Genomic DNA, 72,089 nt, shown 5'->3' with positions numbered 1-72,089 from the left:
TCAAAATGTTTCCCGACCGAATGGTAGCTTTTGAGAGGCAATAGTGCGATCGCCAAACCTCAGGCTGCAAAATACAGCAGCAGCGCAGCTACTAACCAGAGGGCTGTCTGTACACTCTGGAAGCCCCGGAGTGGCTCCAATTCCACGCTGCATCAGTCACATGATGCAGCCGCTGATTCAGAGCCACCTCGGGGCAAACAGCTGAAGATCTGCAGCAGAAAAGTTGGGGACTTTTCCTGCCCGAGCGAGGTCAGCACGGCTCTTCCACTGTCTGTCTTCGCTCCAGCATTGCTCCGGGAGTGTTTCCGGACAGAAGGTGACCTCCCATTAGTCTCCAGAAGCCGAGGGCAGGGGGAGGGAGGGAGCCCGGCAAGCCTAATGGCTGCTGGAAAGCCCACGCTGCCTTCCCAGTGGGGATTGTTTGCTGTCACCCTACAGCAGTGATACCACGTGGTTTGGTGGCGGAGTGGTGCCAACTTAACACTGTGAAGACAGCCCCCACTATCTGGACCACATTACACCTGTCTTGAAAGACCTGTGCTGGTTGCTAGTTGCTTTCCAGGCTCAATTCAAGGGGTTGGTTTTAACCTTGAAAACCATAAATGGCTTAGCTTCTGGCTAGCTAAGGAGCTACCTGTCTTGTTATGGACCTTTCCAGTTATTAAGATCTGCAGGAGATGCCCTCTTGAGGACACCATTGCCCCCCCAGGGGCATATGTGAAAAGGCTTTCCCCTGTGTTGCTCCCAGACTGTGGGATATGCTCCTTCAAGAACTCTGGTAGGCCCCAACTCTCTTGACTTTTAGAAAGGGCATGAAGACACATCCTTTTAATCTGGACTTCTAAGGATGTAGTCCTCTGATGAACGCCATAAGCCTCCAATCTTGGAGGCTTACGACCATCCAATGCAGAACGGGAGATGGGGTGAAGGTAATCTTTGTCTCTGTGCTCCTCCTGCTCTGCATTTCAGCTAGATGGGCTTTTTGCCCATCTAGCTGAGGCAAAAAAGTGGGAAAGGAGGAGATCGGGGAGGCCAAAGGATTCTGCATAAACCAGCCTCCTCAGGCCCCTCCCCTCTCTGCCCACAGGAACACCCTCCATCACCCTCCCTCCAAGGTTGCTTTTGCTGTGAGGGGAAGGGGAGGGGTGGGGAGCTCGGACTTCTGGGTCTGGGGTCAGATTCTGACCTTGGATCCCAGAATCTGAACTATCCTATGTCTCCCAAGATGCTATCTAAGGGCCATAGGAATGCTTTCTCCATTATGTAGGTGTTTTACGTTTTACTGTTTTTAACATTCTTGTTTATTATTGTAATGCTTTTTATTGTCATGGTTTTATTGTTTTAAATTGTTGTGCACTACCTTGATAGCATTTCAGCAAATCAGATATATAAATGTTAATAATAAAAAACAACAACCTGCAAGAAGATTTGCTGCTGGATAGATTGCCTTGTTGTGGGGTGTACTTCTCTCCCCATCTCCCCACCATTAACCCCCCCCCCCAAAGGCTGGCTGTGGTGAGCTGCATCATCCTATATGCTGGAGCATACAACATCTAGCTTTAAAAAAAATGTGGGGTTGAGGGAAGAGAAACACAGATGTTCTGCCTGCAAAGATGGTGCTAAGGCGGGACCTGAAATTCTTTGATCTTGTAGCAAAAGTCTAGAGCCAATCCCCTTGTCATTTACACTTTGGCTAAATATCTAAGGCTTCAAGACTTTCTGCTGGTTGAGCAAGGGGATGGAAGTGATAAGAGATTTCTGTGAACTTTGACCTAAGATTATTCCATTTCAGCTCCCACTGGACTCTTCTCTTTTTAGGCTGGGCACTAGTGTCGGCCCCAACATAGCACAGGGAGGAGGAAGGGAGGTATGTGATCTATCATCAGTGATGTCACAGGCTATGTTGTACAGAAGTGTTTCCAGCCCTCCTAAAAATCCCGCTCCAGCGCAAGAGCCTGGTGTGACTGCGCAAGAGAGTTTGAATGTTGGGAAATGTAAAATGCCCCAAAGAGAAGGACCATTTCCTCGGTGAAGGATACGTGGATCCTGCAGAACTGCACATTTGCCGCTCCGTATATTAGCCATTTGCAAAAACAAAACAAGCCATGTACTTGCTGTGAAAAAGAATATGATGAAAGATATTCATCTGGATTGATGAGGCACAGGAAGAGAAAAGAGGCTGTACAGACACACTGTGATCATAGTTTCAGTTTGTTGGTTGAGCAGCCATCAAGAGACTAACTTCTGCTCTGGGCTCTGTTGTAGGCTGCTATTATGTGCTAATAACAGTAGCAACTCCTGCAGCAGGGAGGAGATTGTAGTATATGTGGCAGCCATCACAAAAGAACAACAGAGGGAGAAAGACACCGCCCCCCCCCCAGTCTTCTTACCTGCAGATATCAGTGGGAGGCAGCATGGCAGGGGGGTGAAGATAGCTGGGGTAGCACTGTGAAGATGCATAGCTGGTGAATGGCCCAGAGCAGTCATGAGCTCATGATATAGACATCTTTATATGAGCTGCCACTGGCTGATAGTAATAGTCACATTCCGAGGTGATCATCTTCATTCCCCCACTTGACATTAAGTCTCCTGCTCCATCATCATCTTTATCGTGATCTTTTCTCCATTGCAAAGCACTTTGAGATATTTCGCAGAACAATGCAATAGCAATTCCTCATCTTCTTTGAAATCCTAACTGTAGTCTCAGTTGGATACTAAAAGGAGCATCCCGTTGTGTAGGTGTTCCATTAAAACTCTTGTCCCTGGAAACCTTGGCAGCTTCGAACAGAAGTGGTGTGTCTTCTGGTCACGTGTGGCAAAAGAAAATGTTCGTATCAGTAAAATGAGCTATTGTTCAGCTGCTTTTTATTCCCCTCCTACTTTGGTTTCTGCAACTAATCTGGCCTAATGGAAATAAGAATGTATGTTTTGTATCTTTTGGAGAAGCATGACTGGAATGTTAGCATTTCTTGGAGCTGGTAAGGAAGAGTGAGCTTAAGGGGAATGGGGTGGGGGGAGTTCTGGGGGAGATGAATGCAAATAGATGGGTTTCACTTACAGCTACAGACCAAGATCAGCAATGATGAACTCTGCTAATCTTTTAGGGAAGGATCTCAAAGTCCTTTAAGAAGCATTGCGTTTCTTCTTCAGCAAGTTGGAAATCTTGTTAACCACCAAAAGAAGAAGAAAAAAGACAGGAATCTACTCCTAATTTTCATATAGTGCTGCCACTTCTTGCCTGAAGATGGCCCCTACTTTTTAAAATGGTTTCAGGCACTCCATGAAGCTGCAACCTGCCTTAGCTCTGCTCTAACACTGGTCCTCTAGCCCAGTAGTCTTCAACTGATCCAGACATGAAATCCACCTTGGACTCCCAATCTGCAACATGGAACCCACTTTCACAATTGCCCAACATGGTGGCAACAGCTTTGCCACGACCCATCTGGACTGATCTCATAAGCCACCTTGGTTCGTGACCCACCGGTTGAAGACCATCCTTCATTCTAGGGATGCATGAGAATTCTCTTTTTGCTTACAAAACATGCAAGCATGAGTACATGTCTGCTGAAAATATTCACACATTGTTGAAGATGTGCTCGCATTAATCTCATTCCCGATTTCCAGTTCGATTTGTGCACATTTTCTAATTTGCACAAAACCCATTGAGGCTGGGCATGACCACGCTGCTGAAGCTTCAGTTTAAAACAAAAGTGAGCAAAATCGGTCTAGTAGATCTTGAGTAATAAACCTTACACTACCACCTGCCTGCCCGAGACCTGAGATCTGTTGGAGGAGCCCTTCTTCCTGCCCCACCAATGTGAGATCTATGTCATGGGGGTACATGGGAGAGGGCTTTCTCTGTTGTGGCACCCTGGCTGTGGAATGCCCTCCCCCGGAGGTCCGACTGGCGCCGGCACTGGCTTCATTTCGGCCCCAAGTTAAGACATGGCTTTTTAACAAGCCTTTGATGGCTAATCCACCAGCCTGCACTCTGTCTTGTTTTAATTGGATTTTACTGTTTTAAAATTTCATATTAGCTTTAACATATTAATGGTTAAATTTGTTTTAGAACTGTATATTTTTTCTACTTTATTTGTATGATTTTATCTGTACGCCACCCTGAGATGCTTGTGATATAGGGCAGGATATAAATGTTTTAATAAATAAATAAATAATCTTACATAAGATTGTTCATGATGATTAGTTTTTGTTTTTATAATATTGCATTTTAATTTTGAAATTTTATGCTTGCACACTGCGCTGGAATCCATTTTGGATGAGGGCGGTTTTGAACTTTTTGAAATAAATAAACAACAAACAAACTCTGGAAAACACAACTGCAAGTGTCTCCAGGCCTCATTGGCTTAAGCTCAAGGATTGTGGCTTTAACTGGCTTCTCAATTGAAAACTTGGTTTGTAGACTGCTCTAGCACAAGCAGTTTGGGGTCTGGGATGCAAAGTGATTGTCGATGTCATCTTGCTGTGCCTCTGGAGGGGAAAAGGGTGATTGTGGAGAGAAGCCAACCTGTTCTGCTTTCTGAAATAAATTTTGGAATCAAACCCAACATAGCAGCCCCCAAGCTGAGTGGGATAGACTGAGAATGCTTTACGAAATGAAGTTCCCAGGCTGTGTGCAGAAGATTTACCACTCTTTTAATTCAACCTGAATGAAAATGCTATGCACCAAGTTACTTAGGAGACTTATTTCTGGATGGTCATTTGATCCCTTTAACTGTGCATGGAAATTTAGCCTGATTAGGCGCTGGGAGGGGGTGGGGATGGCTTTCTGGATGAGGATTCTCTCTCCCTAGCCCCCAGATAAGAAATGGGCAGTTATGTGGGATCCAGATCCCTTTTGGCACATTTGTGCTTCTGGGTGGAACTCCATGAAACACAAATTCTACTGCAAATTTTCTTTGTAAAGTAAATGTGGGCCTGGGTGAGGAGTACTTGTAGGGAAGAAGAAGTGCATAAGACGGAGTGTTTAACATTTTCCTTGCCTGCTCTTTCTCCCAGCAAATTCCCACTCAACCAACTGTTTTACATCCCTTCTTCCCGGCTAAGATCCAAAACAGGAAGTAAAACTGAGTGGGGGATAGGGAAGAATTGTGACTGCCTATTTCTAATAAGACATGCAATCTTGCTTGTGCTACATTCTCCAGTGCCTTATGCCATATAAATGTCTCCTATCAAAAATAATATCAAGATTTACAAAAAAAAGCACACACCTTACATCTCTGATGAAAACTATGGACATGAAAACATATAGTTACACTGTAGATCTAGTTACTAATGCCTTTCCTGTTTCTGACAGCTGTAAAATATAATGGTATTTTTCAATCTATATCAATACAATAGTTCTCAAAGATTTATGAAATGCACCAGATCAAGGAAGCAGTACCCTATGATGGATATTTTTTTTAAAAAATTGAACATCTTATGTATAGTTTGCCAGCATCTTCATATGGATTAAAACAAAGGATTCACTCTATATTCTAATTTCTACTAGTGAAAATCCCATGTCACCACTGCAATGTACATTGATGGTGCTATATAAATAAATAAATAAATAAATAATAATAATAATACATTGCCTGGCTATAGAAAAACCTGTACAGCCAATGAGAATGAACTGGCTATATACTGGCTCCCACTTGTCAATAGAGAGCACTGCATAAGCATATCTCAGTAGAGTCTGTGTTTCCTTTTCTCTGATGCCTATTTCTTCAAACAGAAAAGTAGCAAGATTATGCGCACTTTTAAAAACAAATAAATAAAAACATGACTATTGTAACATGTATTATGGTCCTAAAGTAAATGCAATCCAGCAAAAGTTAAGAAATTTGAAGAACTATCAATTTCTCTGGGAGACAGAGTTAATCACATGCTTAACTAAGTGGAAGTTAAAATTTAGTTATTTATTATTTATATTCTTTAGTTGTCACATAATATAAATTCTCTAGGCAGCACTTTGGATGGATTGTTCTGTGCTACTTTGCCTAGCGACCTTTTATTATTTAAATGACTGTGTTTAATCAGACATATAACCAAGTTGTATTTTGAAGGAAGATCCAGTGATTAAATTGTATGAGGAACACTCCGATCTACTGTTTTTTTTAAGCTAGTCCTTTCCCCAGAAGTATCTCAACATACCTACCTTTGCTTTTCCCAGAGTTGCTCCTGTGAGCCCGGCTCTCCAACCCATTTAACAGTTCTGAATGAATTTGTATATAACTAAATCAGTGAGCTAAGGCTCCTGGTGGCTGGCGCCCATTGTGACTCGTGGGGCAGAGAAGGTACCAAGGGGCCACCACCAGAAGTGGAAAAGTCTTTTGAATCCCCAACAGTCGATACTACACAAAAGGGAAACTGAAGCACATGAACTTTAGGATCATGAGTGTGAAGTGAAATCCAAATAGCCACACAAAGTACTCCTTTGGACCCACATTATTCTGTTCCAGCAACAACTCCCATTGCACAGAGGATCAAGTGACTTTAAGATTATGGCCCTATTCACATGCCCAAGGAAGGGGATGGTTACAGTAACTATGGAGAGGGGAAAGGTAACAGAACTACAACAAACAGGGCCACCACACTATCAGGAACCATGCGGCTCCATGTGGTACCCCCCTAGTTACCTGTAACTCTTCCACACAGTTTAATCACGCATCCCTGCATCATCCATAGCGCAAAGGAGACCCAGCAGCTGCTCTGTTGTGAAAAGGAAAAACAAAAACAAAAATGGCCACGTAGCCATAGAAAAAGCCCAAGGCAGCAAGAGCATCACCAGAAATGCTGTTTGCTCTTGCCAGGGAATCTATGGTTAATGCCATATTTCCCCCCCAGCTGGTATGGAGCAATCTAACCATGGAGGCCTTGTCAGCCAACATGGGAACCACTGTGGAAGGCCACTAACCCCACTTCAGCAGGTAGATAGCGGGCATGGGTACTTCAACCATTGGGGGGGGGGGAACACTTGCCACATGAAACGTTAAGCCATCAGAAATCGTGTTTTTCCAGCTGTCTACAGTGGCTTACCATGATGTTTGAACCAGCCCCATGAATGCAAAACTGGGTGGAATCCACACAGCTATACAAAATCCTCCTTCTCCTCCTTTACCTCAGAGAAGCACACAGAGTAGCAGTGTTTGAAAGGCAGCAGCACATTCTGATAGCAAATCATCCCCCCTCCACACAACTAAAAGCACTCCTTTAGAGCCGCATTTTGCTGTACCAGCAACAACTGACTTTGCCTAGAGAAGGCAACTGAATCAAGTGACTTTAAACTCATGAATACAAAATACGGGCGGGGGGGAGAGGGGAATCCACTCACTCCAGGGAGAAATCCACACACACCACACTCATCTCGGGGGGGAAAAAAGTCTAGCCACAGCATTGCCTGGCAACCACCACTCCCCCATCCACAAGCAGAATGTTATACAGCAACAAACCATACAATCACCAACAATTTTTTTTGCAAGCAAAACAAAAAATAACAATAATTGCTATCCCGACCAATCACAGTCTAAACAAACAAACAAACAAACAAACAAACAAACAAACAAACCCTTCTGAAGAAACAGATTTTGAAAAACAGGCCGAGAGAGAGAGGAAGACACAAGACTAGAAAAGAGATTAGTGGTGCAATCCTACACACCAGAGGAAGGCAACACATGGTCCCACTGGGCACCAATGTATCCTGGACACTTCCTTTGCACCCACCAAGGTGGTCTATCCCACCCACTTTAAAAACAAACTTATTTTCTTATAAGCAGCTGGGGTCACACTTCAAAGCAAAGAAAGGGCCTCTAACTGCTGCCATCCTCTGGTCACCTGTAGGGCTCAAAGACATTCTTAGGAAATGAAGATGGTGGGATGGCTGCTGGCCAATGCTTTCATCAGCGGCTCACACAGCCACCAAGAAAAAGGGAAACAAACAAAAATAATAAAATAAAATAAAATAAAATAAACTGTGGGTTCAAAGGAGGGTGGTTTTTTTGTTTTTGTTTAGTGTGCTGGGGCTCAGATTCCACTTCTGACTTTTTTAGGCAAGTTGTTTGTCCTTTGGGACTAGTCACACCTCCCATGGCAGCCATTTTGTGGTGGTGTGTACGACAGTTTCTCAAATTGCCAAGTGCCCCACACTGCGATGTAAGTGATTTTATCTACAGAATGCTCCACAAACTGTTCCCACTGGGCTCCTGGGAGCTAGTCCAATTCACCCCAAGATTCAAGTGTAAATGACTTGTATCCACTTGGAAAAGTTCTATTGGCCTTCTATACCAGCCAGAGAATGCTGGTAAATCCTTGCTTTCCTGAAAATTGCCCTCAAACAAAAATACAACAAAAATAGCCAGGTGTCCCAGTCCTATGCAGGTGATTGGCAACCCTACTTGCCACATTGATCAGAAGTTTTATGCCATGCTAACACAAAGGCATGGTAGTGCATGTGTTGGCTATATGGTTCCATAAAGTAGAACCCTTGGAGGATAAGGCTATCAATGGCTATATTCTACCTCTTGTTCAGATGACACACTAAGCCACGGTGGTTAAACATTTTGAGCTTAACGTTATGGCTTAGCGTGTCATGTGAACCATGATTCAGCATGTCATGTGAACCATTCCTAACCATGGTGGCTACAGAACCACAGTTTAAACCAACTCACTAACCATTTGCTGCAAAAGGGTTAGCGGCCTAACCATGGCTTAGCGTGTCATCTGAACATACCAGTTGCTGGTGACATGGAAAGTGTGCTGTTGTACTCATGTCCTCCTTGTGGGTTTTCCACGGGCAGCAGGTTGGCCAGTGTGTGAACAAAACGCTGGACTAGATAGACCTTTGGTCTGTTTCAGCAGTGCTCTTCTGTTGTTCTTAGAATCTCTAATTCACAAGGTAATGCACACATGCTGCTTTGTGTGCAAAGTCAACTTCCACAGGGAGGGCATTAAAACAGCCTCTGCTTGTTAGCCCTTTTGGGCTCAACATCACTTCTTAGAACCATCACCTGAAGCCTTGGCGTTGAGGAGCTGCTGCTAGCCAGCTGAAGCAGACATCAAGACGTTCAGTGGATTGAGAAAGTGCCTCCCTCTCTCTTGTTCTCCATTAACAGTCTCATCAGCCTCAACTGTAAAATTTGACATGTGGTTTAAAAATAGCTGTTCGAGAAGAGCTGAGAGTTCCTCAGCAGAGTTTGCCAAAACAATAAAAGTTGGCAAGTCTGCACCGCTTAACATTTCCAAAATTAATTTTCCATGTGAAGACTCCTCTTCCTTTTCCCTCTGCTGTTTACATAGGAATGCAGGAACGATGAAAACAACCAAATTTCAAATTGTTGAAGGACCGGTTCTGTGTTGTGGTTAAGAAAAAAAAAAAAAAGGGAAGGTCATTGCTCTAGTCTCCAAGACAGAAATGCAGCAGTATTTGCTGCTGCTGCTGTTGTTAAATCAACAACTCTGGACTTCCAGAGTTACAACTGTAAATCTTCATTGTTTGAACTTTATTCCAAAGACTGCAGTAGCTTCTTATCCTTCCTGTTCTGGATACAAGGATTGTAACTCAGTGTGATAGAGCAGAAGGTCCCAGGTTCAATCCCTTTCTTCTCCAGGTAGGGCAAGGAGAGAATCCTGCCTGAAACCCTGGAGAGTTGCTGCCAGCCAGTGTCAACAGTTCTGGGCTTGATGGACCAATGGTGTGACTCATTATAAGGTAGTTTCCCACATTGCTATGTATGTAAAATAATGGCTAAATGCACAATAAGAACTTAAGAAGAGCCATGCTGGATCAGACCAAGGGTCCATCAAATCCAGTATTCTGTTCACCAGCTCTTGACAAGAACCCATGAACAGGACATGAGTGCAACAGCACCCTCCTGCCCATGTTCTCCAGCAACTGGTGTATGTAGGCTTATTGCCTCTTGATACTAGAGGTAGCACATAGCCATAAGCTAGTAGCCATTAATAGCTTTCTCCTCCAGGAATTCATCCAACCACCTTTTAAAGCAATCCAAATTGGTGGCCATCGCTTAACTCTTCCATTGAAATCAATGGTTCTTGAATAGGCTTCACTTTGGCTTCATCACGTCCTCTGCACAGTAAACTACATGTTGTTAGAACTGCCAGCTTCCTGACTCAGAGAAGGTTTTCATACCTTTTCACACCTGAACAGCACTTAAAAATTCACCAGGTGTGGCTTTTCCTGTTGCAGTAACAGAAAAAGCCACACCTGCCAAACATTTGCCTACCTCTCTGCTTTAAAAGCAAGAAAAAGCATTCAAGGAAAACAGCTGGCACCCCTGAAATGGGAGCCATCCGTACCCCTCTCCACTGCAACTGCATTGTGGTCGTGAAAAAGCACCGTATGGGAAATAGTATCATAATAGAGTTCATTCATATACATTTTTGAAACTCTTCCAGTCTTGAAGCTTGAAAATTCCCCAATTCCTTTGGGGAATGTTCTGCCCTGCAGGTTGAATTCAAACTAAACAACATCGAATTCCTGCACACAACACTCCCTTCCCACAGGAAACTTGGAATGTGAAGGTTCCTGGACTCATAGGCATCCCAGACTTTTATGGCAGCCTCTTTTGTTCCTTTCTTTTTTCTTCACCAAGCAGGACTGCCATATTGATTTTTTTTGCCCTGTTCTATGGGCATCTTTGGCATCCTTCCACCTTGATTTGTTCTAGTTCACTCTGTTTGCAACATTTCTGCTTGGGACAGATGTAGGATGGGGAAGACCAGTGCAAGGACGTTTGAGGGCATGTCTACACCAGCCCTATATCCCAGGATCATCCTGGGATCATTCCTGGGTATCCAAACGCCACACAGGGGATCCCAGGAGCAGGCAGGGACGATCCCTCCATTTTCCTGGGATACTCCTTAGGTGTAGAAAGGGCCTGAGACTTCCAAAAGGGCAATTCACTCCTGTGAATCTTCCAACTTGGAAGGAGCAAGAAGTATAGTGACATGAGATCATGCACTAAGCAACTCCCTGAATGGGTAGGGTAGCCTTCCCCAACCTGAAGACCTCCTGATGTTTTGAACTTCAACTCCCAACTGCCCCAGTCTGCACGACCAATGGTCAGAAAAGCTGGAAATTGTATTTGGGAGGACACCAGATTGGAGAAGGCTGGTGTAAAAGATATGGTGGGAATCTACACTATTGGTTTTCTAATGTTATGAACGGGTTACTGTGATGTATACCGTCACATGACGCTGTGTATCTAACGCTGAATATGAGTTGTACTTACAGGTTTTATTTCGTTGTCCCCTTTCGTTGTTGCTCAGAAGTAGCAGTTATACTGCTGTTATGTGCCCCGTTCTATCGTCATTTGTTCTTTTCCGGAAATTTCAAAGAGAGTTGATCCGCCAATAGCTTCCCTGGGGGCGTTTCCACTTCTGTTACCCGCCTTTAGCAACTGCTTTAGCAGTGTTTTGCCTCGTGTCTTACTGCACTATTCTTACACCCTGTCATTGTTGGTGAGGAGAAGGAAGGAGATCAGGAAGTGGGTGGAGCAAACAGAGCAGCTCAGCTAATCACAGAGAAAAGGCAGAAAAAGCTGCAACGCTAGAACAAACAGTGTGCCCTGCTATAATGAATAAATACCGGCAAAGCTAAAGATAAGTAATGCTACATTCCCTGAGTGTGCCCTGTGACGTTAAAAACCTAAACAGATAACAACGCTAAAAATGGAGAGAAACAACGTTATAAGAGTAGTGTAGATCCGCTCATGGATGCAGGTAGGTAGGGATTCTAGCTTCCTGCTGTGTGGATGTAGCAGAGGCTATGGGGGAATGTTGGGGTGTTGACTGTCATGGGCGAGAGAGAAGGGAGCAGAAGTATATGGAAACCCATTGGAATTGAGAAACAGGTCACCTGTCTCCCTACATTGGCGCCTTAAAGCAGCGTGAGCTGCCCTCTTCCTAAGGGATAGGACAAGAAATTATTCAATTAAGTCAGACGTTTTTCAAAATGCTGGGGGACAGATGCTACACACAATGTTTTTCCTATATAGGAATGATGGCCAGAATGCAACACAAGGCTAGGCACCCTTGGCTCATTAAAATCAACAGGCCTACTTATGCCTAACACTGTGTTGTATGAAGCTCCAGGATTTGGGAGCGGTGCAATCCCTGATTATATCTGACTAAGCTCAGGGAATCGTCTGAACTGAATTCCTTTGAATATACTCAAACACGTTTCCCCTCAGCCCCTGCCAACATATTTAACTGTAGGCATTGGAGGCTGGTGGCTCTGATTTTGGTGGGGCTGTGGATCCATTCTAGGTTTCAGTCAGAATCAGCCAGAACTCTAAAGAATCTATCCAAGATGCTGAACCCCAGAATGGATTCACAGCTCCACTAGAATTGGAACCACTGGCCTCCAGTGACTGTAGGAAGGACTGTGGGCGTGGCTAGCATGGAGCTGGGTGACACCTTGTAGAGAATATAAAATGGGACTCTGCCCTAGGTTTGACTTAAATCAACTTTGAGCTTTCCTGAGCTTTGTCATAAAGAGGTGGCATCTGAACAATGAAAGTGAAAATGAAACTAAATAATGTTTCGGCCCTGCTGTAGTAACACAGTTCCATTTTGCGATTCAGGAGATTAGAGCTAAACTCACAATTGTTTGCATTCCTGTCACAACCACCAGTATCTTGTGTCATGGATGTGATAAAGGGCACACTGACTTATACAAAGCTATTTAAATGAGAGTCTGGTTTCTCTGCCCATCTTCAGCAACCCAAGGACACAACGTCACTTTGTTCACAGGAAGAATCTGGACTTTTGACATAATCAGCAGCAATTCCAGAAGGTTATAGTTACATTTACCTGCTATATCTCATTTGGTGTAGCTCAAGAATATTTTTCATGCAGCCAGGACATTGCTACCTAACGTCAAAGAGATAGTCATTAGCCAAAAAGCTAAGAGGGGAGAAGGTTCAACAGATAAATACATATCCCTTCATCCATATCAAACACCCTTATGAATACAGATTGATATAATACCATCAAATATGCCTCTTCTCATCACATTGATAGGAAACGTCCTAGCTGGAATCCATGAATACCATTCAAATAATATTTATTTATTAAAACATTTATATCCTGCCCTATATCACAAGGATCTCAGGGCGGGGTACAGATAAAATCATACATATAAAATAGAACAATAAATATGCAATTCTAAAACAAATTAAACCATTAATATGTTAAAACTAATATGAAATTTTAAAACAGTAAAATCCAATTAAAACAAGACAGTGGGCAGGCTGGTGGATTAGCCATCAAAGGCTTGTTAAAAAGCCATGTCTTAACTTGGGGCCGAAATGAAGCCAGTGCCAGCGCCAGTCGGGCCTCCAGGGGGAGAGCATTCCACAGCTGGGGTGCCATCACAGAGAAAGCCCTCTCCTGTGTCCCACCGTAGCGTAGATCTCACGTTGGTGGGGCACGGAGAAGGGCTCCTTTGACAGATCTCAGGTAGGCAAATATAGGGAGAGGCGCTCTCTCAAGTACTGAGGTCCCAAGCCGTTTAGGGCTTTAAACGTCATTACCAACTCCTTTCTTTCCAACCAGAAACATATTGGCAGACAGTGCAATTCCTTTAAGACCTCCACGTATGAAGAAGTGCCACCCATTTATCCAGTACAGTGGGGACTTGTTGGTAGCTGCAGAGGACACAGCTGTACCTAATAATTATGTGCAACTTTTAAACAGTGTGCTCCTGTACCTATTGTGATGTCCCAGAGGATAGCGGGGGCACACACCTGCTTACTGCATTGGCCACAGAGTGAGATCTCAAGAGATGTGGTCCAGCATTCTCAGGAACATTACCGAGCAATTACAGAGCTTCTTTTGTTTTATTATTTGATTATGGATTTTTATCTGTTTTTAACTTCGTTAGACACTTTGTTAGCCTATGGATAGAAAAGCAACATAGGTACATTAATATAAAATACTAAATAAATGCCTTCCCATGATGACCAATCATGGTTTATTTTGCATTTTGCTTTTTTTTTTTTTTAAACTATTTTAATGTGTTTTTATTGTTTTTATTTTATTTTATCTTGTACACTGCTCTGAAATTTTGAATGGAGAGTGGTATATAAATATTGTAAATAAATAAATTAAATATTTTTTTTTAATGTGTCCCCGCCCCCATCCACCCCTGAAACTCCGCCCTGCTGAATTTCCTGGGAGTTGAAGTTTGATGAGGCTGCTGAGAATCACCTGTTTGTCATCCCTAGCTGCTTTGCTGTGTTTGTGCATGCCTAGAAGCTTCTTCTTTCATTAATTGTGTGACATACCCGGTTTGAATAGGAGGAAAGCATGTGTTGCAGCGGCAGCCGTAGTAGGTCTTTATCTTGCCATGAATTGCTTCCAAGAAGCAACAGTGATATCTGAGGATATGCTGGGTCAGACAACTCATCTTTCCCAGGGCCACTCGTATCGCTCTGTGTGGGAAAGGAACAGGTGAGAATGTAGTTTCAGTTTGGTTCTGATAGGAATTTGCCAACACTTGCCCTATTTGGGTCAAAAAGAAATTGAGATTTTTTTAAAAAAAACTGAATGTGGGAGGAACTGAGGTTTATCCAACTAGGCCCAGGGCATTGAGAGCTTTGCTCTTAAAAGTCTGGGTGTGAATCCCTGTGTATTCAACCATGTTAGGGGCAAATCAGAGTTGCCACCTAACAGGCTCCTTAACAACTTCTTCTTCTTCTTCTTCTTCTTCTTCTTCTTCTTCTTCTTCTTCTTCTTCTTCTTCTTCTTCTTCTTCTTCTTCTTCTTCTTCTTCTTTGCATTTTTATACCACCCAATAGCTGAAGCTCCCTGAGCGGTTCACAAAAAATTATTTTTGTGAACCGCCCAGAGAGCTTCGGCTATTGGGCGGTATAAAAATGTAATAAATAAAAATAAATAATAAAATAAATTTATTTATTTATTTGTATCCTGCCTTTTGCCCAATGCTGGTAGGCAGGTACAATGTGGCCCTCTCCATGCTGGGGATAGCTTTCCCTACGGAATTTGGCTGGGTGAGAATTTTGTTTCAATTCATCTTTGATAAGAATTTGCAAAGTTCTTCATATTCTGGAGACAGGTTTAAAAAATTCAGAAGTGGGAGAAAGTAAAACTGACTGATTCACCCATCTCTAGCGTGGAGAAACTTACTAAAATCTGAACTGGCCCCATCTCTCTGCCTAATCTATTCTCTGAGGTTGTCCTAAGGGTAAACCAAGATGAGAATGATAAAACACACTCCACTGCAAAGTGCAACAGAACAGATTGTGCTCATCAAATGACAGCGGCGAATGCTGCTTTGGATTTCAAATAAAAATCTGCCCTTGATTTCCCACTCTACATTTTTTTATTGCACATGGTAAAAAAAAAGGAAAAGAAAGAAAGGCACATAGGAAACTCTTTGGGTGAGTATAGATTTGTTTTTTCTTCACAGCTGTAAAATTGACTTACTTAGGGTTTGTTTGTTTTTTTACCAGGTTTGGTCTATAAAGGACCTTGATTTCCTGCCAGGTTTAATACACTGATTTGTATGGCAACATGGGCAATTTTAAACAAAAAGTTTACATTGCCTGCTCTGTTGCACGTTGATTCTAGGCCGGGGAAGAGGTTTCAATTACGCAGTGTTCTGCAGTGTGACCGCAGTTAGTCTGGGGGAGCACCCTTCTCTTAATGACACACTTGAGCTAAGTTTTAAAAGCGATTGAAAGAGCAATGCAGCAGAAGGCAGCGCTTCCATCAGCGCTACTGTGAGTGGGACATGAGAGGAACCATTGTGGTGGTGGTGGTGGGAATTAAGCTGTTTGTTTTATGGATAAGTATAGTTACTGCCATTTCCTGCACATTCCAGTTCTACAGCAATCCCCCTCTGCCAATTTGCTCTTGACATATTTACAGATGGAGAGGGCCGCCTCTGGACTAGTTCTTGCAAACATTGCGCTCTGTTATGAAAATGTTCCTTTGGATCTGAACAAAATATATTTGTCTCCTGTACATCGAGAGCCAGAATCTGTGCTCCAACTCCGCTAAGGATAAACTGGATTAATCCAGTTTAGGATACACACACACACACACACACACACACACACACACACACACACACAGAGGGTTTTCACTGGCATAACAGAAACCAGAGTTCTGGCTGGCTGGTTCTCTTCAGATGGTGTCCAAAAAGAGATTAAATGATTAATACTTCCAAGCAGGAATTACATTCAGAGAGGCCTCGGTATGTGCCTCCTCCTTTCCTGACAATGGACGTCTGGAGTCTGTAATGAAATCAGTTGGTATCTAGGGCAGTGCCTGCATGGGGATTTGTGGGAGAAAGCATAAGATGCACTCATTCCACTCATCCCCAATTGGCTCCCCACTTTTTCAGAAAACAGGAATGGTAGTGGGGCCAGCGGAGGGCACATTGCAGCTCTGTAGAAGTTGTTATCTACTGATCCAAATGCAGTGGACCAGATGCTTGACCTCTTTTTTCCCCAGTTTCAGGGAGGTAGAAAACCAGAAGTCCACCATAAACAGCAAGGAGGCTGCTGTGCTTTATTTGTTCGGGTCATTGGTTGTATGTGCCTGGCATAGGGTGGCTGCTTATGAATCGCCTCAAAAGAGGGAATGCATCACCAAAAGAGACAAGAGAGCACACCAGTGCGCATATTCTAATATATATGTATGGATGCAAATTTAGAAATAATTACTATAATTTAAGTAGAAATGCAGTACATCTCACCATAGTGCAGATGGCTGAGGCCAGGTGACCCTATGTGTCTGCCTGTTCAGTCTGCTGTTAAGGCGCTAACTGTTGATGGGCAACTTCAAGGCTCTTCCTTACTCTCCTTTCTGTTTCTTTAAACTGGACTTGGACTGGGCAGCCCTTCAAATGGAGGACATCTTAAAATAGAGGATTGTCCCCTGGAAGTTCTTCAAATAGAGGACTGGCCACCCTAGCACACTGTTGGCATGATATCTGTTGTAGACCAGGTCCCAGCAGAACAGCTTCTCTGAGATGAGGCCTCCAGAAGATTTATTTTTCTAAATTTTAAAATCAAATTGAAACAAACAAGACATAATTTTCAGTTGATACAACTCACTGAGAGAGAAGACCAGAAATGGCTATTATAAAGAGGATACTACATCACTTCCTGTTTCATTTTTCTAAGAAAACATCAACCCTTTAGTATGTCAACATTTTCTGGTCCATTGAACGTCACTGCAAGATCATCTTCTTAAAGTCCCAGGGGGTAGAACAATTGGATAGGTCTTCTAATGCAGGGGTGGGCAAAAGATAGATATCCAGATGGTTGGACTTCAAGTTCCAGAAGTCCCTGCTAGCATGGCCATTGATCAGGAATGCTGGGAGTTGAGGTCCAAAACTCTGGAGATCTTCTAGAGCTTCAGCTATAGGGCGGTATAAAAATGTAATAAATAAATAAATAAATACTTTCTGTGTACCCCTGTTGTATTGATTGTTCAGGATGGCAGACATACAGAACATGAGCAGATTTGGTTATCATGTCCTTGGAATGTTTCTTCAGTTCATCCAATCTTCCACATGTAATTTGGTGTAGCATTTTATCCTCATGGAAACAGGGCCTAGTTATTCACACTGAGCTTAGTTTTCTGCTTTGTCAGAATTGCTGAATTGTGTGGATATTAATTTCATGACATATTCCCTTTGCTATCTATTTGACAATAAATTCAACAAAATTTATAGTTCCACCTTTTGGTCAATTGTCTCAAGCGATATTTGTAGAAACATCTTTTGACTTTTTCTGAGGAGGCAGGGGCATTAACCTTTCCCCAACAATGATAATAGTTCTTCTGTGTCAATATAAACAAAGTTTATTAGCATACTACTTCTATTTCAGTTAGGGTAGTTTTGAGTTCTTCATATGTCAAAGCAATTCTTAGTGTTGTTATACAGCAAATTCTGACAGATTTAACCAGTCTTTCCCCCAAATCTTCCTTGCCATTCTCCACTCCCAACAATGAACTTCTAAATAATCCTGCTTTCTCCAAAGAAATCTTGAAGTCTTTGCTTGCCCTTCTGCCAGCAAAGTTCTTTCATGTCTTCATCAGCTCATTTAAAGATTTGGCATTATCAGAGCACACAACCTTACACAATCCATGTCTGGCAACAAACCTTCTTAGTGATTACAGAAAACTCTTTGTACCTGGATCTGAAGATAGTTCGAAGTGAATTGTTCTTGTGACAACACACATCAAAAGACTCTGAGACTCGGCTGAGGGAGGGAGGGAGGGAGGGAGAGGGAGGAGCTGCCACTGCTGGGTGGGCAGGCAGACAGGTGAGTGGGGAGGGTGGAGTGGGAACCACTACCATAAACTGCCCAGAGAGCCCTGGCTATGGGAGCGGTATATAAGTGTAATAAAGAAAGAAAGAAGTGGTTGGTAGCAGTGGCATGTTTGATGCGGCAACTCAAGTTGGGCTGGGCCTGATGGTTTCCATTTAGCCTTGATTAAAGTCCCCTTTCCTTATATTCCAGTGACGTTACAAATCCTTTCGTCGCCAGCTGAAGACCTTTTTATTCTCCCAGTATTTTAACACTTAATTTTAACTTAAATTTAAATTTTACTGTTTTAACCCTGTATTTTAATTTTATATCAATTTTGCTGCGTGGTTTTTATTCTGGTTGTGCTTTTTATATTGTATTATGTATTTGTGCTTTTAACCTGTTGATTGTCTTACTATGATTTTAATTTTTGTGAACCGCCCAGAGAGCTTCGGCTATTGGGCGGTATAGAAATGTAATAAATAAATAAATAGCATCTTTTCTCATTTCCTCCATTAGACCAATGGATCCTAATTCCCCGAAGGCCCGCAACTGTTCTGAAATGAGGGGTTGTTCTTCATCTGTTATGATTTTTAGTATCCCAACCTCATTAACACTCAATGTCCCCCCAGCCCCGAGACCCTGGAGCATAATTTTGACTGTCTTTCTTTTCATGGTTCGTGGGGATTTTCTCTCCAAAGTATGAACGGTCTGTGTCTCCTCCCCAACCACAGGGAACTACAGTGCATTTGAGATGTCCTCTTGTACAAAGGTTTTTTATTCCCCCGTCTAGTTGAGAATGCAGAAGTTTTGTTCCTGCTTCCCCTCGCGTAGAAATGTGTGCTGTTGGCAATAGTGGCGTGCTTTGTAACCTTTGAGCTGGTCCTGCACAGAGCTAATGAAGACATAATGGTAGATTTACGCCCTGCAGTTTCTCAGAAGGAGAACTCTGGTTTGATTCCTGGGAGCAAACCGATCTGTGGTGACATTTTCCACACCTGGAACAGATCATTGCCTTAACCTTAGACATATAAAGCATCTGCCTTGTTTCTTCAGTTTGTCCTTTCTTTCTGAAAGAGTCAATGTACAGCAGTCCTCTATCCTGATCAGAGTCTTCACAGTGCAGGTTATTTCTGGAGTTAGTGTATTTAATGCTGCTGCAGATGGACTAGTAGACCAACCATTCTTCTACTCTGTATCTGATTACATTGGTTTTAGTGTGCAGTTCAGCAAACTTTCACCAGCTTTGGAATTAACTTCATATCTTTTCAGGATTGAATTTCGTTCTCAACTCTAAACCTCCTCTTGAAGGAATCTCAGGAGCTCCAGTATTTTCCATTCATTAATGGCATCCTTGCTGTGGGTGAATTCTAGTGCTATATCTCCAGGGATCACTTTCATCAACGTTGGACACAAAAGAGTTCCATAGACATTGATACAACTTCCAAGTGCTGCGTGCTTGAATTTCACAGGCATCATTCAACTGACATAATGGGCTGATATCAGTTGATCTTTTGACTGTCTTCAGGACTAACAATGTGTTCATATGGTCATAAATAAGTCCTTTCTCCCAAATCTGGCCTTCAGAATTTTCATTGCTGTATTACAATTTTCTTCTGTTATTAGGAACTCTGTCCCTGCACCACTGGCTGCCAAAACCTGCCCAGACAGGATTTTGGGTAATTAAAGGCACAACCCTATGCATGTTTAGAAAAAGAAAAGAAAAAAGTCCTGCAACACCCAAGGGCATACTGGGAGTTGTAGGACATAGGATTGCACCCTAAATGTATCTGCCTTTGTTAGTCCAGTGTTCTCATGAATGGAAACTTCAAATTGATTTCAAAACCCTCCTCAGCTGCTATTTATTTGCATAAAATCTTTCCTTTGTCAGTGTTGGAGTTTAACCATGAGAGATGGAGAACTTCTCTTGTCCCTGAAGGAGTCGAGGAGTCACTTTCTGCCTTTTTGCAAGTTGTTATTGTCTATGTGATGATACAGCCTTTGTAATTCTGTGCTGCCTTCACTTCTCTCTAATTCATTAAGCGCAAGTATCATTACCTCAATACCTGACTACCTGATCTAGCTCATTTAAAATATCTTGCTTTGTGGTAAACTGATTCAAACTCTCTTCAAGCAGAAATATATTTCCATCAGGTTTCTTTAATGTCATTCTTTTCTTTCTTTCTTTGTTTGGGTGGGGGGACAACAATTTAATTCTCAGTATTCAGATTGCAGAAATATTTGTGTTTCTGTCACTCTCTCAGCTATTTTGTTCCTGAACTTAGGCAGCAGATCTTTCCAGGTTTTGGTATCAAAGTGTTGCAGACTGGGGCCTTAGCTAGGACAGGGGGTTGTACCATGACGATCTCATGATTTTATGATTGCGAGATTGTCGTACTGGTCTACACGCAGCTCGCGACATCGCAGCCACCATTTTTTTTTGTTTTAAAGAAGAAGGAGCGCACAAGTGCTCGTGCGCAGAAGGTAAGTCTTTTTTTAAAACAAAATTCCCCGCTCCCCCCACCCCACCTCCGATGGCCACAGAGCTCCTGAGGAGCTCTGTGCCCCATGCGCGGGTCCCGGCTCCTCACGAGGAACTGGGACAAACTGCAACACCTGCACACACATTCTGTGGTCTCAGGATCAGCCCGAGACTGTGGAAAAAGTGGGCTCAAAGAGGAGGGCGAGATCCCGGGGCAAGTGGATGCACAGGGATGATCCCGCGGATTGCCCTGGGATTTCGCCCCATCTAGCTATGGCCTGAGTCCCAAGCAAAATAGCTTATTTGAAATGAGGACTCTGGAAGATTTCTTTTTTCTATTTTTAAAAATCATATTTAAACAAACAAACCAAGCATAATTTTCTGCTGATAAAACTGAGAGAAAAGGCAAAAACTACTACTTCAAAGAGAGCATAGCATCACTTCCTGTTTCATTTTCCTAAGAAAGCATGAATCCTTTAGAGTTTCAACACACCCTGGGTGTAAAATTGGCTTGGGTTCTTCTTCCATACTACATAACAGCAGTTTTTTAGATAGCTTTCTCTGTATTCCATATTGGGCATATTCTTTCTGATCTCCTTACATGCATGAAACCTTTTGCCCCAAATATTAGCAATCTCTTTATCCAAGCTGTCCTTGAATGATTGTGCTCCCAGATCATTTGTTTATTAGTTACTGTGCAATTTAACTTTGGTTTTAAATATTTTAAACAATTTAACTGATGATTTTTTGTATTATGATGTATTTTAATCTCTGACTCTGTAAACTGCTTAAAGATACATTTAGATTGCTGTAGCGGCAATCAGATCGATTTTAGGAGGAAGTTACTATAGCTTGGATTAGCATTAACCTCTGGGCTTAATCCTGCTGCTTCTGCCCATTCAAAGCTTTATCTTGAGTATTTTACAGTGAAAAGTACAACAGGAACAAGCCCAAATTTTTGATGTCTGTGTGTGAGTGTTGATAATCCCAGGTAAACTTTGTGAAAGTCAGAAAATTTCGAAATAACAAATGAGATTGTTTTCGTTTGGTGAATGTCACCAAAATTTTGGACATTCACAGTAGCTCACTGTTGTCGGCTGCACCCCAGAAACAAAGGCCTACAGATTTTTGAGATAATCTGTTCCATGAAAAATCCAGAAGTCTTGTTATCTCTGGAGTTTGTTCATTTTTTAAAGGCACTTGTCATCTAGCTCTCCAATCCTAGGATTTTCAAAGAAGCTTTTTTTTAAAAAAAAATGAGGTTCAAAAGTAAGATACCTAAAAGTGGTCTTAGAAGGATATTTAAACTAAGATAGAATGAGACAATCACTGCATCAAGCTCGCATCAGACCAGTCTTGTCAGTGTTTGTGATAGCCAAATGAGTACATTGTAAGAGCGCAGCCCACGGCTCTTTGAGTGTGCAAATAAGGCTTGCAGTCTTTGATGACAAGACAATCTACCTGTTGCCAAGTATACCAGAAATTTAAACATCAGGTTGCTATAAAGTCCACATTGCTGAGTCATGACTATGTTTTAATAAGTAGCCATGCCCTTTTTTAGTAAAGCAATGTGGTTTACATTTAGGATTATGTTAGCAGTTAGCGGCACTTCTGTTACAATTCTATTTTCCAGGGGATTATAACTTGGCTGTAAGAGGTTTACTTGGGGGATGAAGTTTAACAGAGACAAGGTCTTGGCTCAGCTGCAAGTGTGGGGTGTGCTTTTTTTGCAGCAAACTTTGAAAATATCGCTCCAAGTAGTTACATGGCAAAAGTATGGTATATATTTAGCCATTTACAGGGAGACTTATATGATGTCTGACCGCAGTCAACTAGTTCACAAACCACATTTCATAAACACTCGGTTTGAAGAAATGCCTGCAAATCTGAAATAATTCTGCCTATTCACAGTGTAGAAAGGAAGGGAGTCGGCACAAGAATGCAGTGTATGTAATCTTATGTGAAACATGCAGTTTGAATTCTACAAAAGCAGTAGAATGGCTCCTAAGGTTTACTACAACTCCATGATGTGGCAAGTCTTCCCTTTACACCATTCAGTTGTCATGCGTGCATTTGGAACGGTGAGTCCTCCGTGCTAGGAAATGTTGGCTTGCAGCAGCTATGTGCGATCCACTTCCACCATTGCAGGCATTTTGGAGAACATGGCAGTTAATTGACATATGAATCAGCTTTAGAGTGAGTCACACCCTTTATTCGTTCAGCCCAGTATTGTCTGCTCTGGCTGGTGGTGGCTCTGTCTTTCCTAGTCCGTCTACCTGAGGTTCTTTCAGTAGAGAACCCTGAGGCCTTCTGCCTGTAGACAGTGTGTTTTAACAATATGGAATTTGTCTGTGTTCCTACAGCACTCTTACAATGTCGTCATGCTTGGCCCAGATTGTGACATATTTATAAGGCTAGGATATAAGCAGTGGTGTAAGGAGAAAATGTATCTTGCAGGTCCTGTAGGTCTCTGCAGTTACTGTACTTCCATTCCTTCTCCTTTTATGTTTATCATCCCCACTTCTATAGCCCTAGCTCTACTTTAAAGAGGGAGAGAAGGTCATTTTGTTTGTTAATTTGTTTCTTGAATAGGTTTATGAATCACATCCTTCACTTACCAAGCAATTCACCTATTGTACTTGGTTCAATAAAACGACAATAAAAACTAAGTAAAAACATCTGCATCACTAAAAACAGACACACGGGAACAATAAAAATAGGGAGTGACACTAAAAAGCAAAATAAAACATTAAACACTGTTGAAAGCCCAGTAGAACAAAATAGTCTGCACCACCCACCTATAGCATAACAGAGAGGGAGCCAATCTAACCTCTGTAAAGATGGGTGCTCTTACAGAAAAGGCCCTGCCTTGAATACTCCACCTACCTAGATGCTAGACAGTGAGACATATAACAGGGATGTCAATGAAGATCATAAATTATGGGCAGGCTCATATAAAATAAAATTATCTTTGCAAATTATCAAACGTCCCCAACCCTCAACAATATGCTATTGCAGTTTATCTCTGAACATTTAGAATTAAGGAGTAGGGTTTCCTTCCAAAGCAGACAGCAAAGTCAATGTCTTTCTGAAAATTAAGCACTGACCCCTTCCCCACCCGTCATATGACAACACTCTGAGAAAGCAGTCCAAAACATTAAAACATATAGCTTTAAAGTTGTGCTGGTAGAGGCCAAACCAATTCGTTTCTACCGGGGAATACCAGGAATGGCCTTAGATTGGACCAGTAGCTGACTTAGGGAGCCATCCTAAGCTCCCAGGGAGAGCAGTGGCAGGGACCTTGGATGGTGTGGACTTCCTGCTGCAAGAGGGAGGACCACAGGTGGAGAAGCAGGTCGGCCCCTAGAGGCCTCCCCAGTACTTCCGTGGAAAACTCCACCACCACTGTTGTGCCACACACAATGCTCTACAGGTGGTAGGGTTGAAAAAGGGGTATTCCGTGTGTGTGTGTGTGTGTGTGATGCCTTTGATCCACCAAATCTGAAGTGCTCTCATTGCCCCAACATGCCCCCCAAAAGCCTGGAAAAGTATGCCCAGCCTGGAGCTAGTATACTTCCCACCACCCCGCCCTGGCCCTGGCAATTGTTGTCAATGGGAGATAAACATTTTAAAACACCAAATGTGTGGGTGGGTGTGTTACAGAAAATCCCCCCGTACACCTTTTGCCCAGTGGGCTGTCTTTCCTCTCCTGGGGCGACATCAGGTAATCCTGACGCCGAGGAGGGAGCATGGGGTTTCTGGGAGGCTATTTAGGTTCCAGAGTCACCCCTACCCTCTCTCTGGTGGAAGGCGACCAATCTCTGGTCACCTTTCACCAGACACCGCCCCCAGATTGGCCCTGGAGTGACGTCAGATGGTAGAAGCGCCATACTGACATTGCTTTGATTGAAAAAGTCGGGGTTAATCCCTGACTTATTCAAACTGCAGCATCATGCGAAAGTTCTGTGGTGGCTGTGAAGTTGCGCCTGCGTTATCTAACCAATGCAGTGCAGATCCACAGCTACCGTGGGGCTTTCCTTGCTTATAGACAGCCCCCTGCTCAATATGAGCTTAGGAAGGGAAGGTTTCTCTGCATCAGAATTTCCCACCACCATCAGGGGCAGACTGCTCTGCCCACAGTTGATTATATTAAGCCACAGTTGATTATATTAAACCAGTTCACATGACATGAGGGTGGTTAATAAGCCATGGTGGTTTGTTAACTATCCTGTGCGTGTTGACCGATATCACTAATTGCCCTTGCTGGGCGCAAGTGGTTTTGATGTCCAAACCCAGAGAGGGTGGGTGGCCAGGGTGGTTAACAAGTGAGTATGGATTATTTTAACTGCTTTATAAAAATTTAAAGTATGCACAGGTCTTGCCTTCATGTGCTCTTCTAATTGTTAATTTTTTAATTATTATTTCTGCGTTGTCTCATGTGGAATATGAACATGTATTGTTACAGCCCTTTGAACAATAAAGAGGCTTTTCATTCGTAAAATTGTTTTCTGTATCCTGAAACTCTTCTGTCCCTTTCTGTTCACCTTGGATGCTTACCCGCCTTGCACCAACATGGTGGTTAATAAACCACCCAAGATCCATGCTCTGTTGTAGGGTTGCTGGGTGGTTTGTTAACTACCCTCATCAGGTCTGGATGTCTCAACAACCTGTGCTGGGCAAGAGTAATTGGGGAAATCAGCCAGCAAGCAACTGGCATGTACGGAGTGGTTAACAAGCCACCATGGTTTATTAACTACCCTTGTGTTGTATGAACCAAGTCATACAACACAAGGTATAGGTTTTTGTGAACCTATACACGAACATGTATATTCCAATCAAACACTTAATGGGAAGTACAAAAGCCAGAAATACTTTGCTATTACTCAGAGACAGTGAGTCAGTGAAACACTGGATTTTAATTAATTCTGTTCACTTTCTTCAAGGAAGGAAGACTGGCAATTTTGGCATTTATCTATGAAAACTTTCCAAACAAGCAGATGTTTAAGAGCCAAAGATGAGAGCGTTGGCTGCAGAAGAAGGGGCAGGGCACCGAAATAATCGTATTTACCTCACCTTGCTGCCTACTAGTGAAATTCTTTCCATTTGAGTCCTAATAGGGTGGTGCCAGGGGTGTTCTGGAGAACTTGGCAATGATCCCACTCCCTCTTTAGAGAATAAGAAAGTGGACCTGCCTTTTCTCCTTACTTTTTGTCTTCATCCTCAAAGGTGGGGAGGGTGGTGGTGGATCGACTCCACAACAGAAATAGCTTCCTTCCTTCTGTGTACAGTTTAGAGACAGGCCACTGCTTTCCTGCCTCTGAGTCATGGTGCAGCCACCGTGCTGACGCTAAGGCAGTCTGAATTGGGCCAGTGCCTGGATGAGGAACTGCCTGGAAACCCTATGTACATTGAACTTGAGTTCCATGGTGGAAGAAATAATCAGGAAGAAATAAACACACAAAATAAATAAATCTTGAATGGCCGGATATGCCTTTGAGTAGAAATCTGATTACATTAGGGGATACATTTTTGCTCGAGTGGTATAAACATAAAGTGGGGAAAGAGGGCTCCAATGCAACACTACTAGCACTACTCCCAGCCCACTTTCTGAGATCTCTATTCGGGGCCCTTCAGATGTTGCCAGGCTCCAGCTTCCCTCAGTCCTGGCTATTGGCCATGTTGCCTGGAGATGACCAGAGTAGGAGTCCAACAACATCTGGAAGGATGCTGGTTGCCCACTCCTGCCCTAAGGTTTATGGTGGGGGTGGGCCACACATGCCTTGCCCTGGCTTTCTTTTCTTTTGCAGCCATGCGCTCCCCTTGTGGCATGGCCATGGGGAAAGAGCTGCACAATAATCCCCTTTTAAAAGGATGAAGTGGCAGTTTGCTGCTGAAGTGGAGTAGCATTGCCACTTTATCCTCCCCCCACACTTTAAAGGATTAGAAAAGGATAAAAAGTGGCCACTGTGGGCTTTGCTAGACCTACCGGGTGTTCCGTGTTTGAGGAGCGGTGAAAGCGGATTTTCCCGTTCAGCTGTGACGGCTCATGATCCACACCTTCTTTAGATTTGTGGCGGAAGTTTGCGCCGGTTGTGCTGTTGGCGCCTCGAGCACGGCTGTGCAGCCACACCGGCCTGATTTCCGCGGCTTTTTCCCCCCGCTCCCCGCACGGTTTGCGCAAGTCCGAAAGACCGCAAACAGCATAGATCGCTAGCGCAGCCGTCAGCGATGCTGCTGCTGCCAACACCGGCGGCGGCAGTGGCAGTGGCAGCTGAAGTGCTGCTGCTGCTGCTGCATACCACCCCCCTCAGGCTGGGCAGAGGGGAGCCAGTTGCCATTGGTGGATGGCTCACAGGGGGCGCGGCCAGCGAGTCCCGCTGTTGAGGGTCAACATTGATGCGGTCACTTCCTGATGGGGGTCGTGGCAGGTGTAATGTGACCCGAGGTCAGTCGTCTGCATGGGCACTCTGTGCCTACATCTCCCATCATGCCTCTGAAGTGTCGGTGGCGATGACCGCCTCTGTGCCCTCCCCCCATCCCACGGACCCAACCCACATCTGGGCGTAGGCATGGCAGCAGCCCAGAAACAGCTGTGCCCTCTTCCAGCCGCGTACCCACACCAACAGGCACACAGCCCTTCATGCCTGGACCGTCCCCCTCAGTCCCCGCCGGCCTCTACATCTTCCGCGCAGCGTAAAGCACCGCCATTATTCGGCCGCTGTGGCTGCCCACCCGAGGAGTCACCAACTTCCCATGACTGTGGGATGCCCGCCTTTCCGGAAAGTGACCCACGCAGAGGTTGAAATAGAAAAAACAGGTGCACATCCCCCACCCATCCCCCACACCCCCCCAGCAGCTCACCAGCCACTTTTCCGGTCCTCCGTTCGTGCGCAAACTGTCACTGTGGGAATAAAAAAAAAAGCCGCTCAGCTGCGCTGCCCCAGCTGCGGACTGGGCGCAAATGGCGGAGGCGGCTTGACCGAAGCCGCTGGCCACTCCCCTTAGCACGCCTTTTCCTGCCCAGTGCGGACCGCAGTGACCTCACATCCTCCCACACCTCCACCTCCCGACTCCAAATTAGCGCGGGCCGGCAGGAAAAGCCGCGCTTAAACTCACTTTTAAAAAGACGGGATAAGGAGGCTTCACCGCAGGATAACGACGGATCCTGGTGAACGTCATCTGGAAGTGTCGACACGACTGCGGAAGGTAACGTGCGCTTCAGCCTCGTCTAGTAACGCCCTGTGACACTTCATCCTTTTAAAAGGGGGTGATTTGCAGCTGTTTTTCCTGCAACCCTACCACAAATTTGGCAGTGTGGTGGGAGAGGGGAGCAGCCCCCAATGATTTCCAGAGGGGAGGAATATGGCCCCCTGAGCCCCCAGAAGTTGCCCATCCCTGCTTAGGTGATGTTTCTCTGCCATTGTGGCCTGGTGAGCATCTTGGGACTTAAAAAAGAAAGAAAGAAAGAAAGAAAGAAAGAAAGAAAGAAAGAAAGAAAGAAAGAAAGATTGCAGCCCCCATACATTTAAGACTTTAAAAATACATAGCAATTGCCCAGCTTTTAAGTACTGAATGACGCTGTCACTGCAATCCTATGCATGTCCTAAGTCAACTGAGTTCAACAAGCCTTGCTCTCAAGTAAGAGCTCTGAGCTTAATATTTCCGCTCTCTTTCTTTATTGAAACTCTACTACTGATTTCATAACCAAAACGTACCATGTGATTGATTGTTATGCTTATTGTTAATTTGTTGCAATTATTCCTAAAGCAGAATAAGAATCCTGAAAGATCATTCCACAAAAAAGAAAACCTCCCAGCTACCCCCCCTCTGTCTTGCACCTGCTCAATCCTTAGGAAGTCTGAATAGGGGGGATAATTCCCCTGATAGAATCCATAGGGGAATCCCAGGTGTAGCTGGTGGTGTGTCCAGCAAAACGAATAGAAAACTGCCCTGCAGCTCCTTTCTACTGACCATCAGCGAAGCAGAGCACATCCGAACTTCTTCGAGTTTTTCTCCATGAGGCATCCTTCCCTAGTCATGGTTATTTACAAATTCTTTAGACAATGCTGTCACTCTTCAGTTTTGCTTCTGTGTATAACAAGCACCTTCAGTGAGTTTTTTTTCTCTCTTTTAGAGCAGGGAAAAATGCATAATTATTTGTGAAAGGGAAAGAAAACATTTTCCCATTTGTGTAATTGTACTATCCCACTATACCAGAGTACCACCTAGAGGTCACGTAGGAAAAAAGCAGGAAAAGGAACACCCTTTGTGTAATGCTTGGATCTCAATTCGGCAACGAAACTGGAAATTAATACAGAGGATTAATAGCTTCATGCTGAGTGGAAAGTCAGGAACTTTTGCTGAGTGTGACAGTGCAGGTGTTTGGCTGAGGTGCTGTGCAGAGCTTCTGTGCACATGCTCAGTAGAGGAAAGCTGCTCCTTCAGATTTCAACTCTACTATTCTATGATTCTGTTCTCAACTTTTCTACCCCCAGGGCTCAGCTGAGAGAGCTGAAAAAGACTGTTTCCTGGGATCAAATGATTTGTAAATAGTCATTTCTTAAAAAGAATAATAGAATGTCTTGAACCAGACTATATTCAGATATTGTGATCTGGAACTAAAGAAGGCTAGAATATGCCTCACCTGCCCCTCCACTCTCAACAAACGTGCACTTCACATAATAATTCATATCCAATTTTATTATTTTAAAGAGCAGGTTCATTAGCCCTTATGGTTACAGTTAAAATACACAATTGCTCTGTGTTCTATGGTTCAAATGTTGAAGCCAAAGTTTTTAAAACATTGGTTTCAAATTTTGCATTGTAAGAATTCAGTTTCCAACCGCCTGAATTTTGAAACACGTTTAATGTGCAGGTAAAAACGTCGTCTGAACTGTTAATTCTACACATGAAGGCATTTGCTTTCCCCCTTGCTACACATCTGGCTTCCCTTAACATTTTGAAAGACAAAGGGCTTAATAACTTGGCAATCAAACATTTCCTGTACTTCTTTGTTTGTTTGCATCTTGGGAGGCAGAACAAGAAGGCAGGAGAAATAACTGCATTACAGAGCAAAGCAACTGTAAAAATATCAAGATAAATAAAGGGAAGCACAAAACTTACAAGGTTTTGAATTTCCTACCACTTTGAACTAACACTTCCACGGGTTATGAATGAAATTATGTGGGAAATGCAAACAAAATGGAGGAAATCTATGAGAACAGGTAAGGAGCTGTAAAATGTATCTATATTGGCATTTTTTAAAAATGAAATAGGAAATTGCCAAGCCACAGAAAAATATGAACTTGTTTTTGTCCCTCCAAGCCCAGCGTATTTCCATTTCAGTACCTACAGTATTTTGAATTTTTAGAGATAAAGAGACATTGTTTTATTCCTCCTGCTCCCAGTGAAAAACTTAAACTAGTATAATGAGAGGTATACTGAACATGCTGGAGCGTGTTCAGAGGAGGGCAACCAGGATGATCAGGGGTCTGGAAACAAAGCCCTATGAAGAGAGACTGAAAGAACTGGGCATGTTTAGCCTGGAGAAGAGAAGATTGAGGGGAGACATGATAGCACTCTTCAAATACTTAAAAGGTTGTCACACAGAGGAGATCCTCCCAGAGTGCAGGACATGGAATAATGGGCTCAAGTTACAGGAAGCCAGATTCCAGCTGGACATCAGGAAAAACTTCCTGACTGTTAAACCAGTTACCTAGGGAGGTTGTGGTCTCTCCCACACTAGAGGCTTTCAAGAGGCAGCTGGACAACCATCTGTGAGGTATACTTTAGGGTGGAATCCTGCATTGAGCAGGGGGTTGGACTCGATGGCCTTATAGGCCCCTTCCAACTCTAATATTCTATGATTCTATGAAATATAACTTGATGTTCAGAATATGGATTGACCCAGCAATATACCAAAAAGAGAGAGAAGAAGCCTGTTTTGAATCTATTAACAAGTCAGCCAAATATGCTGTGGCAGTTTATAATCAGTTAAAAAACAGTTAACAGGATATTAGATGTTTTTATGGGGGTTGATAATACCAACAATAATAATTTGGAAGCCCCCCCCCCCCCCCGTTATTTAGAGTACTTCAGGACATCCAAACACCCAGTTCTCCAAACAGTGGTCAAGGCCTGTCAAAGCTCCACCCTTTTTATCTTCAGTGAGGAGTTATTGCAAACAGCTTTGATATCTATAAAATAAATAACTGAAATATGGCAATCCAATACCCTGCATGGGAAATTCCCAGAATGTTTTAATAGAGGAAAAGTGGATGTAGCCTCATCAGTGAAGGGGCTAAAAGCAGGTCAACGTATAGCAGAAACAGAAGATTTTATCACTGTTATTGCTAATAATCTATCAAAAATATATGACAAAATCCACATTTATAAGACACTTGTAGTGAATGAAAAGCTATGTCAGAAACAATAGAACATGCAATAACTAGCAGCCTGCTCTTAGAGCCAAACCACATGTGATACAAGTGACTGGATTGAGAGCTGAGCCAAAACGTGTCCCCCAACCTGGCAGCTTGCCACCTGGCCTTTTTTTCTGAGTGGCAGGCAATTTGGGTGAGTGGCAGGCCAAACATACTGTGGCAGCCATTTATTTTTCCTCCCACAGTGCCTGCGGAGCATGCTACTTCATCACCTAGGATCGTCTAATAGGAATTGTGAAGTAAAAGAAGGTGAGTTGCCATTTTTAAAGCCCACAGTTCTTCTCAGAATGTCAGTATGTAATGACATATTGTGATTCCATGGGGGTGGGGTGGGGAGGAAGAGGAGAAATGGTGGCCACCAACTCAGGAGGACCACCGTGGCTACAAATTGACAGCAGGGGAGGGACAACAGGCAGACCCATTTTGCCCACCTTCTTTCTCCTCAAATTGATTGTAAATCTTCCAGTGTCTTTTTCTTTTCCTCAAAGCATCCATAGGAAGCTGCTAATTTGACTGGGGGGGGGGGTCTACACTACTGCTTCAAAGCGCTTTATAACAGTTTTGACAACTGTTGGGGCCCAGGACACACTGCATATACAGGTTTCAAAACGTTTTCAAAATGCTTTAAAAGCAGTAGTGTAGACCCCCCCCCCCGGGTAACTTCTGCTGTTTAACCTTCCCCCAGTGCAATCTAAATGCCCCCTCCCCACCCCACAAAGAGTCTGGAGAGAATGAGTTCTGCAGGGGAAGAACACCATGGGCCTGTTCAGACAACATGTTAAGCCATGGTTAAGTAGGGTGACCAACTGTCAGGATTTTCCCGGATTTGTCCTGGTTTTTGTTCTTTCCATGGTGTCAGGGGGGATTTTCTATAATTTCCAATAATGTCCTGGAATGACACACCTTCCCCTTTAAGGCTGCCATTAGCATGGCAGGAGTGAATGACATGCTTTCTTGAGGCACATCATTCTCCCACCCTGAGCTCCAATTGAGGTCTTAAAGGGGAAAGTGGGTCATTCGTGGACATTATAGAAAAGGCCCCAATTGCAGTGGATGGTGGTCGTGCAGAATGAAATCCTTTCCCCTCCTCCACTCCAATCGGGTTCTTTAAGGTGGCGGGGGAATAACGTACTTTCTGCAGGACAGAAAGCTGCTTCCCCACACACACACTAGGTGTCCTCTTTTTTGGTTTATTTATTTATTTATTTATTTATTATTTATTTATTACATTTTTATACCGCCCAATAGCCGAAGCTCTCTGGGCGGTTCACAAATATGGTCACCCTAGGTTAAGCCACTCACCCCTTTGCAGCAAATGGTTAGTGAGTGTGTTTAAATTGTGGTTATGAAGCCACCATGGTTAGGAATGGTTCACATGGCATGCTAAGCCATAAAGTTTAGCTCCAAATGCTTAATCACTGTGGCTTAGTGTGTCATCTGAACAGGGTCAGTAATGTGTCGGCCTGTCTTTCCTCCTGTCAGACCTAGTAGCAGCTTGGCGGTTAGGGATGAATTGGGGAAATAGAATGAGAGAAAGGGTTAATACTCGTTGCACTGGGGCAGGTTCCCTAATCAAATTACAAGCTGTCTGTGGCTGCTTTGAAGTAAAGAAAAAGATGTCAGGAGAGCTGATCACGTCATGAGTAGTTTGGCCCTTATCCAATACAGAATATCTTGCCAGACGGTATCAAGTTGCAAAAAACATTCATTCCCAATTGAGTATGAAGTACCAACCAATCAGTTCAAAACTCCCCTCACCCTGTCACAAAAATAGTCTTCCTGACCCAGTTTTGAGAATATGATTGCAGCTTGTATTCGGATAAACCAGTCATAACAGTTAAAACAGAGAATTTACGATGGACCAGAGACATAATACTGAACAAAAATCTAAAACACCTACTATAAGAGATGTTGCAATATATTTTACACTGAAAAACACTGCGAATGGAATGGTTGGGGTGGACGGGAGAAATAATCACTACATCCAAACCTTGGAAATAAATCTGCAATAAAGTGTCTTCAAGACACTTCATATCAGTTCCAAATTCCACCCTCCCTGCACCCCAAATTTCCTGAAGCAAAACTCAGAGAAAATGGATAGGCTCTTGTTTCTGTTCTATACAATGCAAAAAGTTGTCATTCTCTAGACTTGCCATAGAATTAGACATTCTTAAACAACAATTGATGCTCATTACAGAGAGAAACTTGGGTTGTTACATCCCCACCTGAGTACACACTGGGATTTCCGACAAGGAAAAGGAAAATCATCATTGACAGCATCAACGTCATCCAAACTACTGCATTATAAATATAGATTCACAGTGCAATCCTTTGGATGTCTATTAAGAATATGTTCCATTGAGTTCAATGGGTTTTACTCCCAGGTAAGTGTGTATAGGATTGAAACCTTAGATAATCAAGATCATTATCTATGAGAAAGAGAGGCATTTGTTTTGTGAATGAACATCCCTGCCAGTATAGGTTAAGCTTTTTAACATTCACGTTACAAACTAATCAAAACAAGAACTGTTAGGCCCAGCGAGCCTAACAGCTTCCAGAAAGCCTGCACAGCTTTGTTTCACATAGATTAGTCTCTCCGCACGAGCGATACTGTGGGGTTTGGCAGTAGAGGTGCCAGCTTGGTGTCATGAAGACAGGCCCATGGTACCCTTCCATTTAGACTACTGCAATGTGTTATATATGGAGCTGCCTTTGAAGACTGTCCAGCTGTTCTAATCGAAGGCAGCAAGAGACTAACTAGGACTGGCCAATTGAATCACATTATGGCAGTATTATTTATTTATTTATTTATTTATTTCATTTATATACCACCCCATAGCCGAAGCTCTCTGGGCGGTTTACAAAAGTTTAAAACAGTGAACATTAAAAACAAATATACAAAATTTTAAAAGCATAAAAACAGCAATATCATTTAAAACAACTATTCTGGGGTCAGTTAAAAAACTCAGCATATGTTGTTAACTGCCTGGAAGAAGAGAAAAGCCTTAACCTGGCGCTGAAAAGATAACAATGTTGGTGCCAGGCGAGCCTCATCGGGGAGATCATTCCATAATTGGGGTGGGGTGGAGCACCACTGAAAAGGCCCTCTCCCTTGTTGCCATCCTCCAAGCTTCCCTTGGAGTAGGCACTTGGAGGAGGACCTTAGAAGTTGAGCGTAGTGTACGAGTAGGTTCATGTCGGGAGAGAAGTTCTGTCAGTACTTTTTCATCTGCACTGACTGCCCAGTCCCAATACAAAATGCTGGATTTAATTGTTTTAAATCCCTAAACAGCTTGGGGACAGGATACTTGAAGGATCACTTCCTCTCATACCAACCTACTTGGAGCCTAATATCTTCTTAGAAGAGACCCTTCTCAGGATCCCCCTGCCAAATGGAGTACAGTGGATGGCTACCAGAGAAAGTAACTTTTGGTAGTAGCACCCTGGTTGTGGAATGTTCTCTGCAAAGAGACTCACCTGGAACTTCCACTGTGGTTTTTTTGGGTGCCAGGTAAAGGCCGTTTCATTATCCCCAGGCATTTTAAAATCCTTTAAAGTTATTTAGTGTTTTTAGTGTTGCTTTTAAAAAAATATTTTGCTGTTGCTGGGCCAGATCTACACTACTGCTTTATAGTGGTGTTGAAGTGCATTGATAACTGTTGGGACACATAACACATTCCATATACTGCTTTCATAGTGTTATTTCCTGTGTTTTATTCCACATTATCCAAAATACCACAGGAAATGTCATTTCATGCCCTACGAGGTATAAATATGCAAAAGAAATATAGCATTACCAGGTGAGATCATAATGATTTGATGCAAGGGGTAGCGCCTGCCCTGGTTTTACTTTATTTAGTTTTTGGAGTGCCAGTTTTTATTCTGTTTGATTTCCTGGACTGTTCTTGATTCTTTTAACTTTGATTGTTAACCATACAGAGGACATTTTTAATTGGGCGGTATGAAAATGATGTAAATAAATAAATCATAAAAGTTGTCCTTAACACCAGAATGGTGAAGCCAAGTAGTAAGCTGTGCTGTCTTTCCACCAGACTCTTCTGGAGTCGTATCAATGATCTCATGGTATTCTGAATTTGAAGAAACACATCTACTGGGTTCTAGAACCTGTTGTATGTTCCAATTAGCGGCTGGACTCCTGGGAGTAAGATTTACTCCAGTTTAGCCATCCGGAATGAGCCAAATGAAACAAATGGGACCTGAGGTCAAAATGTAAAAAATCACGACTGTGTAAATATCACAAAGCCAGAGTTTTCAGTCTCATCAGAGAGTACAAGACATGTTATGGAAAACAGATAGCTGTCAAAAACAAATACACTTCACAGTTTCTTGGTGCATATTTTTTTGCTCTGATTCTTTGCATATGTTTGCCTTGGTAGGTTCCCTGGGCACATCCTCACAGGAAGCCCAAACTAATTTAAGCATCATGGTGTCTACCTCAAAGAACCCTAAGAATTAGGACCATTTCACACTTTAGACAGAGCAAATCCAGGCTTGGGATCACATGTATACTGAATCGGAAATTCTGATCAGTTTGTCTATATGTCACTAGTATTTGCCTACATAAGTGTACCTTGTATATGAGTTTACCAATGTGCAAAAGTCTATAAATTATATCCGTGCTTATTAGCCAAAAATAATTTCTACTAGTCAGCAAAAATATAATGACAAGTGCTCTGAACATATAAAGACTGTGTTTCCCTTCCCACCCAGCAGTTTTATATGGCATTGTTTCCCATAAGCCTGAGTCCGCTGCAGGTCCCTTTCTGACAAGTAAATTTTGCCCGCGCAGCATAGCAAGCATCTCTTCTCAAAACCCGGGATTAAAAAGGCTAAAAGACACAAGTTTTCCCTCTCCCCCAAAGAAATCCAATCCAGATCTTCCTTCCTTCCCTGCAGCAGTTCCCCTTCAGAACTCTGTCTTTTTTTCTTCTTGTTGCTGTTATTTGGTTCTTATTTTAATCAGCCTCCAGAGGATAAAATTGCAAAACTTCCATTTCTTCATCCGGAAAGCAGGAGTGAGTGAGAGAAAAGCCATTTGCAAGTGGGGCTGGGGAATGGAGAAAGGATGCAGAGGTAGAGAGGCAGAGTAAATAAAAGGAGATTTGAAATTGCCTCCTGCCTTCTCCCATCCAGCCAGTACATCAATTTACAAAGCAAACCTTCCTGTTGTACTTAAAAATCTACCTGGACTTGAAATGAAGTGACAAGAGCTTGTTGACTGAGGGGTATTTGGAAGGAATATATTCTCAGGGTTACAGGTGGCGGCTGAGGTTGCAAAGGTTCCTTAGCGGCAGCTGCTGCTACTGAAGGTTCAGTGGGAGGAAAGTTCTGGGGGAAAGAAGCAAAAGAGACTGCATGAAGGAAAGCAGTTTTGCACAAGGAGAAGAAGAGAAACTAAAGCACAATACTGAGCAGCACCAGAGAGGCTGAAAATGATGTGGTTAGTCCCACCCCCTCAGCCCACCATGGCCACTCAGCCTCTACTAAAAAACCTCTAATGAAGGAGAATCCACCACCTTCTGTTCCACTGTCATATAAAGCATACTAGAAGGAAGTTCTTCCTGTTTTGAATAAATACCTTTTCTTCTAATTTGTACCCACTGGTTTGGATTCTACTCTCTAGAGCAACAGGAAACAAGTTTTCTCCACCATCTATGTGACAGCCCTTCAAATATTTGAAGACAGCAATTTTATCACCTATCAATTGTCTCTTCTCCAGGCTAATTCAACATGAAAAACAGCAGTGTTTGCTTTTGGCCGACTCATCGGGTTAGATATTTGCAACAAAGAGGGAACAGCCATTCTAGGCATGACAGGAGGCAGGGGGAGGGAAGAACCAGTGGGCATAGCCATCATGGTCACTTGCTCTACATCTTCAACCTGCATCACATCACATGTGATGACAGCATGGCTGGAGTGTGTCGAATGGTCTTGCAAGACAGAAGATGTTTACCAAACTCATATCTTGTTCCAGTTGGTGCAAGCTGTCAACAATTGCTAGGTTATTGTGACTGTTCAGCCAAGAACTGAAGGTTTGACTTGAGTAATCTCCAGTGTTTGTTATATTGTCTTTAGCTGTAACTGTTTATGAAGTCAGTGAGACTTCACGTAATCACCTGATATCAGTTGTCAGCCGATGTCAGCCCATACAAATAATTCTTAAATGTTAACACTTGATTTAAAGTAAGTTTATCTAAATCCAGTTGTATCTTGGGAACTAATGCCTTAGGGAATGAAAGGAGGTTATTTTTTTTTACTGCAGTAATATTACTTCTGAAGGATGTTTCTTGTGTAATCCACTATAAATGTAAACCTGTGGGTTCCATTGCATCATTTTGGGCACATGCCTAACACTACTCTGATCAAAAGGGATTACATGTTTGTTAGATGTCCTAATTGTAACAAAACCCTTTGGTATTGGCTGCTGGTGGAATGTCATAATGACTGGGCACAAAATGATCTATTTCCTAACTGTGATTTTGAGATAAAATGTTGGGGGCAGGAAGGCACATAGTTTAGCACTGGTGCACTAGAGGGAGCTAGAGAGTAACATGTTTTCAGCGACAGCAAGATCCATTTTAACTCGGAAGATTATCTGCTTCACCTCTGTAACCGTCCCCAAAGCATGGCACTTTAAAAGAAAACAAAAACCTTTGCCATCACTTGTCACACTCTGCCCAGTTTTAACCACTATCCCATTTCTGCTGTATCACAACTTCACAACCTACTCCCTAACCTGATGAAGCTTTAAAAATGGCCTCACTACAGGGAAATGTGGTTTTGGTTGTTGAAAAATAAATAAGGATCATACATTATTTTATTTTAATTGACTTACACTTGCCCTGCGCTCAAATATCAGCTTGGATCCAACATTTTCCTTCTGTGGATGGAAAGTTTTTGTGTGCTTACCTGTATTGCTGGGGGGTGCATTTGTAAAGTTGATATGATCATGATGGTTGAAACAACAAATAAACAATACTTGTGCTTCTGCCAGTGCAAAAGAAGCTGGATCCAACTTTTTGTGCATAGCAAAACCTCTATTTTCTCCCAAGCCACAGAGGTTACTATCTTTTGATTTTTTTAAAAAATGTCTGTAACAAATCGTTTATTAAAAATAAATAGGGCCTTGACATTAACAAAACCCCAGCAAGTTTCCTACGCCTTGAACCATCCCTGTCGTGAATGTGGGAACTGACGTTTGAAAATTGGGTAGTCCTATACTGAAGGGGAAAACTGTCAGGTTCTGTGGGAATAAAAATCATAATAGTAGCAATAATAACATTTAAAAGCCTTTAACGATGCTTCCCTGCCTGATATATCTCCTTATTACATGCAAAAAATTAGGAATGATCTCCACTGGATCAGTTTAATTGCCTTGCCTGCAGCTGTTCAAGATGGGGCAAGATGGAATAGGTTGGTAAAGATGCAGAAATATTAACTGAAAGTCCATTCATTTATTGCTTTTCTCTCTGCCATGGTGAAACAAAATGGAACCGAATGGAAATATTGCCTGAATAAGTAGATGATGGGCTTGATTTCTCCGCTGATAAAATGCCATCTATCCTTACAATTTAGATCTCACAATTCAAATTCTCATTTGGAATCATTCTAAACCATTCTATTGGAGCTGTGTATATACTTTGGAAAATATTTTGGAATGCTTTTCTTGACTAGAATAAGTACCAGGATTTGTCTTCTAGTTTAGACTTCCCCAACTTGGTGCCCTCCAGATGTTCAGCTCCCAGGATTCTTGACCGCTGGCTATGCTGACTAGGGCTATGGAGATGAAGTCCACCACGTGTGGAAGGCAGCACGTTGAAGAAGGCTGTTCTAATTAGTGGGGTAAATGGGATATATTATATGACCAACCTGTTTTTCTGAAGTCCCAAAATGATTCCTCCTCCTTCTCCTCCTCCTCCTCTTCTCCGATCTTCTGCCAAAAATATTATTCATGTAAATACTGTAAATATTAAGAAATGTTTGTGGAGAGGATTGTGGCCTTGACGGCTGGCTGTAACCCCTAAGTGTGCTCAATAACCAACATAGGTTGAAGGGCACATTTGCATAGCAGGCCTACAAATGTGACCTCAACCATACCAAAAAAAAAAAAAAAAATAGGTGTAGGAATCCCATGGTCAGAGCTCACATACAAAAGTGTGCAGGTTGATACGTCAAGGGGATGGGAGCACGTTCCAGGCTTGCCCCAAATCTGTATACTTTTAATGTCAGCTCAGGGCTATTGTAATACTACCTAAAAGTAAAAAAAAAAGGTATGTAGGAAGCAAGAATTTCTATAGAACTAGAGAGTAAATCAGAGAGGCTCAGTCCTGAAAATCAACTCTTGGTCAATACTAGTCAGGATGTTTCCAGACAAGGCTTTTATGGTGCCACCCTGCTTCATACGTGGTCCAGATGATGTCTTCCAATTACAACCCTCCCACTATTTCACCTCAGATTCTAGGCAGATATTCACATTAATTGACAGTCATAACAACTCTTCAGTTTTTGGCACAGCAAACCAGTCAGTGTTTCTTGTCAATCGGTGCCTGTTCGGTGCTTCAGCCTTTTCTTGTGGAACTTCCGTACAATCTTGCACATCGTTCCTCAAAGTCTGAAGCTTTGCTCCTTGAAATTTATTTTTTTAATCAAGCAGGTAGAATCCACCTTGCCAGGGGATCACCGACTTTGATCCTTGAGAACAAAAGGGTATGAGTAAACACTTCTTATTCCGCCCAGGCCATGGAGTTTCCACCCTTTGTGAAACTTCAAAGGATAGCTATGACTTCATAGCTTGGTGCCTCTCGGTTGCAGATTCCACCCTAGGGAAGGGGGTGGGAAGTAGAAGCCTCGATGATCTCATCAGACTGTCCTTCTGGAGCTGCATACAAGGAGACACTCTGGGTGCATGGAGCAGTGTCTGGTCTTTGTATAAGGCAGCTGTTCCCCAGATGTCTTGGGGCATGTCTACATCATGCCTTATCCTGGGGATTGCCCCAGGATCATCCCTGTGCGTCCACATGACACAAAGGGGATCCCGGGGGCAGGGAGGGATGATCCCTCCATTTCCTTGGGATAACCAGGACAGCTTTTACCCCTGGTTTTCCCCGCTGTATCGGGATTGTCCCGAGACTGTGGGAGGTGTGGGTGGCCATCCCGGTTTCGTCCCGGCTCCTCGCGAGTAAATGCGAGGAGCTGAGAACCAGGCACATGGCATGAGCCCTTCAAGCATTCCGTGCCCATTGGGGTGGGGAGGGGAGCAGGGTTGGGGCTTCTTTTTTTAAAAAAAACTTTTTAGTTATGCTGGGAGTTGTAGGCATAAGCCTAAGTCCCTGAATAACATGTTAATCTTTGAGCACCATCTGAGGTGTGGTAGGAGACAACTGAAGAGCAGGGCTTAGTTGTGGCACCCTGATCATGGATTTCTTTTTCCCAGGCAGGCTTGCCTAGTGACTGCATGAATGGCTTTTAAGTGCCAAGTGATTTTTTTTAAAAAAAATTTTTTTATTTCCCATGACCATTTAACTTGATGAGAGTTTTTATGCTGCATTTTTTCCTGTTAACTAAACCACAACATTCCAAGACAGATACAAGAATTACTGAATAATTTTTATGATTTTAATGTAAAAGCCTGACTTTACTATTGAAACAGAAGAGTGAATGGAAGAATGACTGATAGCTGAAGCTAGAATGGAATGGTGGACGGGGTGAGTGGCAGTTGGGGAAAGGCAACTGGAGAAAAGGAGAACAAAGACAGTTAGCGAGAGGTCAGGAAAGGGGGGGGCTGAGTTAGGACTGAGACATAGTGACGTGGTTTGCACATACTGACCTGGTTTGCTAACCCATGCTTTATTTAAAACCAGCCACTCTACATGCCAGTACTACACCTCCCAGCATGCCTTTGGCGGCCTGCAGGTGCCATGTCCTCTGAGAGGTGCTTCCCTCCTCTCATTGCCGATGCTGCTCTTCGATAGAGGATTGAGGAGTATTATTGCAAAGGAGGGGAAGTAAGCGGCTGTCAGTGGATATACCCAGCTTCAGCCAAGTCCTGCCTGGACTGCCCCGGCCTACACTTCTTGCCCACCAAGTGCTCCATCAGGCATTCATTGAGCCTATTTCTGGGCATGCGCAGAGTGCATCCATTTATTCCCTCCCTCCATCTTAAGGGTGAAGGCTGCGCGTGTGATTCCCTCAGTTTCTAAGAAAACAGCAATATCAGGACGGGGTGCCTTTGAACATGTCCAGAGTTCAGCCTCTCAAAGACACGGTGTGGTTTCTAGTTATGATTTCAAAACCAGACATGGCAGATGGAAGGAGGCACGTCAAATGGATGCATACCATTTATGTGGGTGGTTTCCTTTTATATGAATTGACTGCTTGAGACTGACCTTAGGAATCACAATGGCTGCCAAAGGCCAGTAAGTCTGGCCTCCCACCCAAGGCATGATGGGAGTTCCACACAAGGCTTGCTGGGAGTTGTAGACATAAACCTAGGTTTTTATTAAATTCTTTAAAAATACTTAAACTCCCAAAATTCATGTTTTTAGATCCATGTACACAAAGACCTGTCTGGGTGAACAGTATTAAGGCAGTACCATATATGGAAGTGAGTAAACATTCTGGGACATACGTGACACATACTTTCTGCTTTATGAGTAGAGACGACTGCCCTTACTTCCGTTCCCTGGAGTTTAGCGTCGTCATGGCAGCCATTCCTAGGCTTGTCTATCTCTCCCCCTGCCCCCTTACCCTGTATTCCTGTGCTTACCCTGCACTGGGATCTATCCCTAGCTATGCCCACTTTCTTAACCTGAACTGAAGCCACCACTGACAGACAAAGAAACAGCGGTGTCATCTGAGCAATGGAAAATGTCATGGTGAAATGACACTTCGAAAAAGTGCAATTTTATGAGAAAAAGCCCAATGTGGTTGTGAGTTGGCAGCTGTGTCATATAAACAACAGGTTGCAACTATGCAGCCATGCCGGGGTATATAGAGCATATAGACAAGCCCATGTGAACCCTGGTTCCACCACCTCTCTCTCTCTCTCTCTCTCTCTCTCCATATTGTGTGTGTGTGTATGCACAGTCAGAGAAGAATGAAATTATACTTAAAGTGCCACCCTCCACTTAAGAAATTCTGATTTTCAGTAGGAACTTTCTCAAGCCTGTTTTATAGCATTCATTATTCTGACTGCAGACTCCTGCAAGCAAAGACTCATTTCTTTTGCATTTCAGAGAAACTGTTTGTGTTGGCAGAAAAGGTACGTCTTCGAAGCCTGTTAACATCAAATTAGAAGACAGCACAAATAAAAAGGCAAGTTAACCAAACTGGAGATTAAGTCTGCTCTTTACCTCAATGAAAAGAATGGTTTAGGGCGATACCAGCCACAGCAGCAGCCAGCAACACACAAAGGAGTGTTCACTTAGCCAGAATCTGCAAACACCTACATGTTCAAATCAACATTAAAGGTAATAGAGTTATGAGCACACAGAAAGTGTTTTTACTATTAAATTTAATCTGACAGGAACAAGCAGGACAAAATGAAGCAAACACAAAACAAGAGTTTTGTGGCACCTTAAAGACTAAGAATTTTATTTTAAATGTATTACAGTCTTTAAGATGCCATGACTTTTTATTTTTGCAGCAAAAAACATAGCTATCACTCTGGAAAATGAACCAAACAGTTACTGCAAATTGCACTAAGAGCTTGTTAATCACAGAGTATTATCAATCATCTATGCAGGAATGTTGAAAAGAAAAGGAGGTTGTACAGGTACTTGTGGGAATGCACAATATTTCCTTAAGCATTGTTTTGACACAAGAAAATTGCCAATTCTCACAATGCTATTTCACACGGTGAAATATCTTAGACAGGGCTAGCGGTGTTTCCCATGCGCACATGTGTGCTGCAAAACACAAAATCCGGAATCTGGCTCCCTGGGAATCATTTAATTTTCCAAATCTACTGTTAAGGCTTGAAATCTGGAGAAAATTATCTGAAAATGTGCAGTTGCTGAAGGCTCAGGGGAACCATAAACAGTGGGATGTGTTTCGTAGGGAAGGGGGGCAGGGGGCGTTCATCTTTCACAAAGCTTCTAATGCCCCAATCCATTAAGGGTGCAATCCCTAGACTGAATTTTTAGACAGAAAAAAACCCTTGCTGGCTGGGGGGGATGCTGGGAGTTGTAGGACTTTTTTTCTGTCTAAACATACAAAGGATTGCAATGTAAAGCAGGGGTGTAGAATCTCAGGCCCAGGAACCCAAATTAAGCCCTCTGGAGGTCGCAACCCCAGGAACCCCCATAATGCAACGCCCCCTTCCCTTTACCACTAATCATTTGGTGGTTTTTTGGCGTTTGTGCCAGTAATATCTTTCCTAAGTCTGAGGCCAGATCTACACCAAGCAGGATATGACACTTAGAAAACTGTTTGAAAACTGTTTATGGAGTGTGTCCTGGAACCCAACAGTTGTCACTACTGTTATAAACTGTTTTAAAGCAGTAGTGTAGCTCCTGCCTTGCAGTAAGAGCTTTAAGTTAAAATATGCTAGTATTTTTGGTATTTTGGCCACACCCTTTTCCCCCTAGCCAGCCCACCACCAGAATGTGGGCCCTAGAGAGCTTCTATGTCATGGAATTTGGTCCTTGGACTGGGAGAACTTCTGCACCCCTGCACTAGAGACACCTGTTACGTTAATAAATTAAAATGGCACAAGAGCACACCATTGGTCCACTCCCTTTATTCAGGCATAACTCAAGAGTTCTCTCAAGAAAGTCTTCGCCCTAATTTGTGTTGCACATTATCATGTACTGTACATGCCACAAGAATCACGTTCATCTTCCCCTTTGGAGAATCACATCCAAGGGCAAACATTTCTAAAAGCTAGAAAGACACACACACACACACACACACACACACGTGTGCAGGCAGGCAGGCACGCCATGTTTTTTAGCATTTTTGGAGCCTTTCTGCTTTTTGACCTTTATTTTTTGTGGTAGAGGTCCTCCCATGCGGAGTCATTAGTCAGAATAACTGACTCAGGAGTTATGGACTTGGCCCAGCTGGCCACAGCACATCCTAAAGCAATTGCATGCGGTGTGTGCAAACTTTTTTCAGTACAACTTGTAGTCTCCTTAATCTGGTCTTCATTGAGTGACCACCAGCTGTGGCTTTATCAGAATTCGGCTTTATCAGAACTTTGTTTCTTATGTGTGTGTGTGTGTGTGTGTATGTGTGTGTGTTCATTATTTTATCCTATCTGCTGTTCACCACTCTGAAATCCTGGATGCGGAGCAGAATACAAATATTGTAAACAAATAAATACAAGTCTTCCCCAACATGGCACCCTCTAGATGTGTTGGACTACAGCCTCAGCTGGCTAAGGATGATGAGCATTGTAATACAAGACATCTAGGGGTGGCCTTACAGTCCAAGGGCATGTCTACACCTCCCGGCGGAGTGGGGCGGATCTCACGATATGCTGAATAATTCTTATGTTCTCATTGCCTTCACCAAACTATAAGACCGCTTGCTCCCCTAACTACATTGAGGAATTTAGGGTCACTCCTCTCTATCCCTCCTCCTCCTCCCACCTGTCCTCTTTTCCTCACAGTTTTAGACTTAGGGTGACCATATGGAAAGGAGGACAGGGCTCCTGTATCTTTAACAGTTGCATAGAAAAGGAAATTTCAGCAGGTGTCATTTGTATATATGGAGAACCTGGTGAAATTCCCTCTTTATCACAACAGTTAAAGCTGTAGGTGCCCTGCCCTCTTTTAAATCTGGCCAGTCTAGTATAGCTCCTGCAGCTTTAACTGTTGTGATGAAGAGGAAATTTCACCAGGTTCTCCATATATAGAAATGACCCCAGCTGAAATTCCCTTTTCTATGCAACTGTTAAAGATACAGGAGCCCTGTCCTCCTTTCCATATGTGAATCTCATCGGCAGATTCCAAAGTGGACTGGCTTTTTCTGAGTCATGTGGATTCCGTGGACATGTGGGCCAATTTCTCCTTTTTTTGGGGGGGGGGAGAGGAATTGTGCTCATTTGCTGTAGTGCTAAGATGCATTTGCACATTTGTGTGAGTATGCATTAGTGCTAATCACACTTTCGCAAATGTGCAAATATGCATTAGTTAATGCACATAATTCTTTGTTCGCTAATATGAATTAGTGCCAGTTGAATGAAATTCTGGTAAAAAATAAATAAATCTGATTCTATCAATGAATGAAAATTGCCTGACAATCTGCAAAACACAGAGAGGACGGATTAACAAAATCCAGAAATTCCTAACTCAGACTTACTATGATCAGTGAAACCTAAAAAGGGTGAAACCTAATTATTTTTGGTACTTTAGTGCCATACATTCTAGTGTCATATACAGAATAGTGTGTTATACATATAGAAAAGTGATATATTTCAATTTTTGTTTTATCGTTGCTTAAAATTTTTATGTTTTCAAGTCTAAAATGTATACCAATGTATATATTTTTAAAGGTGTACATTACTTTTCTATGTTTCTATGGGGTAAAATGTTTTCTTAAGAAATGTGAATTACCTTTTAAAGAATTTCTTGTATCATTTGTTTAAGTTGCCCTTAACAAAAAGAAATCTCCTGAAACGTGTTGGTACACAAATACATTGAGAATTAAACTTTGCAGCTGTCTATTTTGTCTTTGCCTGACTTTTACAGCTGTCTTTTGTACCCTCCTTTTTGTTTGTCCTAAAATGCTCCCATGTCAAAATCTCCCCCCAAATAGAAGTCTAGTACAAATTAAATGTCTGCTTGCATGGATATTTTGACATGGGGCTGCTTTCATACAAGGAACTCCCCATGTGCTTTCGTTGTTGCTGTTGGTGATGGTATAGTCATGTCAGAAGCCTGTCTCAGCATGATTGGCTCCGTTCCTGCAGGACACGTGGTTGGCTGGGTTTGCTCAAGTCAATCCAAGATGTCTCCTGAAAGAGCTTGAATTATACTGTGTTTTTTCTCGAATCCTCCTACCCCTCATCCTTTTATGTTTTGCAGTTTTCAGGTACCTGGAGTGCCTCCCAGAAAAACATGATTCAGAGCCAAGATTTTGAGAAACTGCTATTTTCCTAGTATTTCCAGGATCTGAATAGCTGAAGCATGGATATTCATGCTTCGGAGTTCTGTTGGAGAAAAAAAAGAAAAGAATGAGTTGAGCTGAGCAGAGTCTTCAGGTAAACGGTAGAGTAGGTACTTGGTAGTTGGCAAATCATGTACTGAATGGAAGCCAAATGACACCTATTTATTACATATTAGTAGTTCCCTGAGATACACAGCACTATCTCAAGCATGTGTATGCAAAAGTATGTCCCACCGAATTGGCCCCTAGACAAGTGTATGGGGCCATAGGACTTTTCAGATTCCTGGATTCGAAATGCGAGCTCGGAGAGGGGGAGAAGAGACATGTCAGGTGTGCTGGTGGGAGGGGAGGGAACTGGAGAAGTGGGGAAACAAGCTACCCCCACCCTTCCCCATCCTCCGTACCTCCCCCTCCTTGAAGCCTCTGCTAGATGGGCGAGTGGGTGGCTTCTGAGTACCCAGGGTGGATCTAGTAGGATTGCACCCTTAGCCTATGATGATGATGGCAAAATATATTCCTCACTTCAAGTGGGTTAGGTGTTAATGTTTGTTTCTAGTATAGTGGTAAGTAGGGTGCCCATAGGCACCGGATTACTCCGGTAACCACCGGGGAAACAGCACGATCCGGAGGATCCGGAGTGGGCCGCTGAAACACCGGGGCGGGGGGGGGGGGGACTCGGCCGCAGCCGCCCTTACTTGTCTGCAGCGTTTTTTTCGGGTGCAGCGGCGGCCATCTTTAGAATCAAACAACAGGCCCTGCCCTGGCAAGGCAAGCAAGCGAGGCAGAGGCGGGCGGAGGCGGCGAGGTGAGGGCAATCTGCGGCAAATGCCGCCGCTTGTGGCGCCGCCGCCGCTGTCACCACCGGACCGGCCCGCCGCCGCCAAGAACACACAAGCGGCCGCAGCAGCAAGGACAATCAACGAGGCGGGCGGTGCGGCCCGGTGCAGCCCGTCCCGGCGCGGCGCGGCCTGGCGCTGCCCATCCCGGCGCAGCCGCGGCAAGGACAAGCGAGGCGGGCGGCGCGGTGCAGCCCGGCGCGGCGCGGCCTGGCGTGGCCCATCCCGGCGCAGCCGCGGCAAGGACAAGCGAGGCGGGCGGCGCGGTGCGGCGCGGTGCAGCCCGGCGCGGCGCGGCTTGGCGTGGCCCATGCCGGCGCGGCCGCAGCCGCGGCAAGGACAAGCGAGGCGGGTGGCGCGGCCCGGCGCAGCCCGGCGCGGCGCGGCCCATCCCGGCGCGGCCACAGCCACGGCAAGGACAAGCAACGAGGCGGGCAGCGCGGCCCGGCGCAGCCCATCCCGGCGCGGCCGCAGCCGCGGCAAGGACAATCAACGAGGTGGGCGGCGCGTCCCATCCCGTCCCGTCCCAGTGCGGAGCAAGTCAGTGGAACAAAGGGGAGAAAATAATAAGGTTACATACATACATACCCCCTTTGCATCATTTTAACCTTGCTTTGCACACCCTCTTGTTTGTTTGGGGGGGGGAGAGAGAAATGTGCCTCTGGCCTGCCGCCACCAAGACAAATGGCAAGGCAACCGGGGGGGGGGGGCAGAACAAGCAGTGGGGGGGGGAAGCAGCGTGGTGGCGGACCAAGGTGGTCAGGAGGACAACGGAAGCCATAAGGGCCAGGACAACCTGGCAGGGCAAGGCGTGGGCCGGTCAAGCGGAAGCGGAAGGAAGACGGAGGACATCCACCAGCCACGCACCAGGCAGCAGCAGGACACGAGGTGAGGAGGGAGGAGGCAACTCTGCAACGACATGGGAAAAGGTAGGACAAGGCAAGGCCACCATCCTCCCTAATTTGGCATGGGGGTGGTGAGGTGGAGGGGGGAGAGGCTGGGACGCAGGGCTAGGGAAAGGCGGGGGGGAGGCTAGAGCTTGAGAGAGGGGCTTCATTGCTTCAGCCACTTTAAAATGGCTATTTTACAAGTTTTGTCCCTGAAAAATGGATAATGGTGATGTAATGTTAAAAATGCACCTTCTCTTCCATTTGTCCATATTTTTAAAGTGCTAAATACAATGCAGTATATTAAAGCTCCTCTGAGCGTACACAGTGTGTTTCTATTATTATTATTATTATTATTATTATTATTATTATTATTATTATTATTGCAGGACTTTTCCCCATGCTAGATGGCTGGGCTCCATGCTGGATGTGTGGGGAAACAGGTACATTTGACCAAGGCTTGGGGTCCAGGGAAACTAGCCCGGGTTGCAAGACCATGCAAACTTATTTCCCAGTATCTACGTGTCCAGATAATGGGTGGTGATGCTAATAAAACTCTTGCTGGTGATGTGATAATGGGTGGTGATAATGTTAAAAATGCTCCTTACAATCATTAGATTATAAGCCTATGCGGCAGAGTCTTGCTATTTACTGTTTACTCTGTACAGCACCATGTACATTGATGGTGCTATATAAATAAACAATAATAATAATAATAATAATAATCTTGCTGTTGATAATGGGTGGTGATGCTATAATAAGGCTCCGTCTCTTGCCGGTGTGTAATGCATGGTGATTTTAATATTAATAAGGCTCCGTCTCTTGCTGTTGATGCTGATAATATGATATTAATAATGCCAGTTATCCTTTACTTTTCCACGTCCTAATATAATTCCTTGTGCCATGGAGATAATAGATTAGCATTGAACCTGCAAAAACCATTATCTTTAATGGAAACTGCTCTGGGCCTTTAAACCCAGTAGCTATGCATTGCATTGCAAATGCAAGATCAAAGTTATAAAGGTGGCCATTCATGACTTTAGACATATTCTAAACCTTATCATTTTCTTGCCAGTAATTTTACATGTTGTCTGAAAGTGTTTTCATGTGATAGACATCTTGATATCTAACAACTGCCCTGCATCTTCATTGCTACTCACTGTTTCTACATAGCTCTCCAGACAAGGAAATAACTTTGGGCCATTTCACTTGCATGTGATGCAGTTCTGCAAAATTTCCTTAGCATGTGAAACAGTTGTGTAAAATGTACTTGAGCCTTGAATCTTACCTGCTTCTGAAAAATGGATGCTTTAAATCCATATACTTATGCTATACTGTGTAGTGGCACGGTTTTTAGGGTGAGCTGAAATAAGTGACGTGTTTGAGATTGCATTTAAAAGGAACTTGCCTGTGAATTGTAGCCAACTGCTTTGAAGGTGGTATTGCTGAGATTTTGTGATTATATGTTTCTACAATTGTATATTGTTTTTCAAATGCCAAGCCATGGTGGACCTCCTGGGTGGGTTACGCAGACCACCAATTGGGAACCACTATTCTAATGTGTTCTATGACTGTTATGGTTGTTTATTAAGTTATAAAAATAAAGATTTAATACTAAAAATAAATTTGTAGTATTTAATACATTATTATAGTAGTTGTGTGCCTTTGGCACTCATTGGTTGCTATCATTTACTTTTTGTGAACCACCCAGAGAGCTCCGGCTATTGGGCAGTATAAAAATGTAATAAATAAATAAATGTGACCGAGGCCACACCCCCTTGGGGGCCGGACATGTTGAGTTGGCTCCGCCTTGGGGGTGGGCATGTTGGGGTGGCCACACCTCCTGAGGGCGGCCATTTTGTCCTCCTTTTTGGTTTCCAAAATATGGTCACCCTAGTGGTAAGGTGACCAAAGAATTGAGGCCAGATCTACACCAAGCAGGATACGACACTTTGAAAACAGGTTGAAAACTGCCTACGGCATGTATGTCCTGGGCCCCAACAGTTGCCACTACTGTTCTAAACCATTTTAAAGCAGTAGTGTAGATCCTGCCTGAAATGTTCCATGTGTCTCCATTCAAAATTGGAAACCCTGAGTATTCTAAGCTTGCATTTAATGACCAAAAACAAGTTTCTTGCCCTCATGGTTGCAAATAAATGCCTGCCTACGTTTGCATAGCAAATAATGAAGTTTGATTGGGTAATTACTTCCAGTGGTGTTTGATGTTGGGGAGGAAGTTGCTTTTGTGCCTGCACAGTCCCCTCTCCTTTGGCTAATATTCTCTGCTCTTACTGATAGTGAATCTCAGGCCATAGCTAGATGGGCGAAATCCCGGGACGATCCCTGGGATTGTCCCTGTGCATCCACATGACGCACAGGGGATCCCGGGAGCAGGGAAGGATGATCCCTCCCTTGCCCGGGGATCCAGCCCTCCCCTTTGGGCCTGCTTTTTCCATGGTCTCGGGATGATCCCGAGACAGCGGAATGTGTGTGTGGCGTTGTGGGTTGTCCCGGTTCCTTGCAGTTCCTCCAATGGGCGCAGAGCTCCTCAGGAGGAGAGTGGGGTGGGGTGGGGTGAGCGGGGGAAATTAATTTTTTTTAAAAAAAGTCTTATCTTCTGCGCATGAGCGCTCGTGCGCTCCTTCTTTAAAACAAAATAAATGGCGGCCGTGATGTTGCGCACCGCGTGTAGAGCAGTGTGACGATCTCGGAATCATAAAATCACGAGATCATTGCAGTACAACCCCCTGGCCTAGCTGAGGCCTTGGTCGCTGTTTCCTTCTGTGCCTTCCTCCTCAATTCTTGCAAATCTATCTATATATATTGTTTGAACATTGGATCTTGGAAAGAGAATAAACTTGCAAAAAAATCATTTTAGGTGTGTTTTTCTTTCTTTCCATAGCACAGAATTAGTATTTTTTTTTTAAAAAAAATTTTTTTTTGGCCTCAAACACAATGAATATCTATTTGATTGAGGAGCTTATGGTGCCAGACTCACCATTCCAACAATTGCTCTTTCTAAGCTCTACCATACAGTGATTTCTCGCCCCCCTTGCACAAATATAAAACCTAAAATGCCATGCTTTAGATTTTCTTTGTTTTGTTCCAAAATTGCTATGCTGGGGGCCTTGGACTGTAGCTTCCAGATGCTAAAGTCTATCACAAGACAAGCAATCAAGTGATCAAAGGATCATTTCATGATGGCAGCAGCAGGTCACCTTATACTTGTTTCTCATTTTGGACAATAACAGTTTCAAATGCACCAATGCCTCCTACCATGGATTGCTATGTGAGAAATATATCCTGTGATGCGAATGAGCCCTAAATTTGGATCTGAAATAGTATCTTATCATACCTTCTCTTTTCCTACCTTCTAGGTTCGATCATAAAAAAATCATAGAGCTGGAAGTGATTGGAAGGTAATAAAGTCCCAAGATTCAGTTTGCACAGTACGTACACAAGTTGTGGTCATGGCCACCAATTTGGATGGCTTTAAAAGGAGGTTAGATAAATTCATGGAGGAGAAGGTTATCAATGGCTACTAGTCCTGATGGCTATGTGCTACCCCCAGTATCAGCGGCAGTAAGCCTGTGCACACCAGTTGCTGGGGGACATGGGTGGGAGGGTGCTGTTGCACCTGTGTCCTGCTTGTGGGGTCCTGGTTGACAGCTGGTTGGCCACTGTGTGAACAGAAAGCTGGACTAGATGGCCCCTTGGTCTGATCCAGCAAGGTCCTTCTTATGTTCTTAAGGGACTAGTTCTGATTGACCCGTCAGCTTCTGAGTCATCCAACTATGGCTTTATTTATGCATGCATGTTTACTACTTGATGACTGCAACATGAAGTGATGACTTGCACATGTGTAAGGTCTAGACACATGATTCTAAATGTGTCTTTAGTAACCATTAGATATATTTTTAAAGGTATATAGTAGATGCCATAGTGGGGTATGGGGTGGTGTGGGGTCCCTGATTTTCAACAGGATCAAAGCACATGGAGAGAAGAAGTTTAATTGCAGCTGTTATCCCTGGAAGGAAAGTTTTCATTGGAACTATTAATTCGTATTTTTTTAATAAATGCTAGAGAGAGCAATCCTATGTCCCCTAGACAATATCTGGGGGCCCATAGAAGTGTTCGGTTTATTGGCTCTGAGATTGGAGATGCAGTTCTGATCTTGGAGCCAGGAAACCACACTCCCTGCCTCCCCTCCCCCAAGCTGGTGCAGAGAGTATCATGCCAGCTACCTCTTTGTGCTTGGAAACCTGAGCACGGAGACAGGGGAAAGGGGTGGTCCTGGGGAGGAGACTGAGAAGCTGTCATATGCAGCTTCCTATACTCAACCCAGCCTTCTTCCCTCCTGCTTCGAACTAACATGGCTAGATGGGCAAAATTGCCCATCTAGGAAAGATGGAGGATGGCCAGAGCATGGAGGTGGAAATCGCCTCTGTGCTCCAGCCACTCTGTGTTAGGATACTTAGCCACCTCCAACTTTGGAGGCTGCTGACTATCACCATAGGATTGCACCATAACATGGATGCTAAAATTGCATTTAGCATCACATCTAGTTTGGCCCTCCAGGAACAGAGAAATCTGTTAAGCTCATTTTGCTCAGTTTGTTGGGTTTTGTATTGGAATGTAGAAAGGTTTTGTAGTCTGCACATAAATTTGTACATTTTTGTTTGTACACTTAAAAAAAAAATCAACGTTTTTGTATATATGACTCCAAATGTATGCATTTCCCCAAACACTTTTGCAAATGTATCCATTTCTGCCATTGAAGAAAAAGTTTTTCCATGCATTTTTGCAAATATATGCATTTTATGTGTACATTTTTTGAAATATAGACATTTTAAATAGGGGTGTGCACGGAACCCCCGCTCCGCCCCGCGGGCCGATCCAAAAATTTCGGATCGGCCTGCTCCGCGCCGCTCCGCCCATACTCCGCTCCTCTGCGCCGCGGAGCTCCAGCTCCGAATCGGAGCTCCGCAGTGGAGGGGAGTTGCGCCAGGTAAGGCTGGGAGAGAAGGGTGGGGTGGGATTACCGGGCCCTGCTGCTGCCGCCCGTGCGGCGACGGCGGCAGAGCCTGGTAAGGGACCAATGGGGAGAGGGGCCTTACCTGCCTCCGTCCGCAGTCTGTCGGCTTCTTCAATTGAGCCCGCGGTTCAACCAGGAAGTCTGGGCCGCAAGTGCGGCCTAGACTTCCTGGTTGAACCGCGAGCTCAATTGAAGAAGCCGAGGGACCGCGGACGGAGGCAGGTAAGGGAGAGGAGGGCGGGGGGTTTACCGGGCCCTGCTGCCATCACCGCCTGTGCGGCGATGGTGGCAGAGCCCGGTAAGGGACCAAGGAGGAGGGGGGCCGTACCTGCCTCCGTCCGCGGTCCGTCGGCTTCTTCAATTGAGCCCGCGGTTCAACCAGGAAGTCTGGGCCAAGCGGCCCAGACTTCCTGGTTGAACCGCGGGCTCAATTGAAGAAGCCGACAGACCGCGGACGGAGGCAGGTAATGGAGAGGAGGGGGGGTTTACTGGGCCCTGCTGCTGTCGCCGCATGGGCGACAGCGGCAGGGCCCGGTAAACCCCACTTACCTTTCCGGCAGAGCTCCGGATCGAGGCGAAGGATCCGCCTTCACCTCGATCCTCTTCGCCACGCTCCGCCGGCCCCCCAATCCTCTTCGCCAATGCCTTAAGGGGAGGCGAAGCCCCCCGCTCTGCTTCTAATTCACCGGTCTGATTAGAAGCGGAGCACATCCCTAATTTTAAATGTATGCAAATATTATTATTATTTGCAAACTGTATCACAAACTTTGCCAATGTACTGTTTTTAGTGGCAGGGTGTATTCTGGCTCATGTTTAGGGTGAGGAACGGCGAATTTGCAATATTCGCACTGAAATGCGAACCGAACAAATTTCTTACGCATTCCTGCTAAGAGCCCTCACAGATCAAACATCACAGACATAGGTTCTGTATCACCTCTAAATAAAGTTAAAAGACAAATAATACATTTTAATGGAGACAGCTCACATTTTCAGCGATAAGTCATCAAAGAGATGAGTAACCCTGAGGTGAAAGTTTGATGTATGTCTGCGTGGGTGAACTGGGCCAGCATGTCGATACCAAGTCTGTTCTGTGGCCAATCCCATTTGCAGGGAGATGTGCAGGCACAAGGCATATCTCACAGGTCCAATGAAAATCATGGCTGATGACTTGCACTAGTACAGGCGCCACATAATTCACACAGTCTAGATTGTAGAGCGTTGCAAGTGGAGAGTTGGAATGAACACTACTATTCCATTACGAAAGACGCCTGCAAAGTACATACTACAGAATTAAAGGGCATGGGATACTGCCACGACACAGGCTCTGAACAACAGGCCTGGCCGCAGACACTCCCTGCTCAAGCTTAGCCCCACCACTTGAGGAGCCCGAGGCAAGGGACAACCACTGCCTTTCTCCAAACTATGGGCCTTGCTAGACCTGCCGGATAAGCCGGCAGGGAGGAGGGGCGACGGCGCGCTAGAGCTAGTGCGCGCTGTCGTCAGCTTCTAGACCTATGACGCAAAGGGGCAACGGGAAGCCCCATAGCGTCGTCCATTTTTTTTTGAGTTAAAAGGGCCATGTGTGCCGGACAGCCGCCGGACAAGGTAAGTGGTTTTTTTAAAAAAAATTAAGCCCCCCCGCGCCCACTGCCCCTGATCCCCCCACAATTCCTGATGCCCCCCTGCCCACTCGGCTGTCCTCCCCCCATCCCCGATGCCCTGTCCCTGGCTCTCCGTCCCTCGCCCCCGTCCGCCATCCCCGATGCCCGGCCTTCTCCCCCCTCTCTCCTGCCGGGTCCGGCCTTCCCCCCGCCCCTCTCCCCCCCAGGATCCCCCTGGCCTGATGGGCACAGCGCTCGCGAGCAGCCGCAAAAAGCCACGGACCCTGCTAGACGTTCCGCAGCCCCGGCCTCAGGCCGGGGCTGCGGAAAAGCCGGGCCATAAGCAAATTCGCTTATGCCGGCTTAAGGCAGGTTTCAGCGCGGCCTGACCCCAGATTCCCCTGTGCGTCATCTGGATGCACAGGAGGGAAACCGGGCCTCACTCCGCACTAACGCCTGGTCTAGCAAGGCCCTATGTGGAGAAAGGGGTTAAATTGGAAGGATTTCAGTAATAAATTAAAGCGCTGTGAATTATATGAACTGAGGTGAATTATCGTCAGAGTGGGTGTTAAATGTAAATAACTGCAGATGATAAATGCCAAACAGACACGTGGGATTTTTGTGGTAGTTAAAACAAACTGATTAAAATTTTATTTTAAAAGTTCACAAGCTTTGTTTCATAATAAAACATTTTTTAAAAAATGTTATCAGTATTGATTAATATACACCAACTGACTATCTGCACACCACCCTCAAAAGACATCACTCTCTACACTGAACCTCAAATTCTCCAGAAGTACTCTACACACCAAGAGCTAACATACAGAGCTAACATGCAGAGAGCTCACAACCTCCTCAGTCCTTCCCTTATATATCAATCCTCCCCCTCCGAAGACATTCTAACTCCACCTACTCAGGTCAACATTCTAAACACACCAGACTTACCAATGCTATAGACATGCATTAGGGAACTGACTTGTGGGGTGTAATGCCACAGATACATATATCGAACCGTATTCTTCATCTCCACCTCTCTGCGACCAAAAATATGTCACAGGATCCTTTCTTCTCACCCTCACCCCTGTTGTGACACAGAGCCAAATTACATTTCATACCCAGCTGCACGTATCTGTTCTCCAACATGCGCTCTTATGATTTAAAGGCAGCCCATGAGGCTGTAAGTTTCAGTGGGAGTTTTGTTTCCTTCACATTTTCTCTTTTGGCTCTTCCACAGTCAAAATCATCCCCAGGGGGTTTTCTCCTCTTGGGGTAAAGATATACTGAGATCTGTGTGTATTCCCATGCTGGGTAACCCCCACCCCACCCCCAACAATTTGAGATGGGGGTATTTTAGGGCAGAAAAAACAGCCAGAAGGGAATAGGTTAGTCACACCCTGAACCTTATTCCTCCACTGAAGCTAACAGCCTTGGACACTGCTTTCAAGTTAAAAAAAAGAAATAGACCACAGATACGTACAGCGATATGTAACATTCGAGTCCATGTTTTCATGAACATAATCGTATGAGCACAGTTGTTCTACTAATCCTACAGTTCCAACCCTGCCAGATTTCAGAGCCAGAATCAATTTGTTTTCATAATAGGTAAGCGGCCGTTGTTGCTTAGCAAAATGGCCATTATTAGAATACGATTTTTGTTGTGTGCATGTGGGTGTGTGCATGGAGGAAGGCCTTATATTGCAATGATAAGCAGAAGGAAGAAGTACTATGTTTTTGGCTGCTGGGAAGTCAAAGTACCACTCCATCCTTTTTCAAAACAGTGGGCCTCTTGGAGTCCATGGTGGAGGGAAACTCCCACTCCAATGGAAGAATTAAGCATGTGCTTAAATTTACCCCATTGAAATCAATGGGACTTAAAAGTGGCTAGACAATAATTGTGCCCATAATTTGTATTACCCTGTTCACTTTCATCAATTTCTCAGGAGCCATCCAGAGTCTGGATTGGTGCACAGGACCATGGGAATAACATCATCAAACAGCTTGGCTCGCACCATTATCTAAATGTCTCTGTCTTTTATCTAAAGCTCTGTTTTAAGTAGAAAATAACCATTTAGAAAGTATAAATCTTGTGAGTCAGTCTCGTGAAGTTCCCAGTGCATGCAAAGTTCTCATTATGTGTGTGTGTGTGTGTGTACAAAGGAAACAAGCTGACACTGTGAATTTTGATCTGGAAAATGAAACTTGACATAACAGGTAGTTAGTTACATTTTTCTTAATCTCTGCTAGTTGCCCAGAGGCTGCTCCCTCTCCACCTCCAGAGAAACAATCTGGCTGCATTCACATTAATAAAAGAGCATCTATAATAACCCTCCCAAGTCTAATAAAGTTGCCAATCCACATTCTGTGGTGGTGGGTTGTTAATTGTGTGTGTGTGTGTGTGTTTACATTGAAAGAGGTTTTGCCATTTGCTTCAGTGGGATCAGGATCCATCTGTTTCTGTCTACCACTTCAAAAGGTAGAATCTCAAAACTTCTGATATTAAGTCCACTCATTTTACATCCAGCACAGATACATCTGCCATTTTTTTTAAAGTATCCCCCTCTCAGTTGCCTGGGGATGCAGTCAGGCAGGGGTGTGTGTGTGTGTGTGTGTGTGTGTGTGTGTGTGTGTGTGTGTGTGTGTTAGGTGCAGAATTTGGCATATCATGGACATATCATTTTGGAGCTCTTCACAATCCTTTTTGTTGGTTTGTTTTAACCTCCCTGAATAATTTTGTGCCATCAGCAAACTTGGCCATCTCACTGCTCACCCTTAACTCCAGATTGTTTATGAACAAGTTAAAACTAGGGATGGGAGAAATTCAAATTCACATTTTAATGCACACTTGCCTAATTTTGCACTTTTGAGCCAACACATGAACTGAAACTCAGGCCTCAGCTAGACCTAGCAGTGTAGCGGGATGGAAGGGTGAAGATCCCATAATATTTTTATTGTGAGATCTCCCCCTCTGTTCACACGTGGTGCATGATAACCTCAGAGGGAGAGGCTTTACGCCCGCTATTTTGTTTTTTGTTCTTAAACAAAAAACAAAATGGAGGAGCTCTGTGCCCCGTTCGTGGGTCCTGGCTCCTTGTGAGGACCCGCAAGGAGCTGGGACAAACCGCGATGCCTGTCCACACATTCCGTGGTCTTAGGCTCAGCCCAAGGCCACAGAAAAAGCGGGCCTAGGGCAAGATCCAGGCGCAAGGGAGGGATCATCCTTCCCTGATCCCAGGATCCCCTGTGCATCATGTGGACACACAGGGATGATCCTGGGGATCGCCCTGGGATAAAGCCCCGTCTAGCTAAAGACTCAGTTACGCTTTCAAATTTGCCCTTCTCCAAATTTTGTAATCAAGTCCTCCAATCAAAAAATATGTATAAAATGAATACTTGTAAAAAATTGTTTATTAGGCCAAATGCATATATTGGGAGAATTGTGCACAAAAATGCTTAGGAAATTTTATGTGAACTTAAAAACAAAACAAAAACTCAAGCTTTGAGATGAGCCAAACTTAAGACTGGAGAGATTCTCAAAGTTTGAGATGAAACAAATTTAAGATTGGAAAAATGTGAAACTGAGAGAAACAAATTGATGGATTTGTCGCCCCCTAGTTAAAATACACTTATTTTTATTTTTATTTATTTATTACATTTCTATACCGCCCAATAGCCGAAGCTCTCTGGGCGGTTCACAAAAATTAAAACCACAGTAAAACACCCAACAGTTTAAAACACAATTACGAAATACAGTATAAAAAGCGCAACCAGGATAAAACCACACAGCAAAGTTGATATAGGATTAAAATACAGAGTTAAAACAGTAAAATTTAAATTTAAGTTAAAATTAAGTGTTAAAATACTGAGTGAATAAAAAGGTCTTCAGCTGGCGACGAAAGCAGTACAGTGTAGGCGCCAAGCGGACCTCTCTGGGGAGCTCGTTCCACAACCGGGGTGCCACAGCGGAGAAAGCCCTCCTCCTAGTAGCCACCTGCCTCACTTCCTTTGGCAGGGGCTCATGGAGAAGGCCCCCTGTAGATGATCTTAAGGTCCGGGTAGGTACATATGGGAGGAGGCGTTCCTTCAGATAACCTGGCCCCAAACCGTTTAGGGCTTTAAATGTCAATACCAGCACTTTGAATTGGGCCCGGACCTGGACTGGCAGCCAGTGAAGTTGTAAAAGGACTGGCGTAATGTGATCTCGCCGGCCAGTCCCTGTTAATAACCTTGCTGCCCTGTTTTGCACCAGTTGAAGTTTCCGGACCGTTTTCAAAGGCAGCCCCACGTATAACGCATTGCAGTAATCCAAACGAGAGGTTATCAGAGCATGGATAACTGTAGCTAAGCTATCTCTGTCCAGATAAGGGCGCAGCTGGTATATCAGCCTGAGCTGATAAAAGGTGCTCTTTGCCACTGAGTTCACCTGTGCCTCAAGTGACAGTTCTGGATCCAAGAGCACCCCCAAACTACGGACCCGATCCTTTAGGGGGAGTGCAACCCCGTCCAGGACAGGGCAAACATCACCTCGCCGGACAGAAGAACCACCCGCTAACAGTACCTCCGTCTTGTCTGGATTGAGTCTCAGTTTATTAGCCCTCATCCAGTCCATTACCGTGCCCAGACACTGGTTCAGAACAGCCACTGCCTCACCTGGGTTTGATGAAAAGGAAAGGTAGAGCTGGGTATCATCCGCATATTGATGACACCTCAGTCCACATCTCCGGATAACCTCCCCCAGCGGCTTCATGTATATGTTAAACAGCATAGGGGATAAGATAGAGCCCTGTGGAACCCCATGGCTTAGGTGCCACGGCACAGAGCAATAATCCCCCAGCACCACCTTCTGGAATCGGCCATCCAAGTAGGAGCGGAACCACTGCAACGCAGTACCTCCAACTCCCAGCTCAGACAACCTATCCAGAAGGATACCATGGTCGATGGTATCGAAGGCCGCTGAGAGGTCCAGGAGAACCAACAGGGTCGCACTCCCCCTGTCTCTCTCCCGACAGAGGTCATCCCACAGGGCGACCAAGGCAGTTTCCGTTCCAAAACCAGGCCTGAAGCCCGATTGAAATGGATCTAGATAATCCGTTTCATTCAAGAGTGCCTGGAGTTGTCCTGCAACCACCCGCTCAAGCACCTTGCCCAGGAAAGGGATATTAGCCACCGGCCTATAGTTGTTAACATCCTCCGGGTCCAGATTAGGCTTCTTCAGGAGTGGTCTAATTACCGCCTCTTTTAAAGAGGCCGGCACCACTCCCTTTCTCAAGGAGGCATTTACAACCTCCTGGACCCAGCCGGCGATCCCCTCCTTATTTGATGTAATGAGCCATGAGGGGCAAGGGTCAAGCACACAGGTGGTCGACCGGACTTGGCCAAGCACTAGTCCCAATACAGTTTTTTGGGGGGAAAGGGGGGACCCCATTTCTTACCTCCCTGCATTATGAGAATTGTCTATTTAGTCCTATTCTTGGCTTCCTGTTTTTTAACCAATTACCTACCCATAATAGAGCCCATCCTGTTTAATTAAAAACAACAAAACAGTTTGGAAGAGAGAGTGAGAGTGAGAGTGAGAGTGAGAGTGAGAGAGAGAGAGAGAGAGAGAGAGAGAGAGAGAGAGATCTGAGAGCAAGTTGAAACACCTCAGGGTTGCAGGATTTCTTGTGTGTGTGTGTGTGTGTGTGTGTGTGTGTGTGTGTGTGTGTGTATAGGGGTGATGTTGGGTTTGCTGTCTTGTAGGAGTGCCTGCTTAATACTCTACCTGTATATGTAAATAAAGCAAATATTCTCCGCCCACAACACACAACAATAACACCCCATCCCTGCACATGCATAACACCCTGCCGTACATCTTCAGTGCTCCCTCATCCTATGTTAACCATGTCATGTACTACGGCTTAGAACATGCAATATTGCAGTAAAATGAAAGACCCTCCACATTCTACTCCGGCTTGCATGTTTCATTGCTTAAGCGAGCAGAAGATAGCCATCTCAGAAGGGAAGGGAAGGTCAAAACGAAGAGATGAGGAATCCACTCTTTAGATCAGGCCTTTCCACTACATCAGGCAAAGCTAAAGGAGAAAAAAGGGGAATGACTGAGTGGCTTGCTGGAGGCTATGGAGAAATCAGGATTAGAATATAGGCACTCACACTAGAAGGTCATATACAGAGAGATAAGTCGGCCATTCCTACCCATCCACACCCATCATGGGCATTTACTAGAGTCACAAACAGATAAGAACTCATGAGACTCTGCATATCTAGGTATTTATGATGCTAATCACTGTAGCATGTGATGGCCTCGGGGTAATTATTTGTAGTATGTACGTTTTTAGAAGTCTTACCAATACGTTGTAGCAAAAACAAAAAAGGAGTCAGATGTACATACACATGGGATTAAAAGGGGGATTGTAAACAATGGGGTTAAAACTGCAAAGATATGCAAATAGTGGGTTGGATCCAGGATCTGTCTTCTGTGAGTAGAAGAGCTCTGTTAATGGAAGGTCATCCAATTTGGGGATGCCCTCCCCACAGCTCATCGCATTCACCAGGTTCTCCTGCCTGTCTGTGTAGCTTTTTCAGGAGGTTGGAGGGGCTGCTGTATGAAGGAGGTGTGGGCTGGATTTTGCTAGATCCATTTTGTCTCTGTTATGTGGGTTGTCAGGTGACTTTCATTCCATTGTCCATTCATTGACATGATCTGATTTTTTTTTTTAGAGTCGCATGAGAATGTTGTTCCACTTGTGCAAATGTGCACTTGCGCATTAGCACAGGGATATTTTCTGTAAATCCCCCTCTCCCCAAAAGTAAAATAAAAATAAAAATGGTTCACAAATATGTGGAATGCGTGCAATTCAGAAAAGGCTGGTCTGCTGTCGACTCCCCAGATCAGATTCATAGAAATCTGAAGCCGTTTGACATCCCCAGTTGGATCCAACCTAATAAGTACAGTCTGTAACAATTCAATTAAAGCGTTCCTTTTGCTGCAAACAGACTTACATGGCTGCCTCTCTAGACGTGATGTGTTTTTTGGTTATTAAGGGTGGATGAAAATTCACATACTGGCTTGAGGCAAAATCACACTTCCAGAAATATGTATTAATTAAATTAATAGCCACCTTCAGTGTAAAAAAAATGGCCATCCAGTGTGTGACCTTTTCGAAGGTGGACAGGTTTGGTGGCTTGACTGCTTGTTGTTTGCCCTTTAAAATATTTCATGAGCTGATTAAGCAGTTACTGAGGGGGATTCCAAGAAGTTGGAAGAGGGCAGCTGGTTTGGTGCTCTTGGTCTTGTGAATGAGTTGCAGGCATACTCATTCCCAGCACTTGTTTTGTGCAAAGACCTGCAATTGCTAGCAGAAAAAGGTGTATGGCAGTGCTAGCACTGCTATACTGACCAGAACTATGTGGAATGGCCGACCCGTGTGCTTTTAACCACAGCTTGATTTGAAGAAATCAGAAGGTAAAACTTTTCACCTTGTGCAGTTGAATGAGATCACCCCCTAACTTGTATACATCAAGCTGCTGTTACAGGCACAGCTGTGGTGGCCAGATGAAAAGTTGGCAACCCTTGGCAGCCTCCTCAGATAACAATGTCACCTTCTTTTCTTTGGTGGGAAGGCCAACCATACTGGGAACAGAGATGTCTTCTCTCAAATGACAAACAAAAGCGGAGAGCCACACAGGTGCGGAAGCCTTAGAGATAATCCATATGATGCTGTCGATGGTTCTTCCTGGCCTGTTTTGAACCAGAAATGCTGCTCCTCAGGTGGATAAGCTAGAATGGCAATGAATATATGCCTGTAGGTAATGCTTCATTTAGCCTTCCCCAACTTGTGGCCCTCCATATGTGTTGGGGTACAGATTGGGACCTTGGGAGTTGTAGTTCAATACATCTGGAAGGCTGGCCTAATCAATTAGGTAAATTTTAATATCACTGTTAAAATCATTATACTAAATAGAATAAAAACCTAATGAGTACAATGTTTAAACAATTGCTTTTTAAAATGAGTGCCCAGATAGGATCCATGACATCGTGGTCATGCGTAACACATTCACATGCTTTCCCCCTTTGGCCCCTGCTTTCCTCTGGTGCCTTGTTTTTATTTATTACATTATATTCCCACCTACCTCCAAGGAGCTTGAGGTAGTGTACAGTGATCTCTCTCACTCCTCTACTTTGTCCTCACAACAACCCTGTGAGGTAGGTTAGGCTGAGAGATATGACTGTCCTGAGGTGTCCCAGGCTAGATCTTCACTATGGCTTTATAGTGGTATTAACATGTTGGGGGCATATTACACATTCCATAGACCACTTTCATAGTGTTATTTCCTACTTTTTGTTCCACATTATTGAGAATACTGGAACAATTGTCATTGTGTGTCCTACAAGGTATAAATGTGCAAGAGGGATATAGCATTACCATGATGGGATCGTAATGATTTGACACGAGGTGTAGAACTGGCCCCAGAGAGCTTCAGGCTGAACAGGGATTTGAACCAAAGTCTTCCCATCCCTAACCAGTATGTCACATGGGCTCACATCCCCCTTTCCTTCAAGCCTCTGCTTCCTTGGCCCAGCCTTTCCTGCAGTTCCTTCCTCCAGGTCTACTTTCTTCTCATCTGTAGCCCTCAGCTATTCTCACTTTCATCGGTGTCATCAACACATGATTCTTTCTGCCTTTTAGCCCTTGTTCCCCTTAGCTCTCTGTCATAAATTAGTACTGTCTGCATGATGGGTTCTTCCTCCCCCATTCCAGACATCAGCAATATATGCAGTGCATGTTCTGGAGGCCCCTTCACAAAGTAGCAAGGTATTTTGAAATCTAGTGGTGCCAACTTGTCTGTTTGACAGGTTTTGCTTTCCTGGATCTTTTCCCCCCCCTCTCTCCACTCGCCGCCAATTCTGAGACACACTAGTTGAGTCATAATGATGGAATGACCAGCCAACTATCTCTTGCTCCCTACAGCACTCCAATCAAGGTGAATCCTGATAGCTGATGTATGAGAAGACTGGCCACATGCTGGAAATTCCTTGCTAAATTAAGTTGCTAGTTCATCAAAAACATCCTCCCAAGCATGCACAGGATGTATTAAGTTATGGTGGGGTAAGGGATCAGCTTGTCACACTGACATTTCAGTTCCTTGCCAGAAAGAGTTGAATCTGGTTATCAAGAAACTAGATCTGCAAAGAGGCACCCTGCAATAAAGTGGTGTAATGGGAGAACGCTCTGCAGGCCTACAAATGTCTGGGGACAACTTTGCTGCAACCCCCACCCTTCAAAAATGGGATATGAAATATATGTTACATGCTACTAAGCGACAATGAGGCTTACATTCATTAAAACAATCAGGAGAGGTGGGGGAAACTGCCAGATGTTTGCTGGATGTCATTAAGAGGCTCTGTTAACTGCAGTGGTGAGCTCGGGATTTCATCCAATAAATCAAGGCTGGGCAGATGGTAGCTCTATGGCTGTTTTGGACTTCAACTCCCATAACCGCTGGCAACATGGCCAGTGGTCAGGAATGTTGAGAGTTGAAGGCTAAAACATCTGGAGATCTACCTTCTGCTCACCCTTGTAGTTGTGTCAATCAATTCACCCTATTATCCACTCAGTCAGTGATCTAGTTCTTTCACTCTCTCTTTCTCTCTTAACGTATGTGTGTTGACACTGGGGGGGGGGGTCTGCCTCTTGGTCCATAGAAACCTCACCTACTGAAGAGGAAGACTCAGCCCTTGACAAAATATACACCAGCCTCCCCCAACTCGGTGCCTTCCAGATGTGTTGGACTACAGCGTCCATACTCCTAAGCCGCCATAGAGGACACCAGTGGCATCATCAGAAAAAATAATAATCTGAGGGAGCACAAAAGGGGTGAAGTATATTTCTAGGTGGGTGAAATGGGTCCCATAATTTAAGATCACTGAAAGAAAAGTAGCAATATATTTCACATTAATAATTCTGTCCTAAACATACTATTTCTGAAATAAACAGGGGAAAGGTTACTTTATGCCTACACCACAGAGGAAATAAATTTTAATTTTGAAAAATATTAATTTGAATATCTTTTTCTTTTTACTATTAGGCACGCTTTATGTAAATAATAAATTATGTTAATTCTTTCCCCTGCATGTCAGATGTTTCCCTTTCTCTCCCATGGATTGCCATAGGTCTGTTGGCATAATAATAATAATAATAATAATAATAATAATAAATTTATGTCTTACCCGCCTCTCCGCTTCTTGAAGAGCATGCCAGTAGCTGCACAAGGTGTGGCCTTTGTTGGCTCAAGGGCTCCATCTGAACTGTAGAAGAGCTATAGAGATGATAAGAGATGAATACACTCATACATGTGAAAAGTGCCTTTCCTTCGAGCAACGACAGGAGTCCAGCAATGGGGTGGTGGTGGGGATGGTGAGTTCCTTGTTTGGGGAGGCGCTTGCCCCCCGCCCACTCTAGTGCAACCCCTGAAAGGCACTGAGTTGCGGAAGACTGATTTACACCATTAAACACGAAAGTATTTCACCCATGAGAATCCCACCTCAATGTGGAAAAAACGACGTGTATAAACTAGTAGATAGCAAACAGGGAATACCGTTAAAATCAATGACATCAGGTATAAGTGGCTATCATCATTATTTTTTAGGGAATTTATGGACCCCCCCAAAGATAAGAGGGGCTGCATCTCCCCATATCTTCCCACTTCTACCCCTCGAGGGAAGTGCATCCCCACATGCTAATTCACTAGGTCTTCTTGAGTAGGAAATCCTGGAAGTGTAGGGCACATGACCTTTGACTTGATGAAAGGTTTATTGTACAGATCTGCCCCTTCCTCACCCCCACCGCATGAGCTATGATCTATTGCAGTAGCCTATAGCAGTTGTGGCTCCTCCACATGGTAATGCAGCGCACCACTTTACCGACAGAGATCTGCTTTATGTTGACATATCGATGTGCTGGCAAGAGCTGTCAATAATGCTTCCCTTCAGTTTCAGCAGTTTTCATGTAGCATCAGCCATCATGCGCCACATGTCTATGACCCTTACAGACCAGCAGGAAAAGCTCCATTCATAGACGTAGCAAGTGCCTCTCATGGAGAGTACTGGGAGGCACTTCATATGGGTGTTTGTGTCATGCTTGCTTCCAAAGCTTCCTCTTTCTTAAGAGCAGTGGACACACACACACACACACACACACACACACACACACACACACACAGAGAGAGAGAGAGAGAGAGAGAGAGAAGCAGGTCCTTCAGCCCCAGAGAGGGCAAAGAGGAATCTTCTCTCAGTACAGAGTAGAAGCAAGTATGGGAAATTGTTCTTACGGGTCTTTTCAGACCTTACTTCCATCACTGACAGTAGCAGCAGCCTGGAAATGAAGGGAAAAGTATGAAGGGCACTCAAAGACAAATAATGTTTTTGCAGATTATCAAGACACTGGCCTTAGCTAGACCTACCTGTTAGCATGCAACGGAGGAGGGAAGATCTCGCAATGTGTTTATCGCGAGATCCCTCCTCTGTTTACACACGACGCGCAACGACCTCAGAGGGAGAGGCGTTGTGCCCACCATTTTTTTAGTATTAAAGGGCCAGCAAGTAAGTATGTTTTATATTTAAATTATTTTCCCCACTCCCCCAACCTTACACCCGATGGGTGCAGCGCTCCTGAGGAGTGCTGTGCTCCGTGTGCGGCTCCCGGCTCCAACCTGCGGTGCCCTGCCACACATTCCATGGTCTCAGGCTCAGCCTGAGACCATGGAAAAAACGGGGCTAAAGGGGAGGGAGAAATCCTGGGGCAAGGGATGGATCATTCCTCCCTGATCCCGGGATCCCCTGTGCGTCATGTGGATGGACAGGGATGATCCCGGGGATCTCCCTGGGATTTCACCTCGTCTAGCTATGGCCAATGAGTCAGTATGCCAGGCACACTCACCATCCACATGTGATGCTGTTGACCCCTGTGGTTATCAATGCTGTCTTAGATTGGGGTAGCACAGGAGTAGGCAATCTTCTGGGGCTGTGGGATCATTTGGCAATTTAAGAAATCATCACATCACAGGCAAATCAGCAAACTCGGACCCATTAAAGTTCCCCAAGTTCCATCTGGAAGCTCGTTCCAACCTGAAGCCGTATCAGCTTTGGGTTTTTCCTTTGCGCATGAAAATCTGTGCGTATTTTGAGTGTTGTGTGCATATTTGAAATGCCTGCATTCTTTTCCCATTGATTAAAACATATTGGAATGCATTTTTCGAAAGTATGCATTTTTTCCGGGCACATTTTCCAAATATGCGCATGCTGTCGAACACATTGTGTGTGTGTGGTGGGTGGGTCTGTGAATCACATTACAAAATTGGAAATATACAGACTTTGACCTCAGATTACATCCAAATCTGCATTCAGTCCCAGAAGGTGAAAACTAGATAAATCCTGATCAGAAATGAACTGAAACAAATTTCTCATACATCTGCATGACTACAGTGGGAGGTGTGGCTAGTTACAAAAAATAAGTAACCTGCCTAATCAATTGTGTACAAGGTAGAGGTGGGATCTGAGCCACAATAAGCTAAACAACTCCTTTAAACCCCTCAGTTTTCATTGCTTTTTACTCCCCCACACTTTTTCTTGCTACAGAGGAAAGCTTTGGTTTGCAGCCACCTGCCATCTTCATTTCTGAAGACTGACACTGATGTCCAGAGGCTTCATGGGAAATGAAGATGCCAGTAGCTGGAAGCCCTCATTTTGCTTAGAGGTGATATCAGGCAGCTGACAGTAAGAAAATGTGTCATGTTTTTTTAAAAAGTGGGAGGGGTGGGGCACCTTGGCAGGTACCAAGAAAGGTGTTTTGGGGCACTACATTGCCTCCCCCTGCAGTATCAGCATGGATGATACAGCAACCCAAACAGCTATGGTACCTGCAAACACCCCCCCTCCACTAGTGAGAGACTTCTATTCTGGGGCTACTTTACCCCTCGTTTCTGATTTAATGCTACTACTGCTGCTGGAAGTGATGATGTCCTAAAATACCACCCCAGGGTTAGACCGCAGGTTGCTGTTTTGGTAGGAAGGTTGCTGTGCTACCCGCAGTGACCTTACAAATCCACCTGAACTAGCTTTAAGCTGCATGAGAATTAGCTCAGTTATCATGTGGGTTGCAGGTGTTTAAACTTAGCTGGGGTCCCCAATGTGGCCCCTTTGGGGACCTCCAATGGCGCATACAAAGCTCTTCACTCCCTGCCCACTTTCTCTCCCCAACCCCTTTTTTTGCTATTTCTCTCCCTTCTCCATCCCTTCATCTTCTTAAGGTGCCTTCTCCTATCGGAGATTAGCTATCATTACAGCGGCTTTGTTTTTTGTGTCACTGCTCTACATAATTGTATAGAAGTACAGCTATACCATTCCCCCAAGTTCTTTAACCATGACGTTCGTCTTCTTCCCACTGACCTTTTCCCTTCAATTTCCCCTCATATAATAAGTTGGGGTATGGTATATTTTTCTCCTCGAATAATAATATTGGAATTTTCTTTTGATGGCATTTATTAATTCTGCTTGTTTGTCTACCCTGCGTCGTATGGCCTCATTTTTACTCGGTCAGTCCATGGTATCTTCAATATACTTTGGTATATCCACATTTCAAGAGATTCAATTTTCCTTAAACTGTTCTCCTTAAGTGTCCAAATCTCTACTCCATAAAATAATATTGAAAATGTGTAACATCTTGCCATCCGATGTTACTCTTTACTCGATGTTACTCCATTACTCTTTAGTGTAAGAGGAAGGTCTCCATCCCTAGCCTTCTTTTCTCTCTCCCTTTTAATTCCCCCCAACCTTGCTCTTTCTCTCCCCTCTACTCCTTTGCCTTGCTGTTTCCCCTCCCTACCAGCCACCAGCCTCACTATTTCTCTAACATGCTCCTTTTTAGCTCACTTTTAACTAGTCAGGCCCCCCCATAGCAACCATTATGTGATTAGCCACATCCTCCAAGGGAGCCATTTTGTGGTTGTGCCCATAGCACTTTCTCAAATTTCTAAATTTGCCCACATGTCCAGAACTAGGGTGACCAACTGTCAGGATTTCCCCGGATTTGTCCTGGTTTTTGTTCTTTCCATGGTGTCAGGGGGGATTTTCTATAATTTTCAATAATGTCCTGGAATGATACACCTTCCTCTTTAAGGCTGCCATTAGCATGGCAGGAGGGAATGACATGCTTTCTTGAGGCACATCATTACCCCACCCCGAGCTCCAATTGAGGTCTTAAAGGGGAAAGTGGGTCATTCGTGGACATTATAGAAAAGGCCCCAATTGGAGTGGATGGTGGTGGTGCAGAATGAAATCCTTTCCCCTCCTCCACTCCAATCGGGTTCTTTAAGGTGGCGGGGGAATAACGTACTTTCTGCAGGACTCAGAAAGCTGCTTCCCCCCCACACACACACTAGGTGTCCTCTTTTTTGGTTTCCCAAATATGGTCACCCTATCCAGAATGATTGGGGACCCCAAATTACTAACAATAGAGCTACAGCAGCCCTCTCCAACTAGGTGGCCTTGAAATGTGTTGGAATGCAATTTCCATAATCTCCAACATGTGTGACTAATAGGTTTATTGGAATGTTTGTCCAACACATCTCAAGAACATCAAGGGCGGGGTCTGTACAATGCTATGTTGATATCTGATTCCTTCAAAACTCCACAGCATTGCTATTATGAGGTGTAAATGATAAAGTTAGACTGCAAGACAGAGCATGGGCAATCCAGCTAGAAAAACCACAGCGCCAGGGAGCACTTGGCTTGTCAGGCCCACCACCTGCCCCCTGCCCTGCATTCTCATGCTTATTCAGTCTGCCCAGAGCTATCCCTATTTGCATAACCCGAACTGAGGCCACCACTGACCCACGAAGAAGCATCGTGGTGACCTCGGAGCAAAGAGGAAAGTCACAGTAAATCAATACTTTTAAGAAGCGCAGTTTCGAGAGAAAAAGTCCGTCGCGGCTGCAAGTTGGCGGCTGTGTCATATAAACAATGCAGCACCACGGCACAGCCACGACAGGTCAAATAGCACATATAGGCATTCCCAAGCTTGGGGAAGGCTGAACTACAGCTTCGAGTGGCAATGGTTGGTATTGCAGTAAACACATTTTTAAAGCCACTGTAGTCATGGAATACCACAGTTACCTCTGTAGAGGGCTTGGTTCCCTTGCTACATTTCTCCGTGTGGATGTGTTCCTTCCTAGGGGTGCTCAGGGCACATTGCCTGACACTGTTATAATGTGTGAACATAGGATAGGAGAAGGAAGATACGGTTGACACTGAGACGAAAATTACCATACAGACTTCATCAAAGTGAATGGGGCAGAGCTTGGTGGATTTCTCCAACTGTGTGTAGATTTAAGGAAGTAAATGCACTAAGACATTTATTTGCCAGAGCAATCAATTCCCAATTATCCATTCTTATTAGGGGAAGCAACCCTGGTGATAAACTGTCAGGAAATGCCAAACATTTAGAAAAGCGGGATAAATAATTCTAATTTGCAGAGTGCCAGGCTAATTAATAGGGGTTTTAAAAGTTGGATATTATGTAAATTGAAAGTAATTTTTTTACTACTCATGCATAATAAAACAGTATAGTGATTACATTTTTCACCATTAAAATTTAATTCAACTTTTAAAAGTGGTCTGTAAGTTGAGGCATATGCTTCAGTCTATAAATCACATTGAGAACCACTGGGAAATAACTGCTTGGCTTTTAGCTTGTATAATCAAAGTTATGAGCTGTGCTGGGAATTTGGGCTGCACTTGGAATTTGTCACCCTGATCAGAGAGAATATTTATTTATTTATTATGAACGACATTTCTGTGCCGCTCTTAGTCGAAGCTCTCTGGGGCGGTTCGCAAGACAAAACTTAAAACCGTAAAATATAAAAACATCATACAACAGCATATTAAAAAGTTTAAAACAACAGAATAAAACCAATGGAAAAACAAATGTAAAAGCAGTGCAAAGATCTAAAAATGCACTAACAGTTTTAAAATGGAAGTACTAAAAAGCTTGCGAGTATAAAGAGCACTGAAAAGACCAAGGCCACAGCTAGACCTAAGGTTTATCCTGGGATCATCCAGGGTTCGCCCCTGCCTGAGCACTGGATCCCCTGTGTGTCACCTAGATGAACAGGTTTGATCCCTGGATGATCCAGGGATAAACCTTAGGTCTAGCTATGGCCCAAGTGAGCCTCTCTGGGGAAAGCATTCCACAATAGAGTATCACCACTGGAAAGGCCCTCTCCTTTGTAGCCACCCACCTCACCTGATTTGGCTGGTGTCTTCACGACACTGCTTTGGCCACCTGTTTCCCCAAAACCCTGAGGCATTGCAGCTGTGGGGTGCGAAAATTAAATCCCCACAGCAGGAAGGAGCACAGGCTTTTGGGAGGCAATTCAGCTTGTTGAGCCCACCACCCTGCCCTCTGCCCAGCCTCCCTGTGCTTCCTGCAGCCTGTCTGTGGTCGTGATCTGCTCCTGGAATACCCCCATCCTCAAGCCAAAGCGAGGTCACCACTGACAGATGTAGGAAAGATGGTGGTGACCTCGGAGTAAAGGAAAAAGTTGTGGTAAGTTCATGATTTTTTAAAAAAGTGCAGCTTGGGGGAAAAGTGCCATGGTGGCTTTGAGTTCACAGCTGCGTCATATAACCAACACAGCATCACTGTGTAGCCACCACGGGAGGAAAAAGGGCATATAGACAGCCCCCTGAAGAGGACATCAAAGAAGTGCCTCTGAACATGATCTAGAAGAGCAAGGAAGAGGAGGAGGAGGAGGAAGGGGAAGGGGAAGGGGAAGGGGAGATATTCTTAGGGTTGCCAGGTTGCAACTCAGAGATTCTCCTTTTACCTTTAACGCTGTTGTTGAATTGGGAGATGTGACAACCATGGTTTCTCCCACCCATTTATCTTCTGGTCCTGTTATGCACCCCTTCCATAGCTACTGTGTGGCACACCTAGGGATGTCAAGAGATCCATGATCAGATCTTCCAACATTTCAATTATTGCTTAAAAGCAGTGGTGGGAGAGCTCCATTTTTTATTAGGACAGGAGCACTAGAGAAGAGAAGTCATCCACACTCCCCGCCAGCTGCTATTAGCCCCACAGTAGGAAATATACAGACGCCTGCATTCCCCCTGCCACCACTGCAGGGCTAATTGTGGCTTGGGATGGGGGAAACAGGACAGGCACACCCCAGTTTATTGCACTCATGTCCTGCTTGTGGGCTTCCAATAGGCATCTGGTTGGCCACTCTGGAAACAGAACCCTGGACCACGTAGACCTCTAATCTGATCTGGCACAGCTCATCTTTTGTTTTTAGATCGGGGAAACAATTCTCCC

The sequence above is a fragment of the Elgaria multicarinata genome, chromosome 3 (assembly GCF_023053635.1).
Source record: "Elgaria multicarinata webbii isolate HBS135686 ecotype San Diego chromosome 3, rElgMul1.1.pri, whole genome shotgun sequence".
NCBI lineage: Eukaryota > Metazoa > Chordata > Lepidosauria > Squamata > Anguidae > Elgaria > Elgaria multicarinata.
This window is presented reverse-complemented; position numbering follows the sequence as displayed.